Source organism: Bufo bufo, chromosome 5 (genome assembly GCF_905171765.1).
Source record: "Bufo bufo chromosome 5, aBufBuf1.1, whole genome shotgun sequence".
Taxonomy (NCBI): domain Eukaryota; kingdom Metazoa; phylum Chordata; class Amphibia; order Anura; family Bufonidae; genus Bufo; species Bufo bufo.
This window is the reverse complement of record NC_053393.1, coordinates 564,200,799-564,254,870: the sequence shown is the minus strand read 5'-3', so window position 1 is coordinate 564,254,870 and position 54,072 is coordinate 564,200,799. Positions and strand designations below refer to the sequence as shown.

The 54,072-nt window shown below is 49.5% G+C and overlaps 2 protein-coding genes across 6 annotated transcripts; one reads left to right on the top strand and one right to left on the bottom strand.

The window, feature by feature from the left end:
• Positions 1 to 8,559: 8,559 nt before the first annotated feature.
• LOC121000944 (zinc finger protein 160-like) lies at positions 8,560 to 29,627 on the top strand. Of its 5 annotated transcripts, XM_040431767.1 has the most exons (5): positions 8,635 to 8,687; positions 20,111 to 20,157; positions 22,270 to 22,396; positions 27,020 to 27,514; positions 28,279 to 29,626. In XM_040431767.1, exons 3-5 carry the CDS (start codon positions 22,291 to 22,293, stop codon positions 29,127 to 29,129), a joined length of 1,452 nt encoding a protein of 483 aa, XP_040287701.1. In that variant the 5' UTR covers positions 8,635 to 8,687; positions 20,111 to 20,157; positions 22,270 to 22,290; the 3' UTR covers positions 29,130 to 29,626. The 5 variants fall into 5 exon arrangements, with proteins under 5 accessions (XP_040287699.1, XP_040287701.1, XP_040287702.1 ...); XM_040431765.1 differs by lacking the exon at positions 20,111 to 20,157 and having other exon boundaries at positions 8,560 to 8,687; XM_040431768.1 differs by lacking the exons at positions 8,635 to 8,687; positions 20,111 to 20,157 and adding an exon at positions 15,827 to 15,887.
• A 12,444-nt stretch (positions 29,628 to 42,071) lies between these two features.
• On the bottom strand, positions 42,072 to 49,536 carry LOC121000943. The gene is made up of 2 exons (XM_040431763.1): positions 49,458 to 49,536; positions 42,072 to 49,361 (listed from the first exon to the last, which is right to left on the bottom strand). The coding sequence occupies exon 2, from the start codon at positions 49,340 to 49,342 to the stop codon at positions 42,197 to 42,199; it is 7,146 nt and encodes a 2,381-aa protein (XP_040287697.1). The 5' UTR covers positions 49,343 to 49,361; positions 49,458 to 49,536; the 3' UTR covers positions 42,072 to 42,196.
• Positions 49,537 to 54,072: the final 4,536 nt, after the last annotated feature.

Sequence of the window (54,072 nt, the reverse complement as noted above, 5' to 3'; positions counted from 1 at the left end):
GTGGTACTGTGCAGTGTGTATATATATATATATATACAGAATAAGAGCAGATACTGAGGAACTCTTTTTTAATTTTATACAAAAATACAAAAACGTTGCCATAAAATTTTCAAAACAAGGTATAAAGTATATACACTTACCCTACTGGCCCAGCTACATGCATACTATCTCATTCATACCTACTAAAAAAAATGGAGAAAATGAAACTTAGCCTAACGTAAACATCCGATCCGGCTGAGCCCCGACTATATACAAATTTATACAAATTAATCAGAACAGAAACTAAATTACAACTTCTTACAATAAAAAATAATAAACATAAAATAATCATAACAGAAATCAAATAACTCTAATAATTTTTTTTTATTTTTATTTTTTATTATTATTATTTTTTTTTTTTTTTATTTTTTTTTTTTTTTTTTAATTAATTTTTTTTTTTTTTTTTTTTTTTTTTTACACACATATATGAGAAAACAAACCTATACTAACCCTACCAATCTATCTATCCCATCACCTTCACCCAGGGCCAACCTCCGCCTCTTGTCTCTCCATGAGGCCAGCCCTTCCACCACCACCCACACCCAGCCCCTCGCCTCATGTCCTCCTATGTCCGCATAGTCCAGGGCTGGATGCAGGTCTCCCCACACAAAAATATGAACCCCCCCACCCCATCCCACCCAACCTAACTACACCCCACTTACCCTATCATACAATATATACATCTTATAACAACCATATCAATCTATACAAACCAATGTTAAAATCCACCCGAAGGCCCAAGTTCAGTCATTTGCAAACCTTTCTTCAAAAACTCATCTTAAATACAAAACAAAAACCTAATGTGAAAGCCTCAGCCCAACACCAGGAAAAGTGCCACTGAGGCTAAGGCACATCAAAGGTGAAGCCTCTCCAGAGGTAAGAGACCCCATCCGTACCCACCTTCTCGCACTCAAGAGAGCGAACCTTCGCCAGGTCACCTAGAATGTTCCTACACACCTCTTCCACAGGGAGGACTTTCTGCTGGGTTGAAACTAAACACCGTGCGTTCCATGTGAAGTACCTGATCACTATGCTAACTATAAAAGCTGTGCATGGGTCCCTTCTTCCCAAACCTTTGAATGCTCCATAAGCCCATTCCGCATAGGAGAGGTTGGCTAGCCTAGGCCAGCCAATGGATGCACCCACCCGTTTGTATACCTCTGTATTAAAGGGACACTGAAGCAGGAAGTGCTCCATACTTTCCAGTATGTCGCCACACTCCTCCCGGGGACAACCCCTTTCATCAGAGTTCCTGTACTTCAAGTTGTCCCTTACATACAGCTTCCCGTGAAAGCAGCGCCAAGCCAAGTCCCAAAACTTCAAGGGGATCCTTGCCGAATTTAACAACTGTAACCCCTTGTCTAGATCCCGGCTTGGGCAATCCTTAAGGGCCAGGGGCTTCCAGAAGTGGGTCAACAAGACCCTCTCGTCAAGGGATCTCCTTGACTGGGTCTTGATTTCCCTCACTCCCAAACCCCACTGGCGGATCACCTTCAGAATCGGGGTGACATAAGCCGGAAGATATCCGTGAGGTGTACGCAAATCCTTCACTTGCCCTCCTGTCTCCCACTCCTGGAAGAAAGGCCGAAACCAACCCCTGCAAGAGACTACCCACGGAGGAGCCCTCTCTTTCCAGAGGTTTGCCAGGTTGATCTTAACAAAGGTGTTCACAAGGAACACCACTGGGTTGACCATACCCAACCCCCCTAATCTCCTCGTACGGTATGTCACCTCTCTCTTGACTAGGTTCAGCCTATTCCCCCATAACAGTTGAAAGAACAGACTGTAAACCCGAGTCCAGAGAGGTTCTGGCAAGACACATACACTGGCCAAATAGATAAGCAAAGGGAGAAGGTAAGTCTTGATCAGGTTCACCCTTTCCCTGAGGGTCAAAGACCAACCCTTCCACTGGTCAACCTTCTGAGCGGCGATCGTGAGCCTGCTGTCCCAATTTTGGGTGGGATAATCCCCATGGCCGAATTGAACGCCTAGGACTTTGGCTGACGACTGGGGCTCTGGGAGGGTGTCCGTGAGACCGAAAGATGGATCACCCCCTCCCAGCCAGAGACTCTCACACTTATCCCGGTTAATCATGGACCCGGAGACTTCCGAGTAGCGTTCTACCTCCGACATCACGTATTCCGCCTCCCCTCCCGAGGACACGAAAACAGTGACGTCATCGGCATACGCCACCACCCTCAGAGTGGCTTCTGGCTCCTCCAGACTCATCCTGACTCCCGCTAACGGTCCCCGATCAATCCTCCTAATAAAAGGATCAATCGCAAACACGTATAAGAGCGGGCTCAATGGACAACCCTGGCGGACTCCAGACCCGACCTCAAAAGGGCTGCCAGACCAACCGTTCACCAGCGGGAAACTCTCTGCCCCTGCATACAAGATCTTTAACCAATCGACAAACCCTCCCGGCAGGCCATATTTCAGAAGGACTGCCCAGAGGTACTCGTGGTTAACCCGATCAAAAGCCTTTGCCTGATCTAAAGCCAGCATGTACCCCTTCCAGTTACCCGCCCTACTCTGCTCCACTGCCTCTCGGACACCGAGCACAGCACTAAACGTGCTTCGGCCTGGAACTGAGCAATGTTGGGTCTCCGAAAGGAGCCGGGGCGCAAACTGCACCAACCGTTTAAACAGTATCTTGGCCAAGATCTTTCTGTCCGTATTGAGAAGCGCTATGGGACGCCAATTCTCAATATGGCTCGGATCTTTACCCTTTGATATAAGGATCAGAGCTGACCTCCTCATTGACTTCGGCAGAGTACCTGAGGAAAGGCACTCATTGAATACCTTAGTCAAGAGGGGAACCAAGGAGTCCTTAAAGGTCTTATAAAACTCGGATGTTAAGCCATCCGGGCCTGGCGACTTCTTTAGGGCAAGCCCTTCGATCGCCAGGCTGACTTCCTCTTCTCTGATTTCTTCTATCAAAACGCCAAGAGAGAGGTCTACTCTTGACTCAGGGATGGTTTCAGCCAGGAAAGCCGAAATCCTGTCCCGATTCAGATCCTTCTTCCTCAAGAGGCACGAGTAGAAGGACTTGACGATTTCCAAGATCCCTGATCTGGACCTATCCAGAGATCCCGTACCATCGACCAGTCCCGTCACCAACTTACTTTTCACTGACATCTTACAGTTTCTGTAAGGGTCGGGCGAGCGGTACTTCCCGAAATCCCTCTCAAAAACCAAAGATGTGTGCCTATCATACTGGCACCTCTTAAGCAAAGATTTCACCCTGGAGATATCCTCTCGGCTACCTCCAGTCGAGACCAGTTGTTCGAGTTTCCTCCTCAGACCCTGATACAAGCGGTACCTGTCCAGGGACCTGAGGCTCGAGAGCTGGCGGAAGAATTTTGCCACCCGATCTTTGAATATCTCCCACCACTCAGACTTAGTGTCACAAAGATCCAGCAACTCTACCTGACTCTGAAGGAAGTCCTTAAAGGATTGTCTCACCTCTGCTTCCTCCAGGAGGGCCGAATTTAGCTTCCAATAGCCTCTTCCCATTTGGGGGGATTCTGCAACATTCAAAGAGAACATAATTAGACAGTGATCGGAGAATTCCACCTCTACCACCTCTAAAGGTGAAAAAGTAGTCTCCTCCTTTAAATAAAACCTGTCTATTCTAGACCTAATCTGACTACCTCTATAATAAGTGAAACCACCGTGGCCTGGGGTGTGCCTAATGTGGACATCCACCAGGCGAGCCTCGCTAGCTATGCTATTCAGGGATACACTATCATAAGCCAGCCGGTTTCTGGCGCCTCCCCGGTCTTGGGACCTTGTGACTGTATTAAAGTCCCCGCCAAAGACCACCTGCCGACTCGTAAAAAGGAAAGGTTTGATCCTCATAAAGAGACGCTTCCGATCCCACCTGGTTTGGGGACCATAGATGTTTATCAGGCGAAGCTCTTGACCCTTCATGAGGACATCTAAAATCAAACACCTCCCCATTTCTAACTCAATCACTCGTCGGCTTTCTACTGGTGCGGTAAAAAGAACCGCCACTCCGCTATACGGCTCAGCCGCAAGAGACCAATATGATGGACCACACCTCCACTCCTTTTTTGCTTTATACACAGCCGTCAAATCTGGCAGCCTGGTCTCTTGCAAAAATAAAATGTCAGCTTCAACCCGGCTGAGAAAATCAAAGGCTGCAAACCTAGCCGCATCCGATTTAATACTGGCGACATTAATGGTCGCCAGCGTCAACGGAGTGAGTGCCGCCATACAGAGTGATTAAGTTAGACGGCCTTCTTCCTTCCCTTCCCCTTCTTGTTCTTCTTCTTACCCCTCTTGGGGCTACCCCCTAAGGTGGCACGATCTCTTTTGAGAGAGACAGTGGTGTCCATCTCATTAGTCACCACCGCCTCCCCCTTCGCACCACCCTTGTCATTCCCATTCCCAGTGTCTGGACCCGCCCCACCTCCCGAGGACCTTGCATCCTCACCGGAGGGAGGCGCGGGCCCTTCCAGAGGCTCCTTCTCTTGCCCCTCCGGCTCCCCACCTTGAACCTCCTCCCCGGAAGAAGAGGAGGCGGAGATCTCATCCAAGGTGAGGTACCGGTTGGAAAGATCCAGGGGAAGAGAGTCAGGATTAGAGAGGTCCAGGGGGGAGCTGGCTTTGCCTTCCACAGGCACTCTAGTCGGGCTAGATCTTTTTTTGGTCAGACGTTTCCTTCTTATTCTTTTAGACTCTGTCTCACTCCCCTCTGTTGCACTCTCATAGCAAGAGGACAGAGTCACCTCGGAACGGTCTAGTCTCCTGAGTTCCTCATTCCCCTCGATATCCCCCAGGGTCTCAGCTCTAGGAGAGGCATTCTCTTGGGAGGGCACAGGCATCACCCCAGGACGGGGTTCCACCTGCCCCCTCTCCATCTGACGCCTCTCCCTCCGTCTCTGCTGGGACGGGCCGTCTTTTCTCTTCATCGACCCCACTGCCCTGTCGCCTTCGCCAGCACTCGCCTCGGCGGTGGGGGCCTCCCGGCTCGCCTCCGCGCGTGCACGAGCCACGTTGGCGACAGAGCGAGGGCAACGACTGAACGGGTGCCCTAGCTCACCACACAGGTTGCATCTAATCTGCCCACAAGATGCAGCTAGATGGCCTTCACCCCCGCACAACGCGCACCTCTGCACTTGGCAGCTGGCGCTGAAGTGCGAAGGGCTGCCGCACTTGTAACACAGCTTAGGCTGCCCCCTGTAGAACACCATGATCCTATCCCGACCAAGGAAAGCAGATGATGGTATGTGGGAAACCGACCCCCCTGAATGTTTCAACTTAATCTGAAACGTCCAGGCACCCGACCAGATGCCAAACTCATCCAGGTTCTTGCTAGGAAGACCCTGGACGTCCCCGTACCTGCTCAACCAGGTCAAGATGTCAACACAAGAAAGTGACTCGTTACGGGTGAGAACGGTCACCTTCTTGACCTCATTCTGGCGGGTTATCGCTTGCACAAAAAACCCCTGCCAGTCCGGCTGGTCTTTTGCCAGTTCATACCCAGACCAGAAAAGTTCAAGACCCTCTGGCCGGGCAAAACTGACATCAAACTCCCGGGTGCCATACGGATGTATCAGGGCAAAGATGTCACATGCCCTGATGCCCATCCGAAAGAGAAGCTCTGCCACCCTCTTTCTGGTAGGGCACGCTTCATTGCCTCTCCACTTCAGACAGACAACATTCCGCCTGGTTGACCCGGGGCCGGTTGTGGGTGAGGACCAGGTGGTCTCGCCCCCGCCTTGCTCTCGGAAGGCACGCAGGCCATGCCTGTCTATCCAGAAGGATAGATCCACCTGCTGCCCCCCTACTGTAATGGAATTCTCCCCTCTCCTAAGAGCCTCTAGAAGTTGCCGCTGCAAGTTACCGTCACCAGACATTGGTAATGGGGAGGACAATGGGGACCGCCCCTCCCCCCCTGCGCCGGCAACCACACCAGCATAACTTCTGCCAGGCGCAACCAACGCAGGAGGGGCAGCCGGACCGGGCCCACCCCCATCCCCCCCAGACCTATCTACAGCAGGTGCCACTCCAGACCCCTCTGAAGGGGCTACATGAGGCGCACCGGCCACTTGTACAGTGGGCGGCCGACCTCCAACATTCACCCCTCCATCAGGGCCCAGGGCAACACCAACACCACTAACAAAAACTGTATTTACACAAGTGACCACTTCTTCAGTGGCCACTACCACACTCTCCCCTCCCCCCACACACACTGCTGGGCCAGAGGGGACCGAGGTCACATTATTTGTTTTGTCCAGCATCTCCTTGCTGGACACATTTTTAACAGTCTTTTCTGATTTTTCAGTCTTTCCTGATTTTTCGGGCCGGCGGGCTGTAGAACCACTGGTCCCAGCCACGCCGGCCTTATCCACTTGACGGACAGTGCAGGAGGGAGGGGCGGTGCGCACCACACTCTCATCAGGACCGCCCCCTCCCTCTCTGCCTACACACACACTGCTCTGAGCTCTTTTCTGGACATCCGAAGCCCCACCCCCTCCACCCCTGACCACTCCCACTGCGCCTCCACTCCCCGCCGCCACGACAATACCAGCGGAAGGGACTGAAGCGGAGCAGACCGGGGCAGAGGAGACGGGAACCCCGGCAGGGATTTGGGCATACAAACTGGGAGGGGCGGAGGCAGCCACCTCGCACCCTCCCCCTGCAACTCCGGATCGGGACACCGCTGTACCCGCGGTCCCACCCCCTCCACCCACAGTCGTCCCCACCACCGCCGCCCCCCTGTCCCCCACCGCCATGCCAAAACCGGCAGGGGGGGCTGCAGGGCGCACGGGAGCGGCGAAGCAGACCGGGGCAGAGGAGGCAGACCCCAGGACAGGGATCCCGGCAACAACCTCTGCAAGGGGGTCAGTGGCAGCCACACCGCCCCGCCGCACCTCCACCCGGCACTTGTCCAGTGCCCCAGCAGAGGCGGGCGGAGCCATCCGACCACCAACCATGTCCCCCTCGCCGCCCGCCCCGGGAGCCTTCCTGTCTGGCCCCTCCAGCTTTTCCTCACCGCCCCTGTTACCGCAAACAGGGACGGCGTCCTGCGCCATCTTTGCCACGTCTTTCTCCCCACTCCTATGCACCGATCCCACAGCAGAGACCGGGCCAGGGAGGATGGTGGGGTTCGTGCCCTGAGCTGGCTTTTCAGCTGGCCCAGGGCACGCAGGGTGGGTCACATAGACATACCTCACCTCTGGCTTTAATGTCTTTGCCTTTCTCTTTTTTCCCATCGGCTCATCTTCAGGCAATTCGTCACCAAAACAAATGTCCTCACTGATTTTGGGGGACTCCAGGTGGCGTATCTCGGCCATAAGCTGCCCCCCAACTCCGCTGTTCTCACTGTACCCGCCTTCTTCGTCAGAGCTAGTGGGGGGCAGGCATACCTGCTCTGCGGTGATGCCAGTTTCCGCAGGCTGCCCCCCCATGTCCGACTCTTCCTCCTCACTAGAGGAGTCATCTTCCTGCTGCTTTTGGTTTCCAGCCATTTCATTAAACCTTTGATCGTTCATGAGTTTTTCCTTGAAGGGACCACTGTTATCCAGAATGGCCCCCATTCTTTCCTGCAGCTCTTTAATGACTTCTTTTAAGATTTTTATTTTTCTTGATATTTCTGGCCTGTTTTTTCTTTCCGCTTTGTCCACCTTCCCCCTCTCAAGCTTCAGGTTCTCCCTCACCTTCTTGAGGGTCCTATTCGCTTCCTCGTACTCCCGGAGATAGGCTGTGATCCGGGAGCTGTAAACAGCGATTAGTTCCCGGGGCTTCATGTTGCCCCAGTCAGCCTCAACCGGAACCGTCCCATCCCCAGGAGCACTCCGCGTACCTCTTGGAGGGCTACTGTCCGCCCTCCTGGAACTGCCGGCGATGGACACGGCTTCACCTCCGGGGGCTGCAGGGGCCGCTGCACCACGACTCCTGCTGGATCTTCTGACCCCCGAGGCGGGAGATGGAACTGAGGCCGGTAGCTCACCTCCCCTACCTCCCGCCGGCCTACCCCGGGAAGTAGGATCCTGGGTCTTCAGTCGCTTCATTGCCCAGGACCCCACCACCTCCCTGGGGAGAGAGGCAGGGCCTGGGCTGGGATAGATGGAAAAATCCCTGGAAGCGGCTGGACAATCAGCAGGAGCTCCTCCAAACACGACCACACCCGTCCACTGACTCCTGCACACACGACCACACCCGTCCACTGGCTCCTGCACACTGAGGATTGCACCCAGTATACAGGACAGGAGAAGTGGTACTGTGCAGTGTATATATATACAGAATTAGAGCAGATACTGAGGATTACACCCAGTATACAGGAGCAGTGGTACTGTGCAGTGTGTATATATATATATATACAGAATAAGAGCAGATACTGAGGATTACACCCAGTATACAGGAGCAGTGGTACTGTGCAGTCTCCGTATATGCAGCTTCGTAGGGTCATTCCTCTTCGTCTGAGTCATCAGATGAGGCGATTTCCTGTTTTTAGACGCTCATTCATATTATAATGTTGGTGACATCAGGAGACCACACTTAGCAGAGGAGGTGTCTCGCTCCATTAGACAGAAGTAAGGCAGACTGTCAGAGTTGGGAGACAGCAGCGTGGAGAAGACAGAGGAGACATGGCAATATCTCGATACACTGAGCAGGTGAGGTCCTGAGTATTATTTCTTATATCTATAAGTCTTTTATTTCATCAGGTTTTATCCAGTGATCTATTAACAGTATCTTGATTAGTTCTTATTAATAATAATGTAATTGTCTTCTTATCACCAGTGGCAGGAGATCATTAGATTATTCTTCATAAATTGTATTATTTTTCTTACTGTCTTTTTTTATTGAGAATTATTTATGTTATCAGCAGAGGGTGAGGTTAGTAATGATAGTGTCACAGGGTGGTGGTCGTCAGCTCAGGGTGGTGGTCGTCAGCTCAGGGTGGTGGTCGTCAGCTCAGGGTGGTGGTTGTCAGCTCAGGGTGGGGCTATTGGTTCAGGTTGTAGGTTGCCAACTCAGGAAAGGGGTTGTTAGCTCAAAATAGGCATTGCTGCTACCCCTACTAGGACCCAAAGGGACCCCGCTCTTCTCCACCAGGAACCCCAGGGATTACAACACTCCTCTGCCAGAAGTCCCAGAGATCAACTTCATCAGGAACTCCAAAGACATAAACTCACTTCTTCAAGGACCCCCAGAGATCACAGCTTTCCTCCACAATTTACTACAGAGATACCAGCTCTCCTCCACCATGTACTATAGAGATCCCAGCTCTCCTCCACCACGTACCACAGAGATCCCAGCTCTCCTCCGCTATGTACCACAGAGTTCCCAGCTCTCCTCCACCATGTACTATAGAGATCCCAGCTCTCCTTCACCATGTACCACAGAGATCCAAGCTACCCTGTACCATGAACCACAGAGATCCCAGCTGTCCTACATTATCTACTACAGAGATCCCAGCTTTCCTCCACCATCTACTATAGAGATCCCAGCTTCCCCACCATGTATTACAGAGGTCCTAGCTACCTTGTACCATCTACTACAGAGATCCCAGCTGTCCTCCACCATCTACTACAGAGATCCCCGCTGTCCTCCACCATCTACTACAGAGATCCCAGCTGTCCGCCACCATCTACTACAGAGATCCCAGCTGTCCTCCACCATCTACTACAGAGATCCCAGCTTTCCTCCACCATCTACTACAGAGATCCCAGCTGTCCTCCACCATCTACTACAGAGATCCCAGCTGTCCCCCACCATCTACTACAGAGATCCCAGCTGTCCTTCCACCATCTACTACAGAGATCCCAGCTGTCCCCCACCATCTACTACAAAGATCCCAGCTGTCCTTCCACCATCTACTACAGAGATCCCAGCTTTCCTCCACCATCTACTATAGAGATCCTAACTCTACTCCCCTATGTACTACAGAGATCCCAGCTCTCCTCCACCATCTACTACAAAGATCCCAGCTTTCCTCCACCATCTACTACAGAGATCCCAGCTTTCCTCCACCATCTACTATAGAAATCCTAACTCTACTCCCCTATGTACTACAGAGATCCCAGCTCTCCTCCCCTATGTACTACAGAGATCCCAACTCTCCTCCACCATCTACTACAGAGATCCCAACTCTCCTCCCCTATGTACTACAGAGATCCCAGCTCTCCCTCCTATGTACTACAGAGATCCCAACTCTCCTCCCCTATGTACTACAGAGATCCCAGCTCTCCTCCCCTATGTACTACAGAGATCCCAGCTCTCCTCCCCTATGTACTACAGAGATCCCAGCTCTCCTCCCCTATGTACTACAGAGATCCCAGCTCTCCTCCCCTATGTACTACAGAGATCCCAGCTCTCCTCCCCTATGTACTACAGAGATCCCAGCTCTCCTCCCCTATGTACTACAGAGATCCCAGCTCTCCTCCCCTATGTACCACAGAGATCCCAGCTCTCCTCCCCTATGTACTACAGAGATCCCAACTCTCCTCCCCTATGTACTACAGAGATCCCAGCTCTCCCTCCTATGTACTACAGAGATCCCAGCTCTCCTCCCCTATGTACTACAGAGATCCCAGCTCTCCTCCCCTATGTACTACAGAGATCCCAGCTCTCCTCCCCTATGTACTACAGAGATCCCAGCTCTCCTCCCCTATGTACTACAGAGATCCCAACTCTCCTCCCCTATGTACTACAGAGATCCCAGCTCTCCTCCCCCATGTACTACAGAGATCCCAGCTCTCCTCCCTTATGTACTACAGAGATCCCAGCTCTCCTCCCCTATGTACTACAGAGATCCCAGCTCTCCTCCCCTATGTACTACAGAGATCCCAGCTCTCCTCCCCTATGTACTACAGAGATCCCAGCTCTCCTCCCCTATGTACTACAGAGATCCCAGCTCTCCTCCCCTATGTACTACAGAGATCCCAGCTCTCCTCCCCTATGTACCACAGAGATCCCAGCTCTCCTCCCCTATGTACTACAGAGATCCCAACTCTCCTCCCCTATGTACTACAGAGATCCCAGCTCTCCTCCCCCATGTACTACAGAGATCCCAGCTCTCCTCCCTTATGTACTACAGAGATCCCAGCTCTCCTCCCCCATGTACTACAGAGATCCCAGCTCTCCTCCCTTATGTACTACAGAGATCCCAGCTCTCCTCCCCTATGTACTACAGAGATCCCAGCTCTCCTCCCCTATGTACTACAGAGATCCCAGCTCTCCTCCCCTATGTACTACAGAGATCCCAGCTCTCCTCCCCTATGTACTACAGAGATCCCAGCTCTCCTCCCCTATGTACTACAGAGATCCCAGCTCTCCTCCCCTATGTACCACAGAGATCCCAGCTCTCCTCCCCTATGTACTACAGAGATCCCAACTCTCCTCCCCTATGTACTACAGAGATCCCAGCTCTCCCTCCTATGTACTACAGAGATCCCAGCTCTCCTCCCCTATGTACTACAGAGATCCCAGCTCTCCTCCCCTATGTACTACAGAGATCCCAGCTCTCCTCCCCTATGTACCACAGAGATCCCAGCTCTCCTCCCCTATGTACTACAGAGATCCCAACTCTCCTCCCCTATGTACTACAGAGATCCCAGCTCTCCTCCCCCATGTACTACAGAGATCCCAGCTCTCCTCCCTTATGTACTACAGAGATCCCAGCTCTCCTCCCCTATGTACTACAGAGATCCCAGCTCTCCTCCCCTATGTACTACAGAGATCCCAGCTCTCCTCCCCTATGTACTACAGAGATCCCAGCTCTCCTCCCCTATGTACTACAGAGATCCCAGCTCTCCTCCCCTATGTACTACAGAGATCCCAGCTCTCCTCCCCTATGTACCACAGAGATCCCAGCTCTCCTCCCCTATGTACTACAGAGATCCCAACTCTCCTCCCCTATGTACTACAGAGATCCCAGCTCTCCTCCCCCATGTACTACAGAGATCCCAGCTCTCCTCCCTTATGTACTACAGAGATCCCAGCTCTCCTCCCCTATGTACTACAGAGATCCCAGCTCTCCTCCCCTATGTACTACAGAGATCCCAGCTCTCCTCCCCTATGTACTACAGAGATCCCAGCTCTCCTCCCCTATGTACTACAGAGATCCCAGCTCTCCTCCCCTATGTACTACAGAGATCCCAACTCTCCTCCCCTATGTACAACAGAGATCCCACCTCTCCTCTACCATGTCGCACAGAGTTCACAGCTTCCCTCCACCAGGACCCCAGAGATGCCATCTCTTCTACACCATGTACTACAGAGATCCTGGCTTCTCTCCACCATGTAGTACAGAGGTACCAGCTCCATTCAGCTAGGACCCACAGAGATTCCAGCTCCCCTCCCCTATGTACTACAGAGATCCTAGCTTCCCTCCACCAGGACCCATAGAGATCCCAGCTCCCCTCCGCCATATATTAGAGACCTCAGCTTCCCTCTGCCAGGATCCCCAGAGATCTCAGCTCTACTCCATATATACTACAGAGATTTCTGCTTCCCTCTACCATGCAGGGGCGGACTGGGAACTTAAAGTAATGAAGTATTGAGGCACTCGGGTTGAAAATTTTGCAATTCAAGTATAGCTTTATTTCATATTATCTGCATCATCCATTTCCCCAGTGGTGGATATCAATGGCAGAATATTTCTGACCGGACGTTTCGGTCACGATGGACCTTCATCGGCGGTCATATTATCTGGAATAATATTAAATACATGATTTGAGTGGGTCGTTTTCAGGCGGCAGAGCATGAAGTGAAGTATCACAATTATAATCTAACAAGAAATAATCTACAAGCAAAATTTGATATAGTTATAGCAGCAAAGTAAGATGGTGTCCAGAGGCTGGTGCGTAGATGTGTGGGATCTCATGGGGTCCGTGAAACGTGATTTATATACTTCTTGTGGTAGAAAAACATGATGGTTCAAGGAGCATGATGGTTCAGATCTTGATATACGCGCACTGTGGAAAGCAAAGGTGAGGTAGACATGGTAGACATGATTGTATGGGAATCCATGTGGAACATGATCCTTCAAAACATGGTCATATCATCTGTGCCAAATACAAAAAACCACACTAGAATAGCTCAAGATGCTGGTCCTACAAAGGATATCCTGTGCATAAATGCAGAGGCACTGGGGTCAGACATGAAGGGTTGGCCACATGGTCATATCATCTGTGCCAAATACGGAAACATAAGAATAGCTCAAGATGCTGGTCCTACAAAGGATATCCTGTGCATAAATGCAGAGGCACTGGGGTCAGACATGAAGGGTTGGCCACATGGTCATATCATCTGTGCCAAATACGGAAACATAAGAATAGCTCAAGATGCTGGTCCTGTAAAGGATATCCTGGGCATGAATGCAGAAGCACTGGGGTCAGACATGAAGGGATGGCCACAGGAAGACATGCGATAAATTCCCATAATCGGTCAGAGTCGCCTGGAGATGGAGCTTCATACATTGTCTGTGGAAAAAAAAAAAATCGATGATCTCCCTGTAGGGGGGGGGGGGGGGGTGGAGGCATTCCTGGGGCGCTGGGTGCAGGGTTATCGGCGGACATTGACAATCAGTGACTGTGTATTATCCCTGGTGAGGTTCATTTTTAAGGGTGACTGTATCTGCATACCCCCTAACACGGTTTCTTTTATTTATCTGGTTCCATTTATTCACACGTGTACGGTCACATATGGAGAGGATTCCTATCATAGATATGTGTCGATGAACATCTGAATGTGCACCAATGTATAGACTGGATCTCCCCTCTGTTTGGATCTGATATTCCTACTATGTTACACTTTTGTGCACCTTTTTTGGTCCCATAATTATGGGGTGTCACATATATATATCATTGTTGTCACAGATTTAATTTATTGATGATGATGTGTGTGGTTTTTGTTGATATCGACTTTTGGAATCCTGGATCGAAGTGCACATAATTGAAGAACAGCTCTGCTTAATTACGCATTTCCTCCACGTATACGTTTTTACTGATCATTTTAGTGAGTTTTTTTCGAATCATGGATTGAGAAATCGAGAGTCAATTATGAATCATTGATTGGAATCAATATAATTAATCCTGCAAATTCCTAAACTTTAACGTTTCATTCTCACTTTTTGCGCTCGGCGTCGTCGTGTATTAGGCGCTGGTGTCACTTCTAGGATGTCTGTTAGGGGACGTTGTGGCTTATCATGTTTCAATATTAGTAGTATTATTATTTTAGTATTTTATATCAGGGGTTCACGCACTATAAGAATCAGGCACAGATATATTCTTTATGATTTTTTAATATTCATCTCTGTCACACTTTCTCATCTCTGATGTGTTGTCCCAGGCCTCGAATGTCCTGCCTGCCAGCTAGATACAACTGTAAGTCCTCAGGACGGCAATACAAATATCAATATTATGGTCCCGCGCCTCCTACAATACCATAAGCATCGATGGGTTGAATGCTCGTTTACCTCTGCTTATGGTATTGTAGGAGGCATCGGGAATTGTCGTGCGGGACCATACTGTTGATATTGGTTTTCCAGTTTTTGCAGTAGTGGCGGTACTACTGCGGTACCGCAGCGTCAACTATAAGTTCACAGAGGATAAAAGCGCCAGTGTAATATAGTTTTTAAGGACGGCAATACAAGTGAATCTAGTGCTCTGCAAGAGCTGAAGGACCTGTGGTGACATCACAGGTCATGTGATCAGATCTAAATGCAGTAGCTGAAAAGGACCTGTGATGATGTCACCGTCATGTGACCAGTGCAGGAGAGGAGGGCTCAGCAGTGACGAGAAGTCCTAGGAAGAGGGTGAGGTGAGGTCTGCAACATGAGGAGAGGTAAGTGAAGGGGTAGAATACTCAGTGTGAGAGGCCGAGCAATGTTGGGAGTTGTAGTTATTTAACTGGGAATATATGTTAGGGCTGAAGGGAGGGAAGTTATTTACATGGGACAGTGGGGTGGAGTGATGTTATTTACATGGGACTGAAAGTTGAGGGGTGATGTTATTTACATGGGAATGCATGTTGGAGGTGGCTGGGAAGGGGGTTATTTTATTTACATGGGACTGTATGTTGAAGGTGTCTGGGGGAGGGAGTTATGTTATTTACATGTGACTGAATATTGAGGGGGTGATGTTATTTACATGGGGCTGTATGTTGGAGGGGGCAGGAGAGATGGCGTGATTGTATTTACATGGGACTGTATGGTGGAGGGGCTAAGGAATTATAATTTCTGAGGACAGTAAACAGAGGAATATAACTACAGGGGGCACTGCAGGGGGCATTATAAATACTGGGCACTTCAGGGCGAGCATTATAACAGTAGGGGGCAGTATAAATACTGGGGGCACTTCAGGGCAAGCATTATAACAGTAGGGGGCAGTATACATACTGGGGCACTGTGGGGGCATTTTAAATCCAGGGGACATTAGGCGTTCTTATTTGTACTGGGGGCTCTATAGGAGGAACTTATAGATCTGCCTTATTTCTACTAAGAGCACTGTGGGGACCTTATTACTACTGAGGGGTCTGTAGATAGCTTTATTACCACCGGAGGAACAATAGGGGGGCCTTGTTTTTACTGGGTGCTCTGTAGGGGGCAGTATTACTAATGGGGGCATTCTAGAAGGGAATTACTATAGGTGGGACTATATGGGGTACTGTTACTATGGGGGGGGCACTCATTTTTCTTCAGGATAGTATTTGGGGTACAGAAAAGTGAGGAAGCTAAGATGTCGGTGTGTCACACTCTGCAGAGACGAGGCGGCTGAGAGAAGTTGTCCGGACCGAATAGAGAAGATGATGACAGAGAAAGTCTACTGTACATCAGAGGAGACGTCACCTGGAGGCCCTGGATGTGAGAGGTACGTGCTGCTGTATAGCAAGTACAGGAAAGTGTCTTCAGTGCTAGTGTTTGTAGGGGGAGGTGGGGGGCGGTTGGTCGACTTAGAGAATTGGGGCTTGGGCCCAGATCTTTTGAGGCCCTAGCAATATCCCTGCAAAGATCCCAGCTCCCCTCCACCATGTACTTCAGAGATTCTAGCTCCCCTCAACCATATACTACAGAGTTCCCAGCTCTCCTCCACCATGTGCTACACAGATCCTAGCTCCTGTCCACCCAGAACCCCAGAGATCCCAGCTCTCCTCCACCATATACTACAGAGTTCCCAGCTCTCCTCCACCATGTACCACAGAGATCCCAGCTCTTCTCCACCATGTACCACAGAGATCCCAGCTCTCCTCCGCCATGTACCACAGAGATCCCAGCTCTTCTCCATGTACCACAGAGATCCCAGCTCTCCTCCACCATGTACCACAGAGATCCCAGCTCTTCTCCATGTACCACAGAGATTCCAGCTCTCCTCCACCATGTACCACAGAGATCCCAGCTCTCCTCCATCATGTACTATGGAGATCCCAGTTCCCCTCCACCATGTACCACAGAGATCCCAGCTCCCCTCCACCATGTACCACAGAGATCCCAGCTCTTCTTCACCATGTACAACAGAGATCCCAGCTCTCCTTCACCATGTACCACAGAGATCCCAGCTCTTCTTCACCATGTACCACAGAGATCCCAGCTCTCCTCCACCATGTACCACAGAGATCCCAGCTCTTCTCCACCATGTACCACAGAGATCCCAGCTCTCCTCCACCATGTACCACAGAGATCCCAGCTCTCCTCCACCATGTACCACAGAGATCCCAGCTCTCCTCCACCATGTACCACAGAGATCCCAGCTCTTCTCCACCATGTACCACAGAGATCCCAGCTCTCCTCCACCATGTACCACAGAGATCCCAGCTCTCCTCCACCATGTACCACAGAGATCCCAGCTCTCCTCCACCATGTACCACAGAGATCCCAGCTCTTCTTCACCATGTACCACAGAGATCCCAGCTCTTCTCCACCATGTACCACAGAGATCCCAGCTCTCCTCCACCATGTACCACAGAGATCCCAGCTCTCCTCCACCATGTACCACAGAGATCCCAGCTCTCCTCCACCATGTACCACAGAGATCCCAGCTCTTCTCCACCATGTACCACAGAGATCCCAGCTCTCCTCCACCATGTACCACAGAGATCCCAGCTCTCCTCCACCATGTACCACAGAGATCCCAGCTCTCCTCCACCATGTACCACAGAGATCCCAGCTCTCCTCCACCATGTACCACAGAGATCCCAGCTCTCCTCCACCATGTACCACAGAGATCCCAGCTCTCCTCCACCATGTACCACAGAGATCCCAGCTCTCCTACACCATGTACCACAGGGATCCCAGCTCTCCTCCACCATGTACCACAGAGATCCCAGCTCTCCTCCACCATGTACCACAGAGATCCCAGCTCTCCTCCACCATGTACCACAGAGATCCCAGCTCTCCTCCACCATGTACCACAGAGATCCCAGCTCTCCTCCACCATGTACCACAGAGATCCCAGCTCTCCTCCACCATGTACCACAGAGATCCCAGCTCTCCTCCACCATGTACCACAGAGATCCCAGCTCTCCTCCACCATGTACCACAGAGATCCCAGCTCTCCTCCACCATGTACCACAGAGATCCCAGCTCTTCTCCACCATGTACCACAGAGATCCCAGCTCTCCTCCACCATGTACCACAGAGATCCCAGCTCTCCTCCACCATGTACCACAGAGATCCCAGCTCTCCTCCACCATGTACCACAGAGATCCTAGCTCTCCTCCACCATGTACCACAGAGATCCCAGCTCTCCTCCACCATGTACCACAGAGATCCCAGCTCTTCTTCACCATGTACCACAGAGATCCCAGCTCTTCTTCACCATGTACCACAGAGATCCCAGCTCTTCTCCACCATGTACTATAGTGATCCCAGCTCTCCTCCACCATGTACCACAGAGATCCCAGCTCTTATCCACCATGTACCACAGAGATCCCAGCTCTCCTCCGCCATGTACCACAGAGATCCCAGCTCTTCTCCATGTACCACAGAGATCCCAGCTCTCCTCCACCATGTACCACAGAGATCCCAGCTCTTCTCCATGTACCACAGAGATTCCAGCTCTCCTCCACCATGTACCACAGAGATCCCAGCTCTCCTCCATCATGTACTATGGAGATCCCAGTTCCCCTCCACCATGTACCACAGAGATCCCAGCTCTCCTCCACCATGTACCACAGAGATCCCAGCTCTCTTACACCATGTACCACAGAGATCCCAGCTCTTCTCCACCATGTACCACAGAGATCCCAGCTCTCCTCCACCATGTACCACAGAGATCCCAGCTCTCCTCCACCATGTACCACAGAGATCCCAGCTCTCCTCCACCATGTACCACAGAGATCCCAGCTCTCCTCCACCATGTACCACAGAGATCCCAGCTCTTCTCCACCATGTACCACAGAGATCCCAGCTCTCCTCCACCATGTACCACAGAGATCCCAGCTCTCCTCCACCATGTACCACAGAGATCCCAGCTCTCCTCCACCATGTACCACAGAGATCCCAGCTCTCCTCCACCATGTACCACAGAGATCCCAGCTCTCCTCCACCATGTACCACAGAGATCCCAGCTCTTCTTCACCATGTACCACAGAGATCCCAGCTCTTCTTCACTATGTACCACAGAGATCCCAGCTCTTCTCCACCATGTACTATAGTGATCCCAGCTCTCCTCCACCATGTACCACAGAGATCCCAGCTCTTCTCCATGTACCACAGAGATCCCAGCTCTCCTCCACCATGTACCACAGAGATCCCAGCTCTCCTCCATCATGTACTATGGAGATCCCAGTTCCCCTCCACCATGTACCACAGAGATCCCAGCTCTTCTCCACCATGTACCACAGAGATCCCAGCTCTCCTCCACCATGTACCACAGAGATCCCAGCTCTTCTCCACCATGTACCACAGAGATCCCAGCTCTTCTCCACCATGTACCACAGAGATCCCAGCTCTCCTCCACTATGTACCACAGAGATCCCAGCTCTCCTCCACCATGTACCACAGAGATCCCAGCTCTCCTCCATCATGTACTATGGAGATCCCAGTTCCCCTCCACCAGGACCCCCCAGAGATCTCAGCTCCCCTAGACATAGACGTAGTATGGATGACTTATATATTATTTTACAGAACAGTTGTGGCTGGCATCTTAGTCCAAGCACACAGTCTCCTGGCAACATCAAGCAGAGGGTCCAGCTCCTGTCCTAGAAACCGTTGCCTGGAAACCAGGTATCCTAGCAACTGGCATGTGAGAGGCTGGTTGGTTTCCTAGCAACAAAGAAAGGAATATTTGTATCCTAGGAATGGTCAGATTAGCACCAAAGTTGAGCTATGGAAGACATTGACAGGAAGAAAAATAGCTCCTTCCTCAATCTATCCAACATGTCCGTCCTGGGTTCAGTAGTCCAGATATTGATATTACTATGAGTCCTGGCCAAGAGAGTCCCTGTCAGTTAGTGGCAAAGACTTGTAGGTTCTTGAATTGAACTTGCTGGGACTGAGATCCTAAGATTGTGTGTCTAGACCACCACATTCCACCAAAGACTATCCATGTTCAGTAAGACCACTACTGTCCACCAAAGACAACTACAGTGTACCGTAGTCCAGACAATTCTTCTCTTCCTTGTATCATTGTCCTTCTTGATTAAATCTTCAATTATAATGAAACCACCACCTCAGGATCTATAAGATGTCTGCTCTTCACACTTTACTCTGATTTGGACCTTCATCTTTTAAGGGTTGGTCAAGATGTGGCCTCCTCTCAGGACCATGGTGGACGCCTGCAAATGAAACCGTCAAATTCTTGGTACCTTTGATGCTGCGATAGTGTAAATGATTCAGCAATTTCTCTCTCACACTTGAAAAACCAACAAGGTGGTGTTCACATGTGGTGATATCTCCATATTGTGTTGTAATCATAGTCACATGGTACAGGGGCACAACACCAAAGCCTGGAGAGATGCTTCCCCGATCACTCCACCATCTTCAGACCATTCAGGATTGTCTTTACAGTGATTATTGGATTGTCAGTGGAAAAGAGGGGCACGATTTTCAATATTGAAGTTAACTGCATTCAGTATGATCACATGTATTCTGCAGGTCACCATGTCCTCTGTTGGCCTCAGGTGGTATATGTCAGAATTATAGTGAGTACTGTACTCATACCCTGCAATACCCACCCGATGCCCACCGCACATCCTGTACTCACACCCTGCATTACCAACCCCATCCCTACCTCACACCCTGCAATACCCACCTGATGCCCACCTCACATCCTGTACTCACACCTGAGATTTACCCACCCCATTCGTACCTCACATTCTGTACTCACACCCTGCATTACCCACCCCATCCCTACCTCATATCCTGTACTCACACCCTGCATTACCCACCCCATCCCTACCTCACATCCTGTACTCACACCCTGCATTACCCACCCCATCCCTACCTCATATCCTGTACTCACACCTGGTATTACCCACCGCATCCCTACCTCACACCCTGTACTCATACCCTGCAATACCCACCCGATGCCCACCTCACATCCTGTACTCACACCCTGCATTACCCACCCCATCCCTATCTCACACCCTGTACTCATACCCTGCAATACCCACCCGATGCCCACCTCACATCCTGTACTCACACCCTGCATTACCCACCCCATCCCTATCTCACACCCTGTACTCATACCCTGCAATACCCACCCGATGCCCACCTCACATTCTGTACTCACACCCTGCATTACCCACCCCATCTTTACCTCACACCCTGTACTCATACCCTGCAATACCCACCCGATGCCCACCTCACATCCTGTACTCACACCTGGCATTACCCACCCCATCCCTACCTCACATCCTGTACTCACACCTGGCATTACTCACCCCATCCCTACCTCACATCCTGTACCCACACCCTGCATTACCCACCCCATCCGCACCTCACACCCTGTACTCACACCCTACATTACCCACCCCATTCCTAACTCACATTCTGTACTCACACCCTGCATTACCCACCCCATCCCTAACTCACATTCTGTACTCACACCCTGCATTACCCACCCCATCCCTACCTCACATCCTGTACTCACACCCTGCATTACCCACCCCATCCCTACCTTACAACCTGGCATTACCCACCCCATCCCTACCTCACATCCTGTACTCACACCTTGCATTAGCCACCCCATCCTCACATCCTGTACTCACACCCTATATTACCCACTCCATCCTTACCTCACATCCTTTACTCACACCCTGCATTACCCACCCCATCCCTACCTCACATCCTGTACTCACACCCTGCATTACCCACCCCATCCCTACCTTACAACCTGGCATTACCCACCCCATCCCTACCTCACATCCTGTACTCACACCTTGCATTAGCCACCCCATCCTCACATCCTGTACTCACACCCTATATTACCCACTCCATCCTTACCTCACATCCTTTACTCACACCTGCCATTACCCACCCCATCCCTACCTCATATCCTGTACTCACACCTGGTATTACCCACCGCATCCCTACCTCACACCCTGTACTCATACCCTGCAATACCCACCCGATGCCCACCTCACATCCTGTACTCACACCCTGCATTACCCACCCCATCCCTATCTCACACCCTGTACTCATACCCTGCAATACCCACCCGATGCCCACCTCACATTCTGTACTCACACCCTGCATTACCCACCCCATCTTTACCTCACACCCTGTACTCATACCCTGCAATACCCACCCGATGCCCACCTCACATCCTGTACTCACACCTGGCATTACCCACCCCATCCCTACCTCACATCCTGTACTCACACCTACCATTATCCATCCCATCCCTACCTCACACCCTGTATTACCCACCGCATCCCTGCCTCATATTCTGTACTCACACCCTGCATTGCCTATCCAAAGGCCATCACACTTCCTGTACGCACACCTGCCATTACCCACTCCATCCCTACCTCGCATTCTGAACTCACAGCTTGCATTACCTATCCGATGCCCACCTCACCCCGTGTATTCACACCCTGCGTTATCTACCAGCTGCCCACCACACATCCTGTACTCACACGCTGCATTACCCCTCGCATCCCTCCCTACCACTCATATGATCTCACCTTATGTTAACCCCCATACCACCCACCCTGTCCTACTGCATATCCTGTACTCACTCCCTGCAGTACACATCCCATTCCCCACTGGAGGGAATATGACAAGACTTCTGTATCATCTGTGTCTTCCAGGCTACACCTGCATTTGCAGACATGACATTGTCCTTCTCAGAAGAAGAATTGCTGGAACTTGCCACATGGCAGAGAGAACTGTATAGGACAGTCATGAGGGACACCATGGAACTGGTCACTTCTCTGGGTGAGTTGGCATAGTGAAATCTATGGACCTCTCAATTTAAACAATGTCTCATGATGAGCAGCAAAATCCAGCAAAAAAATGTTGGATGATTTCACACCTTTCATTCTATGGAGTAGAAAACAGGGTGGTTGAGAAAATTCAATTACCTGTGTCTATAGGGTATACATCTGAGGTTGTTCTATAGTTCATATATATATATATATATACTGAACAAAAATATAAACACAACACTTTTGGTTTTGCTCCCATTTTGCATGAGCTGAACTCAAAGATCAGAAACATTTTCTACAGACACAGAAGACCCATTACTCTCAAATATTGTTCACAAATCTGTCTAGATCTGTGTAGTGAGCGCTTCTCCTCTGCCAAGATGATCCATCCCACCTCACAGGTGTGGCAGATCAAGGTGCTGATCAGACAGCATGAATATTGCACAGGTGTGCCTTAGACTGCCCACAATAAAAGGCCACTCTGAAATGTGCACAGTTTTGCCTTACTGGGTGGGGGGGTCAGAAAACCAGTCAGTATCTGGTGTGGCCACCATTTGCCTCACGCAGTGCAACACATCTCCGTTGCATAGAGTTGATCAGGTTGCTGATTGTGGCCTGTGGGATGTTGTCCACTCCTCTTCTGTGCGAAGTTGCAGAATATTGGCAGGAAGTGGACCACGCTGTCGTATACGCCGATCCAGAGCATCCCAAACATGCTCAATGGGTGACATGTCCGGTGAGTATGCTGGCCATGCAATAACTGGGATGTTTTCAGCTTCCAGGCATTGTTTACAGATCCTTGCAATATGGGGCCGTGCATTATCGTGCTGCAACATGAGTGGATGGTCGTGGATGAACGGCACAACAATAGGCCTCAGGATCTCGTCACGGGATCTCTGTGCATTCAGAATGCCATCAATAAAATGCACCTGTGTTCATTGTCCATAACATACGCCTGCCCATACCATAACCCCACCGCCACCATGGGCCATTCTATCCACAACGTTGATGTCAGCAAACCACTCTGTCACGCCTTGCCCTGTGAATGTGCGGAGGTCTGTCAGACTGGCTGCACATTTCTGACTTCTCTGTTTGTTTTGATTTGGGTTTGAGCTGGATCCACCTTCCCTCAGGTGCACTGGGTTTCATTGTTAGTCAGGCTATTTATCCCTCCTTCCCCCAGTGGCCTGTGCGGGTTATAGTTCTTTCCTGGGAGCTCTTGATTTGTGGTGGATCGTCTGCTCCAGCTCTGCTCAAGATAAGTCCTCTCCTTTATTTCCCTTTGTGTGTTTTATCTAGGCTTCTAGGGAGACGCTTGCTTCCTCCTGGTTTGAAGAAGCAGGTCGCCTCTTCCCTTTTCCCTACAGCTTAGGGTTTGCCCAGGGTGTTTAGGTTTAGGCACGAGGGCATGTGCATATCTACCCTAAGGGTATGCACATGGGCACAGCTGTTTAGGGAAAGCTTTTAGGGATCGCTAGGAGGTGACCCTTTTCTCCCTAGTCTTTGGGCCTAGTCGTTTGTTCTGTTTGTTTTCCCATGTTTGGTTATTTCCCTGCTTACCTACCTATTGTGACACGCTCACCCACACGACGTCACACACGCTGTCTGCCATCTGCCCTGAACAGTGAAAACCGGGACTCATCCGTGAACAGACGCCTCTCCAACGTGCCAGACGCCATAGAATGTGAGTATTTTCCCACTCAAGTCGGTTACAACGATGAACTGCAGTCAGGTCCAGACCCCGATGAGGACGGCGAGCATGCAGATGAGCTTCCCTGAGACGGTTTCTGACAGTTTGTGCAGAAATTCTTTGGTTATACAAACCGATTGTTGCTGCAGCTGTCCGGGCGGCTGGTCTCAGACGATCATCGAGGTGAACATGCTGGATGTGGAGGTCCTGGGCTGGTGTGGTTACACGTGGTCTGCGGTTGTGAGGCCGGTTGGATGTGCTGCCGAATTCTCTGAAACGCCTTTGGAGACGGCTTATGGTAGAGAAATGAACATTCATTGCACGGGCAACAGCTCTGGTAGACATTCCTGCAGTCAGCATGCCAATTGCACGCTCCCTCAAACGTTGCGACGTCTGTGGCATTGTGCTGTGTGATCAAACTGCACATTTCAGAGTGGCCTTTTATTGTGGGCAGTCTAAGGCACACCTGTGCAATATTCATGCTGTCTAATCAGCACCTTGATCTGCCACACCTTGTCGGTGGGTAATAATTCAATTAGAATTATTAATTATGGTCATAAAAATAATTAACCATAAAAAAATTCAATTTATAAAATTTGTCATAAATTCTTAAAATCATGACCTGGTGAATTGTAGACAACCTAATTGATACAATTCACATCTGAGTCCGACTATTTCCTCAGATAAATAAGTTCTTTTTGACGTGAGATGACGTTAATGATAAAATGTAGTTCTGCATTATACAATAATACACAGGTATTATAAAAATATGCAGATTTATTGGTTACAAGGTTATAAACATATATAAGTAAATAAACACAATGATACAGGCAAATGAATATATATAGCGTTAATATAAAGCATTACAAGCTTAACAATACATGTGAGTGGAAATAACTTGTCACATTATAACCAAGCTATTATTAGGTTAGGATATCAAAATAGGAACATAAGTTATATACATCACTTCTGTTCAGAGAAAACCTCATGATATCAGGATGGGCATGTCTAATCCTAGACATCAATATAGAATGCTAAATACATTCTACCCCCTCTAACCAACTACACATCACATGACTTCAAGATGGGCAAATCCATCCAAGGATATAACTTAGAAGAGATAACTGTGTCCTTCCACCCCATCCTGGACTATTTTCACATATATAACTTTGGTAAGACTATTAAGACAAATAACAGGGATCTAGGATCTTAAATGGGAAGGGTTTGAAATAAGTCTCTCCTGTGGGAATCCATCACTTAGCTTGGCAAAGAATATTATTATCAATATATATATATAAGCAATTATTTAATGCTTTGCTAGATTATGAGTCTAGATTCTTCTGCAGGTAGAATGAAGCCTCACAATATCCTAAGACTACATCTCAATATGGAGACGATCAATTAATTTAATTATTTATTTATTCGCCAATCTAGATGGTATAATTTCATCCACACTATCAAATTAGTCTTAATAAAATGAAATATCATTTCCTGTGTCTCTTACCAAGTCCTAGTAGGAATCTCACTTCTGCTCCTAGGAAAGCTGGGTGGTCCATCATAGCGCATCTCACCATGGCTTCCATCTTGATAGACCTCAACTTCTCTTCTCCTCTCTCCTTTTCTCTCTTTTCTTTCTTCTCTACCTCCTGTGTATGGCTTATGATCCCAAACTTATCAGTTAGACACACCTTCCTAGTTCGAAACTTTCCAATCATTGTCGGATGGGCGTGACCATTGATAAAAATGTGACATCATAACCTTACCCAGAATGCACTTTTGCTACTGTTGTAATGTCACCTACTGATACCTAGGTGGCACTGCTGTGTAAGCTATTTGCATCATAGTATAAAGGGTTAACTTATGTAAGTCTGAATATACATTTTGACCATAGAATCTTTAATTCAAAGCCATAGGGATTAATTCTGACACTTGTAGCAATTAGAGACAGACCTCTAGGCGTCTCTTCGGATGTTTCTCACACTGTTGATTTATAGACCATAATAGTATGAATGGCTTGTTTTCTCACAGAGATATCAATACCTCCTGTCATACCAAAGATGTGATTCATGGTTACAAAATACACATCTTTACAGACACTCTTCTAATGAGAAATATATACAATATACTGGATACATGTTGTCTTCGTAACATATAACAATATAATATAAACAAATATATATATATGTCCTACTGATTGTCTTATGCTAAGGACTAAGGCTCATTAAATGAATACATGAATATTATATATTTTGCTTCATTGATAATTACCTAATTGTATAGGTAATTATCACCAGCTGCATAGAGCTTATCTTTATCTCCCGTCATAAATTTATAAGTAGACAAGGAGGCCTCTTCTCAGACCGGTACATTCATGAAAAGAATAATACAAAAAAAAAACAGAAACCTTTGTGTGACCTTACTTCGGCCTACTCAAGACATACAAAATTGTAACTATAGTCGAGCATGGCTCTTAAAGGTAATGAAGATCTATCTTGACAATAATGAATTGGATATCAATGCATTTACCTATGAAAAGGCACAACAAACTGTGAGGTGGGATGGATTATCTCGGCAAAGGAGAAGCGCTCACTAACACAGATTTAGACAGATCTGTGAACAATATTTGAGAGTAATGGGTCTTTTGTGTCTGTAGAAAATGTTTAAGATCTTTGAGTTCAGCTCATGCAAAATGGGAGCAAAACCGAAAGTGTTGTGTTTATATTTTTGTTCAGTATATATATATATATATACTACACTTTGATAAGTATAGTACGTGGTAAGGTTGGAAAGAAGAACCCGCTCCAGCTCTGTTATGTCTTCTAAACAGATCCTCAGTAATGCATTTAACATTCCAATGTTCCAGATTTTTTGGGAAACCCTCCGACCCACACAGCAGCCTAACAGGAGAAAGCAATCTTCATCAGTCTGTTTTGTGTCTTCAAGGTTATATGTTCCTGAAGAGGGAAGAGCCAGAGCTGAGGGACAGTCTAAAGACAAAGGAGACTGAACATGAGGACAACAATCAAATACCAGAGACCCCAGTGACTCTGGAAAAGGTACCATCTTCTGGTGAAGCCTTCAAGTCTCCATGCTCACAGATGTCTTCACCTCCCATGGTTCTTCCACATACCAAGACAACAGTCATCCAGAAACATCTAGAAGATTCCTTCACTAAGAAACTACCTTTGACCTCTGGAGCAGAGAATACTTTAGGAGAAGAAAAGCCTAATCTTCCTGATCCAGAGATGGCCTTTTTCCATGTGATGGTACCAGAAAGTAATGACATATCCCTAATGACCAGTCAGTGGACAGAGGTTACAACAGGAAGATTTGAAGATGCTTCCAGTCCCTTCTTTGTCTCTGATATGGGCCTTTGTGCATCTAGTGTTGATATGTTCACAGAGAGGGATCGGCAGGTAAACCAGGATCGCCTTCCAGGTGAGTGGGTTCCTTCTCCCATGAGTTGCGGTGAGGTTCTCATCTCTGCTGTGCAGTATATGAGGACTCCAGAAATAGGGGGAAGGATCATGAGAGTTGGATTTCACCATGATCAATCCTTCTCTGCTGCCATGGGATACGTTGCTGCAAATGCTGTTTGGTAACAACTTATTCTCCCCATTACTGAATTTATAGGGTAATTGGGAGGAATGTAATGTGTACGTAAGCTGTACCTGACTCCCGGGGCCCAAAATGTGGAAAAATACTGTGTCCATCCAATCTACAGACATCAGAATGAGTTAAGACTGGAAATATATAATCCATCTATATCGTTAGGTATGTCTTCTCATTTAAGACACCTGAAATGACCTTCTGCAGTCTACCCACGGGGCAGAACCCTTCTTCAGTACCGGGGACTTTCTATGCAGCTGCAGTTGTAATGGTACTGAACCTGGAAAAACCACCCGTCTTCAGCTAGTAATCGGTTACTGATTTATCTGCCGCTGATTTTGCCGTGTGACTCTTTAGACTCTTCCTCTAGAATCCTCTGTCCCCTGCAGGCACCTCTGGCAGCAGCTTACCTCTCTGCAGAACAAATAATTGGGAAATTTCAAACTGAACGTGCCCAGTGCTCCTTCTCCGGCCATAGGGCGGGAAGAGTCAGGATTCTCCTTACACATTAGATTAAGGACCTAACATGCATGGGCCATGTTTATAGACAGTGGTGAGTCCTGACCATTTTCCTTCTTCTCTCTTTCTTCTAGATTCAGAGCTCCTGACAGACCTTAAGGTGGAGGAGATAAATGTTGCTATTGAAAGTGAAGTAGTGTCCCCTCATAGAGATAGATGGACAATCCATCCAGATTACTGTAAGAGAGATGAGCGCCGGGACATCCAAGGGGAAGCTGTGTTCCCTCTGGCGCTCACCAGTCCTCACAACACAACCAATTATTACTTACCATGGACACAAAACTTGGGGGTACTCTCTCCAGGGACACTAGAGTGGACCGAGCAGACTTCCTCCGTTAGTGGTCAGTGTGTGGAGGAAGGACAAGCGTGGGTACCTCTGGCTGACCAGCAGATGTCCACACAGGAATCTCCGTCCACTGAAAACTTCTATAAGTGTTCTATGTGCAGTAGAAGCTTCTTACAGGGTATGGACCATCACGAGTGGCTGCAGGTTGAGGATAAGATGTTCACCTGTACCACATGCTACAGCCATCTGATCAATGACCAGCATCTGCCAGACCCTCCCCAACAGAGGCACCTTCACCCCAGAGATGGACAAATTGGAGTAACGGACTCCACATATCAGCATTCACAGGACAAGCAGAACTTCACATGTCCAAAGTGTAACCGCAGTTTCTCACAGTTCATTGGACTCCAGCGACACCAGAAAACTCATTCTCGTATCAAGACCTCAACAAAAGGCATGGCCTCTCCACTGAAGAAGGTCTACAGAGGAGCAACGCTGCAAACCAAAGAGCACAGGAAGGTGAAGCCTACAACACACTCCTCAGGAGAGGCCTACTCAAAGCTGCACCGACACCTGCAGCTCTCCACCGCTTTCCTCCAGCAGCTCATCGCATCCACCTGTGGATTCCAGTATGACTGAGCGCTAGAAGGACTAGAAATTGGCTGGAAAACTGAGCACAAGCAGGAACGCTGTTATCGGAGGCAGTCCCTTTTTGTTTTTAAGGTCTCTTGTCCACAATAAAGGCACCCAGTGTTCTCGGTGTGTATAGTCACTCTGTACTTATCTTTGGGGTGTCTCGCTTGTGCTTTCTTGGCAGCGGGAGTCTCTTCTGCAGCAATGCGTCACCTTAGGCACAGCCTGCTCCAGAAGCGGTCTCAGAGTCAGCCCACCTCCTAGGGCCAGTACCACAGCTCAACGTTACTCTCACGTGCAGAGCTGTCTTACACCCTTCCTTCTGGTCTTCTGACACACTTCTTCCCACTTCCAGGAGTCATCCCAGGATTGTTCTTTAGTTATTATGCAAGAGTGATTGAAAACTAGACGGCAGCAGAGTAACAATATGATACTGTTTCGGAGGGGGGTTGCCATATTCAACTTTACACATGGCCGGGGTCACATTGTGGGCCATCAGTGAAGAATGACATCCAAGCGTTGTATACACAGTGCTATGCATGGCCCCGTTCACAAGGCCTGATATACCTGTGGGTTATTAAGGGTGTAACGGACCGTTTCAGCAGACAAGGGGTTAAAATCCGTTTAGGCGATAAGCCCCTTTCTGAGAGACAGGCCCAGCTACTGCAGGATACACCAACCTCCCGAACTGGATACAAAATAGCACTCCAAACTGGAACCTCACGAATAGCTGCTAGCAGACGAACAGGAATCAGCTTACACTCCTGGCAATCAGTCTCTACCAGCATACAGCGGATCCCCCCAATAACGAGACAAGGCTCCGTGTTGAGGGTCAAGCAGTGGTCTGAGGTGCTGGCACACCCAGCCTGGTTTTTCTTACAGTCTTTTCAAATACAGGATCGCCCACAGGGAGGTATAAAACCACCAATCACATATCAGTTACATCCCACATATTCCCTCCCCTTATACTGAGAGGAAACTCAATTACACATGCAGTTAAAACATACTTTCTACCTAACTTTCATAACTCTAAAACCATACATCACATTCACATAAAAATTACATATTCACAATCAATCCATTCAGGGGAACAACATATTACAAAATGGCATGAATCAGACCAGGGGTTGAAAAGTTAGTAAAAGTATCTTTTGGGCCCTGGCTGGCAGCATGGCAATCTGGCTCAAGCAGGTTTTACAGAGACAATACATCCCCACAATGCATCATGGTTTCCTCCTCTCTGCCCTGGAGACACCCGAGGCGTAATCCAATTATCTCTCAAGACAAAGAGAAATCACCAATACACACGTGGGGACAATGGAACAGACATCACTTACTCAAACATACAATGTCCCACCCTTTACAATACACATAGACATTTAACACATTCCCAGACAGCTCAAGTCTGAGTGCATATTATTAGGTGAATGGCACTCAGACAACATGAATACAATAAAATGAGCTAACTGGGTACCCTCACATAACATACAATACAATTACACAGACAGATGGTTCTGTCACACATCTCAAAACCCCACATGTCCCCATATGGCTTGGATCTGAGCGCTCAGATGCCACAAACACAGTCAAATCGCCATGGGGTTTAAGTTTTGCATGGGCTGATGAGAGGGCCCATAATCCTGAGGCAAGAGACTGATAAACAGGCCTCTCCAAAACCCAGTGGCGAGGTTGGTTTCGCCACAAAGGGTAATACAGGATTTGGATGCCCCATATCTCCAGATCAATGTTTTTGGGTTACTTGGAGGAGCAGGGTCCAGAGTCGCACATATCTGAACGCAGTCTGGTTCATCACAAACCCAGGAGGTAAATGGCTGCACACGGCTGATATCCATGGAGCCTCTGTGTAATGCTGTCCCCTCGATGCTCTACCCTACAAGCATTGCTGTGGTGCAGCCCTGTAGAATACAGGAGACAGAGATACGCCCCATGCACTTCTATGGGGGGAACATGGGGCATTGCAGGTTGCCAGCCCAGGACCAGCAACCGACATCTGCAAATAAATTGTCAACTGGTGACGCGTTTCGGCTCAGTATGAGCCCTTCTTAAACAATCCTGACGTGTGGACCATGTGCTCGATGCTCCGCTTCATGAGAGAGGCTCATATTGAGCGGAATCACCACACGGCACCGCTGGTAAGAGAGGAGTGCCGGCTACATGCACACACTTATGGAATAGAGCAGGGATGCCCAACCTGCGCCCCTCCAGCTGTTGCAAAACTACAACTCCCAGCATGCCTGGACATCCTACAGCTATTAGGACATGCACAGAGTTTTTTAACAGCTGGATGGCATCAGGTTGAGCATCCCTGGAATAGAGCAATGAAGATGCAAATATCAAAGGGGGGGGGGGGTCCTCTTCCATTCTCTGTGTGCATGATGCCCGACAACCTCCTGGATTTCCCACAGATGATTAGAGCGTGTAGATCTGTCCCCGAGTCCGGTCACCTGTCACACCGTTCTCGGCGCGCTGCACCCGGCCCGGGGCTACCTCCCGCTATTCTCATACCCTCAACAATCAGGGTCAACCTGATCCAGATATCCCTTCATCTCTGACCACAGAAACTCCAAGCTGCTGAAGAAGGTCCCTATGGACCGAAACGTCCGGCTCATATATGGATAGTGGTTACGCAGCATTTAGTTTCCTATAAACTGGATCATGAACCTCTTATTGTGAAAGTTACTAAATAAAATGATCTTTAAATTGCAAAGAATATTCTGTGTGCCGCATATTTATACAACCCCAGGAAACGTGACAGAAGAACTTGTCTAAACCTGACTAAATACGGCTGTTACGCTGGCAGCCCGTGCCCTCCACTGCCCCGGGTATACACGGGCACCGCTCCGCTTCCCCTGTAGCAGGCCCAGCTCGGCAGCAGGTCCGGGCTATTCATTGAATTTATTTAGTCAGTGACTGGTGCATGGAGGGAAGGATTTACTCTGCACCGTGACACAATGTGGGCTCTTCTACCAAGCTCCCGACCAGATGTGGCCGCTTCTGCATTATGGTCAATCTGCCAGTGCTTGCTGCCAGTGGCCTTCATTGTGTACAGTTCAGAAGGTGACAAGCCATCAGGATGTTCTGCTCTCATAGATGGCACTTCATGAGGCCTGTGTCTGTACGAGCAGAATGTGGTCACCACAGCTTCTCCCTTTTCTGAACTGTAAACATTGAAAATTCCTATTCACTGACAGCAAGCAGAGAATGATGATGAATACAAAGTCTATTCCACCAGATGGGGCAGGCAGGGAAATTCTGCAGCAGCAAAAAAAAAAAATAAATGCCCCGAGTCTTGCCACGGAATTCATGGTTTAAATGGGGCAATTTGCTGCATATTTCATCCTATGCTGCGGGGGATTCAGTATCTGCACCGCAGGTCACTGTGGACCCTGCTCTGGTTGACAGATTGTAAACTTCCCTGCACTTTGCAGTTATGTATCTCACAAGCGCCACCATGATGTGGAGTCAAGAGCACAGAAGGGGGCGCTTCACAGCGTAGTCCCTAACCAGTACTGCTTAGTGGATCTTCACAAGGCATATGTTTCTCATATTTCCGGATCCCTATACATCAGGGATGACCAACCTACGGCCCTCCAGCTGTTGCAAAACTACAACTCCCAGAATGCCCAGACTGCCTACAGCAGAACATGGTGGGAGTTGTGGTTTTACAACAGCCGGAGAGCCGCAGTTTGGCAATCCCTGCTATATATCCTTTTCTGTTTTATTGTATATGGATTTAGGAATCGTCTGGTTATGTCCCTTCTCGGATTTCCTCTATTGGCAATTGTCATTTTTTTGGTGTTTTTTCTTTATTTAATTTTTGGTTTTTATTGAGCGATTTGTCAACGCTCCTTAATATTTCTCCTTCTGTTTAGTCTTGGGTCCAGTTGTATTTTTTATCGGTTACATTCTAATGTCCTGTTCTGATTTTCACTATTTGTGTACCATTCGCCTTGTTTTGGGGTCATTTTGTGCCTCCACTCGGAGCGATGAGAGGACGCCCATTGTAACAGAACGCCTAGCACCCCGACCGGGTACCTCCGTTGATAGATGCTCCTAGTGCTTCCAGAGGACTCCAAGCACTCCACTTGACACCGTCAGCACTGCAAACCCCACGAACCGCCGAAGCTTGGTGGAGGTCTCGCCGTCTCCTACCCACCCTGGACCTACGACAAGGCTCCAGGCTCCAGTGGGTGAACCTCTCCTAAATGCAGAGACAGGAACCAGGAACAAGCTCTTACAAGAGCTTATACTCAGGGGAGTATTGTGCTATAGCAATCCCCAAGAGTGTAGTTATCGCATTCCCCAAACATGAGCCAAAACTTCATGAAGGTATAAAACAGGAACTCTCTTTATTTATACACATCTTCCAACAAGGTTACCACCCACAGGGTTTTGTAAAAACAGCCAATCACATGCATTTACAGTATTCAAACCTTCCCAGCAATTGTACACAAAATCCCCTTCCCTCTGTCTGTAACGCAATAAACAAAATACAATGAGCATTGTCTGAGATGTAATTAACTAACACAATGAGTATTGTCTGAGACGCAATCCACAAAATACAATTACCAAACGTAATGGACTAACTTGAACCCTGGTCTAATTAGTGGGGGTGAGAGTTCAAGTTAGTCCAAGTCCTTTGTGAACAAATGAGGCCTGGCTGATGAGAGGGCCCATAATCCTGGGGCAAGAGGCTAGTAGCCAGGCCCCTCCAAAACCCAGTGGCGAGGTTGGTTTCGCCACACATCTCCCCCTCCCAGGGAAGACTAACCAGATACCTGACCTCACGGTCAGTACCTGAGTTAGTCTGGCAGTCCAACCACAACCCAATACTGTACCTGTTGAATTTTGAGGCCTGGCTCTGTTCTGTATGTCCCCAGCTGTTGAGTGGGCATCTGCGACTCCTTGCTTCCTTGTGGTTCTCTAGCTTGGAGCTGTAGGTACTTGGTGGGCAGAGGCCGACTGCGCTCTGCCCAGATGCCAGCTCTTCCGCTGGGGTAGCCAGTGGGGAGTCAGCCTCTGGACAAGAGGATAGGGGAGGGCAGAGGCCGACTGCGCTCTGCCCAGATACCAGCTCTTCCGCTGGGGTAGCCTGTGGGAAGTTCGGCTCTGAAGAAGGGGATAGGGGAGGGCAGAGGCCAGCGGCGCTCTGCCCTGATGCCAGCACTTCAGCTGGGGTGCATGGTGCCAACTCCTGCTGGGTAGTAAATGAACGGTTAGGGCAGAGGCCAGCGGCGCTCTGCTCTGATGCCAGCTCTTCTGCTGGAGAGGGGTCAGTGGGGTTTCATACCTTACCCACTACCCTCAGTATTGGGCTGGGAGAGAGCTGTGGAGGGGGGCTATCACTTACCCCCTCCTCTGGATACCCCATCTGCCGCTGGGGAGAGAGACCAACTGTCTCCTCTCCCTGTAGAGTATACTGCCGCTGGGTAGTGAGACCGGCTGTCTCCACTACCAGTGATTCTGGTTGTTGCAGAGATGAGGGACCGACAATCTCCTCTCCCTGTACTCCCAGTGGCAGTTGGGGATCTGGGCCGCCTGCCTAGCCACCCTGTTGGGACGGTGGAGTGACTACGGTCCCATCTCCACCTGCCGACTGGGGTTCCTCCCAGTACCAGTCTATGAAGTCCCCTACCTCCACAGTTGGTGAGGAAGTAGGGGATACCTCAGCTGTGACTTGCCAGGGGAAGGACTGCAGGTCTGGGCCTGGTATCCAACCGTCTTGTATCTTGCGCTGGGCTTGAATGGAGCGAAACAACTGTTGATAATCTTGCTCCAGCTCCCATTCCCTTTGGACCAGAAAGGTCAGATCTGCCCTCACCCCACTAGTTGTAGGCCAATTGTGCAAGTCCCCCATGTAGTCAGTAATGTCCCAAAATCTAGATTCGTCTGTGCTCCCAAAGTCAATGTCTTCAAAAGACTCCCACAATAACCCAGGGCAATTATATTCCTCACCTTCGGGCTTGGCGTACTCCTCCATCCATGGAGACTGTCGTACTGTGTCCCACCATAGTGCTTGGTAAGCGTCATCCAGACAGGTTTCCTGCCATACCAGTGTCTCAAGCTCTGACACCCACTCCATCAATGGTTGCTGTGAAGGACTTAAAACCTAGCCATTCCGGCAAGTGGTATATACTCACCATAGTAGACTACGCCACCCATTACCCCGAAGCGGTAGCTCTCTCTAACATACAGGCTGAGACCGTAGCAGAGGCCCTAGTTAAAGTATTTTCCCGAGTAGGCTTTCCCAAGGAGGTTCTGTCCGACCAAGGAACCCAATTCACGGCCGAGGTAACCCAGCAGATATGGAAAACCTGTGGAGTTAAATCCCTGACTAGCTCCCCATACCATCCCCAGACTAACGGCCTGTGCGAGCGCTTCAACGGAACGCTAAAGCAAATGTTAAAGTCGTTCACGGGGGCATACAAGGATTGGGAGCGATTCAAGCCACACCTTCTCTTTGCCTACCGAGAGGTGCCACAGGAATCGACCGGATTCTCACCCTTCGAACTTCTCTATGGGAGGCAGGTGAGGGGGCCCTTAGATCTCATCAAGGATCACTGGGAGGGGCAGACAGAGATTGAGGGGACCCCGGTTGTACCTTATGTCCTGGAGCTGAGGGACCGCATGGAGGAATTAGCCCAGACAGTGCAAGAGAACCTCCAGGCGGCCCAACAGCGCCAGAGGGTATGGTATGACCGACGGGCTAGGCACCGGAGCTTTCAGATAGGCCAAAAGGTCATGGTATTAAGGCCGGTCCGAACAGACAGGGCAGGGCCCCTATAAAGTTATAGGACAGATATGCGACACTACCTACACGATAGCCAGCTGCGAGGATGAAGATGTGAAACGAACCTTTCACATCAACATGCTCAAGGCCTATCAGGAACGGGCAGAGGAGGTAGCCGCTATCTGTGCACCAGCAGGAGAAGACACAGAGACCCTACCCCTTCCTGACCTATTGGGCAGTAACGAAGGGATGACCCAGATAAAGAAAGTCCAGCTAGGTGAACAGTTGGAGCCGCAAGAGCGGGCTCAAGCTGTCCGCTTACTAGAAACAAAACAGGCCACATTCTCTCAGGAGCCTGGATACACACTCCTAGCCATACACAAGGTAGAGACTCCAGGACAGGCACCCCTGAGACAGCCTCCCTACCGTATCCCCGAAGCAGTCCGGGAAGGGATGCGGAAGAAAATATATGAGATGCTTCGGCTAGGCGTAATCGAACCCTCAGAAAGTCCTTGGGCCTCGCCGGTAGTCTTAGTGCCAAAGAAGGATGGGACAACCCGCTTCTGTGTAGATTACCGGCGCCTCAACGACAAGACAGTTACGGACGCCTATCCGATGCCACGGATGGACGAGCTGCTTGACCGTATCTCTGCAGGGAAGTATCTGACCACAATAGACCTATGCAAGGGATATTGGCAGATTCCCCTAGCAGAAGATGCGATACCCAAGTCGGCCTTCATCACCCCGTTCGGCCTATACCAATTCCGGGTTATGCCGTTCGGGATGAAGAACGCCCCGGCCACCTTCCAACGGATGGTGGATCAGTTACTTAGGGGTCTCCAGAGCTTTGCATGCGCTTACCTGGATGACAGCGATACCTGGGAAGCGCACCTAGTGCACGTAGGGGTAGTATTAGATAGGATCAGGGGGGCCGGGCTGACCCTGAAACCCGACAAATGTCACTTGGGTATGGCGGAGGTACAATATTTGGGCCACCGAGTAGGATGTGGTAAGCAACGGCCGGAGCCGGCTAAGATCGAGGCCGTTGCCAATTGGCCCACTCCCCACACCAAGACACAAGTCATAGCTTTCTTAGGCACAGCCGGCTATTACAGACGCTTTGTACCCGACTATAGCGCCCTGGCCAAACCCCTGACCGACTTGACCAAAAAGAAGCTACCCTGACAAGTCCTGTGGTCCCCGGAATGCGAGGTGGTTTTCCAAGCACTAAAGACTGCTCTGGTTAATGCTCCGGTGTTGGTTACCCCAGATCCTAACAAAAGATTTATTGTCCACACAGACGCTTCAATGTTTGGACTGGGGGCAGTACTAAGCCAGATCGGGGAGGATGGAGGAGAGCACCCGGTGGCATACCTGAGTTGGAAGCTGTTGCCAAGGGAGGTCAGTTATGCCACCATTGAAAAAGAGTGTTTGGCCTTGGTATGGGCACTCAAAAAGCTCACACCTTACCTTTATGGCCGGGCGTTCACTCTCATCACCGATCACAACCCCTTGGTGTGGCTTAACCGGGTTTCAGGGGACAACGCCCGTTTGCTACGCTGGAGCTTGGCCTTACAGCCCTATGACTTTACGATTCATTATCGCCCAGGCAAGCAAAACAGGAATGCCGATGGATCGTCACGCCAAACGGATTTAACCTCGGACTAAAAGCTCTGAACCCGTCAACCCTACTGGACCAGGAAAGGTCCAACCGAGTTGCCGGAGCAGGGAGAAAAAGGGGGGCCATTGTGAAGGACTTTTATGCAATTGCCTATATGCTTCAGTTTAATTCTCTCCCTGCTATTTTAAGGTCTATATTGTTCGGTTCCAAATGTCAAGAATGAATGTATTCGTGTACCGGACAATGATGTTGAGATTATGTTTGTATGTGGGATAGAAAGTACTTTTCTGAAATTGTTAAACATTGTAAATGTTCTGGCCAGCAGATAATTGAGCTGTGTGTATTGTCAGAACTCAATTGTCTAGCCTGGCCCAGAGGAGGAGTTTTAGGACAATTGAGCTGTGTGTATTGTCAGAACTCAATTATCTAGCCTGGCCCAGAGGAGGAGTTTTAGGATAATTAAGCTGTGTGTATTGTGAAAACTCCATTATCTAGCCTGGCCCAGAGGAGGAGTTTTAGGACAATTGAGCTGTGTGTATTGTGAAAACTCAATTATCTAGTCTGGCCCAGAGGAGGAGTTTTATGCTGCATAAAGTGTGAGTTCTGTGTACCAGTAAATCAGTCTTGTTCCAGCATTAAGTTGACTCATGTGTTGATTATTCGGCGATTCCAGGGATATTCCTACTCGTGGAATATTGGGTGATTTTCTTTTATGAGAAGAAGGGAATGCTTGACGGGGATATTTTCTACTACCGTCACAGCGCGTTCACAGGATCGGAAGGTAAGCAAGTGGATCTCCAGCCTGCCAGCGGCGATCGTTCGCTGGCAGGCTGGAGATGCGATTTTTTTAACCCCTAACAGGTATATTAGACGCTGTTTTGATAACAGCGTCTAATATACCTGCTACCTGCTCCTCTGGTGGTCCCTTTTGCTTGGATCGACCACCAGAGGACACAGGTAGCAGTAAGTAGCACTAATCACCACTACACTACACCCCCCCCCCCCCGTCACTTATTAACCCCTTATTCACCCCTGATCACCCCATATAGACTCCCTGATCACCCCCCTGTAAGGCTCCATTCAGACTTCCGTATGTGTTTTGCGGATCCGCACATTGCCAGAACTATATAGAAAATGCCTTTTCCTGTCCGCAGGCCTGATCTTGTGCGCACACTTGCGTTCAGTCCGCCCCACCGCAGTGACAGAAATTATTTTTTTTCTGATCAGTGCAAAAACACCGGAAAAATTGCTGCGGCGCTATAAAGATCACTTTTGGAGGGGCATGGCGAGTTCATAAAAGATTTTTTTTTTTTTTGGCACAAGTTAGCGGAAATTGATTTTGTTTTTTGTTACAAAGTCTCATATTCCACTAACTTGTGACAAAAAATAAAATCTCACATGAACTCCCCATACCCCTCACCGAATCCAAATGCGTAAAAATGTCCTGTGAAATCCTAAAAGATTCTCATTGGAATTTGGGCCCCTTTGTGCATCGTGGCTGCAAAAAAGTGCCACACATGTGGTATCGCCGTACTCAGGAGAAGTTGGGCAATGTGTTTTGGGGTGTCTTTACATATACCCATGCTGGGTGAGAGAAATAGCTCTGTAAAATGACAACTTTGTATAAAAAAAATTGGAAAAGTTGTCTTTTGCCGAGATATTTTTCTCACCCAGGATGGGTATATGTAAAAAGACACCCCAAAACACATTGCCCTACTTCTCCTGAGTACGGAGATACCAGATGTGTGACACTTTTTTGCAGCCTAGGTGGGCAAAGGGGCCGAAAGTCCAACGAGTACCTTTAGGCTTTACAGGGTTGCTCACAATTTAGCCCCCCCTAAAATGCCAGAACAGTAAACACACCCCACAAATGACCCCATTTTGGAAAGTAGACACCCCAAGGTATTCGCTGAGGGGCATAGTGAGTTCGTGGGAGATTTTTTATTTTTTTGCCAGAAGTTAGCAGAAATGGAAACTTAATATTTATTTATTTTTTCTCAGAAAGTGTCATTTTCCGCTAACTTGTGAAAAAAAATTAAATCCTACATAAACTCACCATGCCCCTCCGCGAATACTTTGGGGTGTCTTCTTTCTAAAATGGGGTCAATTGGGGGGTATTTATGCTATCCTGGCATTCTAGAACCTCAGGAAACATGACAGGTGCTCAGAAAGTCAGAGCTGCTTCTAAATGCGGAAATTCACATTTTTTGTACCATAGTTTGTAAACGCTATAACTTTTGCGCAAACCAATAAATATACACTTATTGGATTTTTTTTGTATCAGAGACATGTAGCACAATAAATTCTGACATAAACTTGTATAGAAATGTGATTATATTTGAACAATTTAACCAGAGAAAGTTAAAAATACACTTTTTTTGAGAAAATTGCGGTCTATTTTGATTAATATCAGAAAAACAAAAATGTCAGCAGCAATGAAATACCACCAAAAGAAAGCTGTATTTGTGAGAAGATAAGGAGGTAAAATTCATTTGGGTGCCAAGTTGCATGACCGAGCAATAAACGGTGAAAGTTGTTTAGTGCAGATTTGTAAAGAAGGGCCTGGTCACTAGGGGGGGTATAAACCTGTGGTCTTTAAGTGGTTAAAGAGGTCGTCTCGTCCCAAAATCAAAATTATTTTTATGTGCTCCTAACACCTCTCACCATCTATACATACGCCCCCAATACCTGTTTGTCATGTCCGAACTTTCCTTCCCCCCTGGAAGACATCACATTATCCTGGCGCTTCCCTCACCATCTCCAGTGTGCACACGACCGTATCCATTTTGCGATCCATATTTTTCACAGTCCCATTGAGTTCTATGGATTTGAGGACCAGAATAGGACATGTTCTGTCTTTACTGGACACACGGATGTAGACAGACTGCCGACGTCGCTGTGCTCTCCACGTCCGTGTGTCAGATGGAACATGTCCTATTCTGGTCCTCATAATGCAGATCTAAAACCCATAGAACTCAATGGGACTGCAAAAATGTGAATCGCACACGGACAGTAACCACATTTAGTGGATCCGTGACTAGCAGACCGCAAAACAGATACGGTTCTGTGCACGAGCCCTATCACTTATACTGAGCCCCCAGAACCGTGACCTCCACTATGCCATCCATTACCCCCTTGTGCCCATCCACTGTGCCCCAGTGAAATCCAGTGCCATCCTTATTACCCCAGAGTACCATCCACAATTCCACAGTGCCGCCCCCCCCCCCCCCCCCATGTGCCCCCAGTGAGCTCCACAGCATAGCGATCAGCCTCTGTCACTCCTGCTCAGCGCTTACATCGCGCTGTGCAGGAGTCAGTACAGGCTTCACATAGAAGCCTGTACGATACAGCGAGCGGCCGGCGGTCCTGCACATGCGCACTAGTATTCAGCCTAGTGCGCTGTGGAGACTGCCGGACGCTGCTTTCTCCAGCAGGAGGCGGTGACGTCACTAGTGACGATCCGTCTCCTGCTGGAGAAAGGAAGCGAAGACGGGAGCAAAGAAAAGCCATCTGGAGGGACCACGTGACCGGGAGCAGATCTCAGGAGCGGCCGCGCTGTGGACGGTAAGTATGGGACCAATAATCTCTCCGCCAAAGGTTATATTTTTAAAGGAAAAAAAAGGTTAAGGTCCCATTCACACGTCCGCAATTTTGTGGAACAGAATTGCGGACCCATTCATCTCTATGGGGTCGCATAATGTGCGGCCCGGCTCCGGAAATGCGGACCCACACTGTCGGGTCCGCATTTCCGTTCCCGAAAAAAATAGATTTCCTATTCTTGTCCGCAATTGCGGACAAGAATAGGACATCTATTAGTGCAGGAGATGTGCGGTCCACAATATGTGGAATGCACATTGCCGCGTGAATGGAGCCTAAGCCCGGATAACCCCTTTAATCCTCTCCTCAGATGTAAAGCAGCTGTCCTATACATCAATGCTCAGCCTTTTAAACAGAGCTTGAGGCATAACTTAGGTCACAGCTAAGCCAGCAGTTCATCCGCAGACAGCAGGTTCAGGCCGATTGTCCCTCATCAGTGCAGAGCAGAGAAGTAATTGGGCGAGAGGCAATTGTCTGCACCGATAAGGAGCAATCACCCCAAAACAGCTGTCCGCAGACGAGATACAGGCTTAGCTAGTATCCAAGTTATGCCTCAAAGCTTGTTTAAAAGGTCAAGCAATGACATATAGGATAGCTACTATACATCTGGTGGCATCAGTGGTTCAGCTTCCTTTTCGGAGAGCGCTAATTTGAATACACCCACACTTTAGACAGCAGGAAGCGGACTTGCCATTTAGAAGTATCCTACAAAGCAGCCCTCGCAGACCCTCCAGTGGAACGGACCTTCTGGACCAGAGCACTACACTGCCTAGGGCAGAGCGTCCAGCTGAATGGGCCAAGTCTCCATGAGGGCTCCTGCGGCAGTCATGGGAGGCGAGTGACCAGCTGCAGTCAATTAATAAAATGTCCATCAAGGTATGAAGCCTTTCAGCTCTGCATCGGAGACTGAGGACATGGGCCATGTTCTCCTCAACAGCCCCCCCACAGGCCAGGACAGAAGACAAATACCAAAAAAGATCAATATGTGATTTTTATTAAAAGAAAACATGATAAAGTTAACGGCTTCATAATCATCAGCAGATTAGTTTAAGAACACTGTTACGTATGAAGTGGGGGGGGGGGGGGGGGGGGGCGCAAGTCTTCTCACTCCTTGCTGTTCTTTCCTCCAGTCTTGGCTTTATTTGGTCCTTTCTTCTTCACGGTCACTTTCTTCTTCCCTCCAGTAATTACAGCCTGAAGCTTTCTCTTCTTGACAGTGGCAGCAGCAATCATCCTCCACTTCTTCAAGCTTTCACTGCCAACCTTCTGCCGCTTCTGCTTCACCGGCACTTTCTTTAGAACCTTCTTCACCTTGCCCATTTCTTTAGGTTTCTTGTCCTTTACAATTTCCTTCTCCTTGGACACAGTCTCCAATGGTTTCTCTTGCTTGCCATCGCTCTGCTTCTCTCCCTCGGGGTCCGGCTCCTGCTCAGCTTCTGCCTTTGCTTTTTTCAGCTTCTTCTCATCACCGCCCTTGGCCTTACTCTTCTCCTTCTTTAATGCCAGCTGCTTAGCTTTGATTAGCTTTTTGTTTTTCAGTTTTTGCACGGCCGTCACAGCTTTCTTGTTATCGGGTTTCCTCTTCTTTGGGGCGCTCTCTTCACTACTGTTTCCATCTTTAGTCTTCCTCTTTTTTGGCACCTTTTCTTTCCCCAGGAGGCTTTTTCCCTTGGTCCTCTTCAGACAGACCGGCACATGGTTCAGAAGGGATTTGTGGAACAAGAATCTCTTCCCACAATGTCCACACTTGAATACGTCTTCCCCATGGATGAGCTTGTGTCTGACAAGGATCTTCAAACGTGTGAACCTCATGAGGCATATAGGACAGGCAAATGGTTTTTCCTCAGTGTCCATTTTCAGCTGCTGCCCACCATCTTCAGACATGTCTTGACCAGTGTGTAATTTCATGTGGGACAAGAGCCTGCCTTTAGTTGAATAGATTTTGCCACATTCCTTACAATGATAAGGTTTCTCTTTCACATCAGCCTGGGGGATTGGATTTTGGTCATTGCCAGGTAATGCTCTGTGTACCCTACTATGAAGAACCAGGCTAGCCTTGGTGGAGCAGACTTTATTGCAGTCCTTGCAAGTAAAAGGGCTTTGCACAGTTCCATCTTTAAGGCTTTGCACTAGGCTAGGTGAGGATCGATGCACCTTTCTATGCAGGACAAAGCTGGCCTTGGTTGAGCAAACAAAATTACAGACCTTACAAACGAAGGATTTTTGCTTCATGTTACCTTTAAGGATGTGCTCACTGCTAGCAGATCTCCAGTGCACCTTACTGTGGAGTACAAAGCTGGCCTTAGTAGAGCAGACTTTATTACATTCTTGACAAACGTAAGGGGGATCTCCAATATTTGCTTTGAGGCCACACATGAATGAAGACTTGTGCATTTTGCGGTGTAGGAAAAGTTTGGCTTTGGTGGAATAAACTTTATGACAGTCCTTGCAAACGAATCCTGGACTACCAAAACCTGGTCTAGGGTCCGGGCCATGCACCTTACGATGAAGAACGAGGCTGGCCTTGGTGGAGCAGACCTTGTTACAGTCCTTGCAAGTAAAAGGATGTCCCTCTAGTTCAGTTTTGATATGAAGATTGCTCTCTGACACCAATGGCATCTCCTTTGTGGTCTCTACATTTTCCCCATGGCTGCCACCGTGGTTAGAGATGGCTGAAGACTTATGGACTTTACAATGAAGAACAAGGCTAGCCTTAGTCGAGCAGACTTTGCCGCAGACCTTGCACTGGAAAGGCAGCAGCTCTCCCAACTCTTCTTTACAGATTGCATTCTGCTCAACATTAGACAAAGTGCCAGGAACTTTGTGTATCTTACGATGTGCATAGAGTCTTGACTTACTGGGAAACACTTTGTCACAGTCTTTACAGGAGAACGGGCATTCCCCGGTGTGGAGGCGTTCGTGTATGACTAGCCGTTCCTTCTGCTTAAAGCTTTTATTACATATTGAACACTGATACGGTTTTGCCATCATGAACTGAAGGTTCCTGTGTGTATACCGATGAAGGATCAGGCTGCCTCTCTGTCGAAATTTGCAAGGACAATCAGGGCAAGCATAGGGTCGAGCGCCAGTATGAACACGTCTATGAACACCAAGGTTGTTCCTTTTAGGAAAGGTTTTATTGCAATCTGGGCAACGAAAAGGAGGACCTTCAGCATGACTGCCAACGTGAATACTCAAATACTGCTCAGCAGAGAAGCTCTGGGGGCACTGTGTACATGTGAATGGTGGGTCACCTACATGACTTTGCTGGTGACTGAGCAGAAGGTCAAAGCTCGAGAAGATTTCATTGCATTCCAAACACTGGTTTTCATCCTCCTCTTTAACAGATACTTGAGTTTTGGATGGATCTCCAATATATGGGGACATCTGTTGCTCCTCCACTTTTATAATGTTCTTCTCTCTGTACATACACTTCCTGTTGATTTTTGGTATTCTACCTAATAATTTCTTCTGTGAAAGATGCAACCCTGAAGAACCTGGGTCACTTTTAGGAGAAGCAGAAAGATGTTTAAGAAAAGTGGCTTTGCCTACAGTACCTGAATATACTGACGGTTCCGAGCTGTAACCAGACTTCTCTTCATTAGGACCCTTCATAGTCTGCTCTTTCTTTTTTCTGGGTTTTCGGGTCAGGCCTTTCACAGCCAACATCATATTCATCCATTTGAGGGTTTTTTTGTGCTTTGCAATGGGTTGGATTTTTCTATTTCTCACAGCCTTTGACTGCTTCATTTTCCGTCGCAGAGAAGTCATGCCCTTCTCCTTGGAGATCTTATCACTTGGGAGGACATCCTCCATGGCACCATCAGGAAGCCCTGTAGTTTTAGTGAGCAGTCTACAGACACGGCACTTCTTAGCCCAGCGACCGGCACGCTTCTTTTTCTGCAGGCGACAGCCACAAGACTCGCATTGTGTGGCTGTATGACTCAACAGGTGAAGTTTCATGGATCTGTTGCATTTAAATATTTTGCCACACTGTGGGCACAAACGTGGCTGCTTACCATCTGGGAGGACCATCTGGTCACTTATATCCAATTCAGGCTCGGTCTCCTCTTTACAGAATTCATCAGGACTAAGCTCGTTTTCACAGCTCACAGAAGACTCTCCTAGTGACAAATTCTGTTGATCAGGCTCAGATTGGGTCTGCTTCTTGGTCTTCTTTAATTGTGGCACTCGGCCACCAACTCCTGCATGATCTCCCACTATGAGGCTGTCTTTAGGTAGAGCGACCAGCCGGTCGCGGGTAGGCTTTTGGCAGCTCTTACATATCTTGGGCTGTTTTGCTCCACTTTTAAGAACTACTTGACAGGTACAGTACAGGGCTTGTATGGCAGGACTCATTTTCTTGCTCTTCCTCATTGATATAGAGTGGAAAGGCTCAGTTTCTCTTTCAGCACTTCCTGGCTTAGAGTCCTCTTCTAGACTGGTAGAGCTCAGGATCTGGTCATTTTCTGGTTCGTTATCAGATAGGCTCTCTAAATCTACCTCGTCCACAAATGGAGATTCACTGTCAGAATCCAGGCTGTCATCCTCATCATCTCCACAAAGCACCCGCTCTGCTTTCTTCTGCTGCTTGATCTTCTGGACACACTTATGGCACCTCTTGGGAGTGCGCTTGGTTTTGTAATCGGGTGGCACTGGGCATCCACAGCTCAGACATTGTGGTAATGAGTGACATTTCACGTGAATAGCAAGCAATGCTGATTTTCTAAAGGACTTCTCACACTTTGGACATTTAAACGTTTTTAGTGGGGGAGATTCGGCTCTATAGAACGCGCTGTCCTGCGCAGATTCTGCCTCCTGCTTGACATGGAAGTTTGAGGAATCTGGCAAGCCTTTTTTTCTATCCAAGCTTGTTTCCAAAACGAAGTCTGAACTGTGACGCTTTGCCTTCAGACGGCATTTATAGCAGTCAGGAAACCAAACCAACTCTTTTCTACCTCGTCTCACCCGTCGTCCACACTTCAAACACTGACCCCTGAAGCCCATTTGTTTGTCATCCAGGCCCTCTGTATACTCGCTGTCCAGGAGGTCAGGTGACAGTATGTCCGAGAGTTCATGTATAGTACTCTCATCATCCACAGACACTGCAGAGATGTCTTCTTTGGTTTCTTCCAGACATGGAGCATCAAGTAAAATAGTCTCAGGGTCTACAAAATCATCGGCCAGGTCGTTTTCGGTGAGGTCAGCGTTAGACATCTGAATGTACTGCTTGTGTGGGATCTCATGGGAAAGGTCCTTATCAAGGTCATTGTCAGCAAGGTCTTTAACATCATCACTGTTTAGCAAACATTTCTCAGATAAATGTTCAAGGTCAGGAGATAGATCTAAAGTTGGTTCCAGAAGACACAATGCTGGCAACAGAGCCTCAACTTTGGGTTTCTCAAGCAGCACATCATCTTTAAAGTCAGTGTTTGCTATCAGGCTGCTGCTCATAAACATTGCCTCGCTCGCCATACTTTCTGCAGCATCTTGATCTGGAGGTTTAGTCCCTTGAGATAAGACACGTTCTTGGGCCTGAACACAAGCTGTCGTGAGGTTTACCAAAGTCTGCACGCTGAAGGGAACATCGTGACTGTTCTCGTTATTTCTCAAAGATAAATCCTCATCACACGGAGGCAGTAAGTCACTTCGAGTACCCTCAGTCATGGGCTCAAGGAGATTGAGGAGCTTGTCTTCACCGGACTCAACCACTGCAATCTTCTGGGAGGCGTTAACGTTCTCTACATCGACAGATTTAGTGACATGCACAGGCGTTTGGATGTTCTCATGTGAGAGGGCTTCATCAAGTTCAGTGTCTATATTAGCAAGGGGAAGCGCTTCGGTTGGAGTCGCCACTGGAGCTGCAATCGGATTTGTACGTTTTTCTTCATTCTCTGATGAGCCAATCTGCCTTATGTCAGAGGAGAGGTCAGCCTCCAGTTCACTTTTGCTGCTCAAGTTCTCATCTTGTTCTGGGTCATTGCTCTTCAGAGTTTCGATGTCATGAAGTGGTGAACTCCTATCTGGGCCACTTTTTGGATTCAGCTCTGAGCCGTCATCGTTTTTCTGGCAAGTATCAGGCATGACCAGATCGGTCTTATTATGTGCTGCAGGACCGTCGGCCAGCAGCGGCTCTTCACACTGCTCTTGAAGGAAGGGCACAGTACTGCTGGAAACCTGTGGTATTTTTTCAGGCATGACAGGCTGGCTTGCTGGGCTCTCTAATGAAGTGAAAACTTTCTCACCAGTGTCTCTTTTCATAGAAACTGCCTCAAAATCGGATGAGTCAATAGTTGTTTGATCAGCAAAGTCCAGAGACATCCCTAGATTTTGGGACTCAAGTTCTGAAGAGCAGATATCACTGGGATACGATGCCCCATCAGAGACTCCTTCACTTAGACTGCAAACATCTGCTTCCGTTGAACCAGGCTTCAGTTCACTCTCTAATGCTGTCTGATTTTCATTGCTTTCATATTTTGGGTCTACTTTTTCATCATCTACGGGAGTCTTGCAGACTGTGTTGGAGGTAGACGGGTCAGTCTGGAGGTTATTGTCATGTCCCGAGCTTCCAGCATCTCTAGTGCATGAGAGGCTCTCCACATGAAGCTCATCAGATTTTGACAGGCACTCGTTAAGGGTGAGAGGAGTCTGTAGCATCATACTGTCGTCTCCCACTAAGGGCACCTCTTGACTCTCATCGACACTGGCAAGTGGCACCTCTGCTCTTTCGAGCCGTTCACCTTCATCAAGGCCAGCGCCCCCCTCATCACTCTTCTGAGACTGCATATCGTTTTCTATAACAATGTCCGACTGACTGTCATTGACACATGAATCACTTAGCTGAGCGCTGCCCTCATTCAAGTCCAGTGAAAGGCCACTTATCGATGAGGCCACAGTCAGCGATTTATCCTCCTGCTCATTTGAGGTGACCGGTGTTAGGGAGGAAGTGCTGGCATCTTTTTCTGGGGTGAGGTTTGTAAGGGGCTCGGGTGGCATGGGTTGACTTAAACTAGGCCTGTCCTCAGTGTGGAGATGGCCACCATGTAACACCTCAGAAGGCTCCCACTGTACAGAGCTGGGATGATTTAGAGCGTCAGGTTCCAGTGAAGGAGTCTCAGTCTGATCGGGGCCTGCACTGTTACACGCGGTCACATCTCTTAGGATGGGCTCCTCTGTAACCATCAGATCACCACAAGTGGTCAAGGAGTCTTGGGAAATACTTGGAAGATTTTCCTCCTCTGTGGAATTCTTGGGTACTTCACTGGCTGGCTGACGTACTGTGTGTTCACTGCTGGTCACATCCTGAATATCTGACTCATGAGGGGCCTGTGTGGAGAGGACATCTTCTGCATCGTCACTGACATCAGGCAAGGTCTTTGGAGACATGCTGGCACTGGAGACAGACTGGAGACGACACAAAGGCAGATCTTCCTTCTTTTCAGCAGTATTTATGGACTCATGTGGTCTAGACACTTCTGCTTGAGGTGAAGGAAGAACCCTTGAATCTTGCATGATCTCGTCTGGCACATTCAGGTGGACAGAACTTGAGGTAGATGCAGCAGAAATCTCGGAGATCCTCGAGGCAGCAATGGGGCTCACATTCTCCTCATCGTCCTCCTCGGTTTCTCCAATAGCGTAGGCATTGAAGACTTCAGCCAGGATCTCCAGGGTATTTCCATAGGGGTCAATCAGATGAATGGTGCTGTCAGAAAGCTTTGATATTCTCAGCTCAAACTGCGCCCTCTCGTCAGAGCTGTCTGTTTGTTCGTAATCAGGTGAAGAAGTTCCTTGGGTGCGTCTGGTTAAGCATTCTCTGGGGGCGATATCTCGGCCGCTGCTCAGGTCTCTCTTGAATTGGACCTTAGAGTTGAGGTGATAGGGGGGCTTGTTGGCAGGAGGAGTCACGTGAATAATATCAGCATCCAGTGTGGACTTGGTGCTCCTGGTGGAAATGACACGAGCAGGAGTTACGTTAGTCTTAGTCAGTGACGTACGGGAGATGCCACCCTCGTGGCTTCTCTCATGCATCTGTAAGAAGACCTGGTGGTGAAATCCTCTCCCACAGAGGGAACACATGAACTGCTTCTTGGTCACATGGCTCTGACGATGAGAGTTCAGCTCCAACTTATTGTCAAACGTTTGGCTGCACTCGATGCACATGTACTGGCCGCTGTCTGTGTTCTGGGGACCAGGCGCCGGCTCAGCCACATATTTCTTGGACGAGCGGGTGCTCCTCTCTGTAGTCTGCATCCTGCCGGCACGGGAAGACCTGGAAGGAAAAGAGAAGAAGATGTTGTAGCCAGGTCCTGACTGATACACGGGTGGAGCATCCCCGAAAAGTGAGGACAGGACACCCATAACTTACCCCTGTGCCGACTTCAGCTACGGAGCGCTGCTGGTCAGCGTCGGGGGTACAGGCCACACCAGCGTCGGGGGTCCCTGTAAAGATAAGTAATACCATCAGAGGACAGCAGATGGGGGGGCGGACACCCTTATCTCATGAGATTCTGCTTTCTTCCAACACTGACCGTATATTACAGGCAGAGGGGACTGAAATATGCCCTACTCATGGGGTTCCCCGGCAGAGGGGATCTCTGGAGAATGAAGCTCTGTGGGGGGCATTTCTCAGGACCGACCCTCCCCGAGTCAGACGATGCCCCTCGGGGGCCGTCGTCATTATAAATCCAGTGGGCTAAGATAAGCTCCGCCCCAAATTGAGTAAACAGGTTGACAAATGTCCTTCATGTTTCCTCATCTTTCCAATACCTCTGCCTGCTGTCAGTGAATAGAACAGCAGCTACACACAGTACATAAAGGCTCTGTGGAGGTACACATTAGGCCTGCACAATATATCGCCAAAGCAATCGCAATAAATCGCCATATCGCAATCGCCAACTGGCCGACCCAAAAATGCTGCAATTGTATTACCATATTTTTCGCTTTATAAGACAAACTTTTTTCCCCCCGAAAAGTGGCAGTGCGTCTTATAAAGCGACGGTTGACTTTTTACGTGGCTGACACGGATGTATCGCCGGCCGCGATGCTGCACATCGCGGGGAGGGGCTGGAGGCAAGTCGTTATTGTAATGAACACGTGTTCTTATAATACGTTAGTTCTCTGTTCTGTGCTATTAAGAAAAGGGCAAGTTTAGTATTTTGTACTTTTGCAGTAAAGAAATCCGTTATTTACTTTAGTAAAAGAGGTTTTATTTTGAAACCCTGCATTTCAGCAGAACTACATTCCAGCATCACCAGTGATATCTGGGGGACCACATTCCAGCATTACCAGTGATATCTGGGGGACCCCATTCCAGCATTACCAGTGATATCTGGGGGACCACATTCCAGCATTACCAGCGATATCTGGGGGACCACATTCCAGCATTACCAGTGATATCTGGGGGACCCCATTCCAGCATTACCAGTGATATCTGGGGGACCACATTCCAGCATTACCAGTGATATCTGGGGGACCCCATTCCAGCATTACCAGTGATATCTGGGGGACCCCATTCCAGCATTACCAGTGATATCTGGGGGACCACATTCCAGCATTACCAGTGATATCTGGGGGACCCCATTCCAGCATTACCAGTGATATCTGGGGGACCCCATTCCAGCATTACCAGTGATATCTGGGGGACCACATTCCAGCATTACCAGTGATATCTGGGGGACCCCATTCCAGCATTACCAGTGATATCTGGGGGACTCCATTCCAGCATTACCAGCGATATCTGGGGGACCCCATTCCAGCATTACCAGCGATATCTGGGGGACCCCATTCCAGCATTACCAGCGATATCTGGGGGACTACATTCCAGCATTACCAGCGATATCTGGGGGACCACATTCCAGCGATATCTGGGGGGCCACATTCCAGCATTACCAGCGATATCTGGGGGACCACATTCCAGCGATATCTGGGGGGCCACATTCCAGCATTACCAGCGATATCTGGGGGACTCCATTCCAGCATTACCAGCGATATCTGGGGGACTCCATTCCAGCATTACCAGTGATATCTGGGGGACCACATTCCAGCATTACCAGCGATATCTGGGGGACCCCATTCCAGCATTACCAGCGATATCTGGGGGACCCCATTCCAGCATTACCAGCGATATCTGGGGGACTCCATTCCAGCATTACCAGTGACATCTGGGGGACCCCATTCCAGCATTACCAGTGACATCTGGGGGACTCCATTCCAACATTACTAGTGACATCTGGGGGACTCCATTCCAGCATTACCAGTGATATCTGGGGGACCCCATTCCAGCATTACCAGTGACATCTGGGGGACTCCATTCCAGCATTACCAGTGACATCTGGGGGACTCCATTCCAGCATTACCAGTGATATCTGGGGGACTCCATTCCAGCATTACCAGTGATATCTGGGGGACCCCATTCCAGCATTACCAGTGATATCTGGGGGACCACATTCCAGCATTACCAGTGACATCTGGGGGACCACATTCCAGCATTACCAGCGATATCTGGGGGACCCCATTCCAGCATTACCAGCGATATCTGGGGGACCCCATTCCAGCATTACCAGCGATATCTGGGGGACCCCATTCCAGCATTACCAGTGATATCTGGGGGACCACATTCCAGCATTACCAGTGATATCTGGGGGACCACATTCCAGCATTACCAGTGATATCTGGGGGGCTACATTCCAGCATTACCAGTGATATCTGGGGGACCACATTCCAATATCGCATCGCATATCGTTATCGCAATTTTTAGGGCCTTAATCGCACAAAATTCCCATATCGTGCAGCCCTAGTGCACATTGCTGTTTGTTACAATGTATCAGTCGGCGGTCACAGATCATTGTATAGACCGATAGGTGATAAATATTGGGGCACTGTCCAGACAGTGCAGAACCCCCCCCTCCCCCCCCCCAGCTATTGGTAATACATTTATAAACTTGTAGTAGGAATAGAAGAACGACAACATAAGAGCGTTTCCAGAACCGTTATTACATGTGGGACACAAGGGGTTACTAGAACAGACATGTCAGTACGGGCGCTGCCTGTGGCGGTAATACTGGAGAGCCAGTCACTGCTCAGCTGAGGGTTTGTTACAGTCTCAGGACTATGGACGGAACAGCCCTGTCCATGATGCGGACAATGATAGGACATCTGCTATTTGTTGTGGAAAAGACATAGAAACAGAAGGAGGAGACGGAATAACTTCAGGGTTTTTGTGGACCCATTAAAATAAAAGGATCTGCTAATGGTCCGCAAAAAAACAAAAAGAAAATAAGTTTGTGTGAATGAGCCCCTAATGTCACTAAATGTAAACATACGGACGACACTGGGGGGGGAGATGGAGGAGACGACACTGGGGGGGGGGGGGGGAGATGGAGGAGACGACACTGGGGGGGGGGGGGGGAGATGGAGGAGACGACACTGGGGGGGGGGGGGAGATGGAGGAGACGACACTGGGGGGGGGGGGGGAGATGGAGGAGACGACACTGGGGGGGGGGGGAGGGAGGAGACGACACTGGGGGGGGGGGGGGGGAGATGGAGGAGACGACACTGGGGGGGGGGGGGGGGAGATGGAGGAGACGACACTGGGGGGGGGGGGAGATGGAGGAGACGACACTGGGGGGGGAGATGGAGGAGACGACACTGGGGGGGGGGGGAGATGGAGGAGACGACACTGGGGGGGGGGGGGAGATGGAGGAGACGACACTGGGGGGGGGGGGGGAGATGGAGGAGACGACACTGGGGGGGGGGGGGGAGATGGAGGAGACGACACTGGGGGGGGGGGGGAGATGGAGGAGACGACACTGGGGGGGGGGGGGGAGATGGAGGAGACGACACTGGGGGAGGGGGGGAGGGGTTTGGAGGAGACGACACTGGGGGGGGGGGGGGGAGACACCGGGGGGGGGGGGGAGATGGAGGAGACGACACTGGGGGGGGGGGGGGGAGATGGAGGAGACGACACTGGGGGGGGGGGGAGATGGAGGAGACGACACTGGGGGGGGGGGAGATGGAGGAGACGACACTGGGGGGGGAGATGGAGGAGACGACACTGGGGGGGGGAGATGGAGGAGACGACACTGGGGGGGGAGATGGAGGAGACGACACTGGGGGGGGGGGGGTGGAGGAGACGACACTGGGGGGGGGGGGTGGAGGAGACGACACTGGGGGGGGGGGGATGGAGGAGACGACACTGGGGGGGGGGGAGATGGAGGAGACGACACTGGGGGGGGGGGGGGAGATGGAGGAGACGACACTGGGGGGGGGGGGAGATGGAGGAGACGACACTGGGGGGGGGGGGAGATGGAGGAGACGACACTGGGGGGGGGGGGAGATGGAGGAGACGACACTGGGGGGGGGGGGGAGATGGAGGAGACGACACTGGGGGGGGGGGGAGATGGAGGAGACGACACTGGGGGGGGGAGATGGAGGAGACGACACTGGGGGGGGGGGATGGAGGAGACGACACTGGGGGGGGGGATGGAGGAGACGACACTGGGGGGGGGAGATGGAGGAGACGACACTGGGGGGGGGGAGATGGAGGAGACGACACTGGGGGGGGAGATGGAGGAGACGACACTGGGGGGGGAGATGGAGGAGACGACACTGGGGGGGGGGAGATGGAGGAGACGACACTGGGGGGGGGAGGTGGAGGAGACGACACTGGGGGGGGAGGTGGAGGAGCGACGCTGGGGGGGGGAGATGGAGGAGACGACACTGGGGGGGAGAATGGAGGAGACGACCTGGGTGGGAGATGAGGAGACGACCATGGGGGGGAGATGGAGGCGACGACACTGGGGGGGGAGATGGAGGAGACGACACTGAGGGGGGGGTGGTGGAGGACTGACGGACACTGGGGGGGGGGAGATGGAGGAGACGAACACTGGGGGAGGGGAGTTGGAGGAGACGACACGTGGGGGGGGAGATGGAGGAGACGACACTGGGGGGGGAGATGGAGGGACGACACCTGGGGGGGGGTG

Excerpts from the sequence above, each read along its gene's own strand:
- LOC121000943 (XM_040431763.1), bottom strand. The coding sequence starts at position 49,342 with ATGCAGACTACAGAGAGGAGCACCCGCTCGTCCAAGAAATATGTGGCT.
- LOC121000944 (XM_040431764.1), top strand. The coding sequence starts at position 20,098 with ATGTATTCTGCAGGTCACCATGTCCTCTGTTGGCCTCAGGTGGTATAT. Across the intron at positions 20,158-22,269 it reads TGGTATATGTCAGAATTATA|GCTACACCTGCATTTGCAGA; the intron begins GTGAGTACTGTA and ends TGTGTCTTCCAG. Across the intron at positions 27,515-28,278 it reads AAACCAGGATCGCCTTCCAG|ATTCAGAGCTCCTGACAGAC; the intron begins GTGAGTGGGTTC and ends TCTTTCTTCTAG.